Source organism: Panulirus ornatus, chromosome 44 (genome assembly GCF_036320965.1).
Source record: "Panulirus ornatus isolate Po-2019 chromosome 44, ASM3632096v1, whole genome shotgun sequence".
In the NCBI taxonomy this organism is placed as follows: domain Eukaryota; kingdom Metazoa; phylum Arthropoda; class Malacostraca; order Decapoda; family Palinuridae; genus Panulirus; species Panulirus ornatus.
In genome coordinates, this window is record NC_092267.1 from 726041 (window position 1) to 796264 (window position 70224).

The window sequence follows — 70224 nt, forward strand, 5'->3', positions numbered from 1 at the left end:
TCCAGCCTGACTCTCGTCCCAATCCTCTCTCTCCTGTCCTGCCTGATTTTCGTCCCAAGCCTCTCCTTTTCTACCTGGCTCTCGTCCCAAGCCTCTTTCTCCTGTCCAGCCTGACTCTCGTCCCAAGCCTCTCTCTCCTGTTCAGCTTTACTCCCGACTCAATGCTCCCTCTGCTGTTCTGCTTGACTCTCGTCCCAAGCCTCTCTCTCCTGTCCTGCCTGACTCCTCTTCGCAGGCCTCTCTCTCTCGTCCAGCCTGACTGTCGTCCCAAGCCTCTCTTTCCTCTCCTACCTGAATCTCGTCCGAAGCCTCTCTCTCCTGTCCAGCCAGACTCTCGTCCCAAGAATGTCTCTCCTTTCCAGCCTCACTCTCGTCCCAAGCATCTCTCTCCTGTCCTGCCTGTCTCTTGTCCCAAGCCTCTTTCTCCTGTCCTCCCTAACTCTCGTCCCAAGCCTCTCCCTCTTCTATCTGACTCTCGTCCCAAGTCTTTCTCTCCTCTACTGACTCTCTTCTCAAGACCCTCTCTCCTTTCCTACCTGACTCTCGTCCCAAGCCTCTCTCTCCAGTCCTACCTGACTCTAGTCCCAAAACCCTCTTTCTTCTCCTACCTGACTCTCTTCCAAAGCCTCTGTCTCCTGTCCTGCCTAAGAGAGTCAGGTAGGAGAGGAGAGAGACGCTTATGACGAGAGTCAGGCTGGATAGGAGAGAAGGGCTTGGGATGAGAGTCAGTCTTAGCAGGAGAGAGATGCTTGGGACGAGAGTCAGGCATGACAGGAGAGAGATGCTGTGGACGAGAGTCACGCTGCACAGGAGAGAGAGGCTTGGTACGAGAGTCAGGCTGGACAGGAGAAAAAGGCTTGGGACGAGAGTCAGGTAGGAGAGGAGAGAGAGGCTTAGGACGAGAGTCAGGCTGAACAGGAGAGAGAGCCTTGGGACGAGAGTGAGGCTGGACAGGAGAGAGAGACGTGGGACGAGAGTGAGGCTGGACAGGAGAGAGAGGCTTTGGACGAGAGTCAGGCTGGACAGGAGAGAGAGGCTTGTGACGAGAGTCAGGCAGGACAGGAGAGAGAGGGTTGGGACGAAAGTCAGGCACGACAGAAGAGACGAGCTTGGAACGAGAATCAAGCAGAACAGGAGAGGGAGAATTGGGTCGAGAGCAAGGCTGAACAGGGGAGAGAGGCTTGGGACGAGAATCAGGCTGGACAGGAGAAAGAGGCGTGGGACGAGAGTCATGCACGATAGGAGAGCCAGGCTTGTGACGAGAATCGGGCAGAAGAGAGAGAGAGGCTTGGGACGAGAGTCAGGCTGGACAGGAGAGAGAGGCTTGGGACGAGACTAAGGCATGACAGGAGAGAGAAACTTGGGACGAGAGTGAAGTTGAAGAGAAGAGAGAGGCTTGGGACGAGAGTCAGGTAGGAGAGGATGGAGAGGCTTGACCCGTGATTGAGGCTGCACAGGGGAGAGAGGCTTTGGACGAGAGGCAGGTAAGAGAGGAGAGAGAGGCTTGAGACGAGGGTCAGGCTTGAGGGGAGAGGGAGGCTTGGAACTTGAGTCTTGCAGTACAGGAGAGGGAGGCTTAGGACGAGAGTAAGGCTAAAAAAGAGAGAGAGGCTTGGGACAAGAGTCATGCTGAACAGGAGAAAGAGGCTTGGGACAGGAGTCAGGTTGGACAGGAGAGGGAGGCTTAGGACAAGAATCTGGCTGGACAGGAGAGAGAGGCTTGAGACAAGAGTCAGGAAGGAGAGGAGAGTGAGGCTTGGGACGAGAGTGAGGTAGGAGAAGAGAGAGAGGCTTAGGACGAGAGTCAGGCAGGACAGGAGAGAGAATCTTGGGGCGACAGTCAGGCAGGAAAGGAGAGAGAATCTTGGGAATAGAGTCAGGCAGGAAAGGAGAGAGAGGCTTGGGACGAGAGTCAGGCAGGACAGGAGAGAGAGACTTGGGACGAGAATCAGGCAGGACAGGAGAGAGTGGCATGGGACAAGAGTCAGGTAAGAGAGGAGAGAGAAGCTTGGGACGAGAGTCAGGCTAGACAGGAGAGAGAGGCGTCGGACAAGAGTCAGGTAAGAGAGGAGAGAGAGGCTTGGGACGAAAGTCAGGTAGGACATCAGAGAGAGGATTAGGACGAGAGTCAGGCAGGGCAAGAGAGAGATTCTTGGGACGAGAGTCAGGCAGGAAAGGAGAGAGAACCTTGGGGATCGAGTCAGGTAGGAAAGGAGAGAGAGGCTTGGAACGAGAGTCAGGCAGGAAAGGAGAGGGAGGCTTGGGACGAAAGTAAGGTTAGACAGGAGATCCTTGGGACGAGAGTCAGGCTGGACAGTAGAGAGAGGCTTGGGACGAGAGTCAGGCTGGATAGGAGAGAGAGGGTTGGGGCGAGAGTCAGGTAGGAGAGGAGAGAGACGCTTATGACGATAGTCAGGTTGGATAGGAGAGAGAGGCTTGGGACGAGAGTCAGGCTGGACAGGAGAGAGAGGGTTGGGGCGAGAGTCAGGTAGGAGAGGAGAGAGACGCTTATGACGATAGTCAGGCTGCACAGGAGAGAGAGGCTTGGTACGAGAGTCAGGCTGGACAGGAGAAAAAGTCTTGGGACGAGAGTCAGGTAGGAGAGGAGAGAGAGGCTTAGGACGAGAGTCAGGCTGGACAGGAGAGAGAGCCTTGGGACGAGAGTGAGGCTGGACAGGAGAGAGAGACGTGGGACGAGAGTGAGGCTTGACCGGAGAGAGAGGCTGGGGACGAGAGTCAGGCTGGACAGAAGAGAGAGGTTTGCGACAAGAGTCAGGCGGGACAGGAGAGAGAGGCTTGGGACGAGAATCAAGCAGAACAGGAGAGGGAGAATTGGGTCGAGAGTAAGGCTGAACAGGGGAGAGAGGCTTGGGACGAGTGTCAGGCTGGACAGGAGAAAGAGGCGTGGGACGAGAGTCATGCACGACAGGAGAGAGAGGCGTGGGACGAGAATCAGGCAGAAGAGAGAGAGAGGCATGGGACGAGAGTCAGGCTGGACAGGAGAAAGAGGCTTGGGACGAGACTAAGGCATGACAGGAGAGAGAAACTTGGGACGAGAGTGAGGTTGGACAGGAGAGAGAGAGAGAGAGGCTTGGGACGAGAGTCAGGTAGAAGAGTGTATCATTACAACTAATGATAAGTTCATTTAAACCAGCTCACAAATATTGGTACCAAGATTCATGTATTAAAAGAGTTGAATTTCTGGTTGCGCTTCGCTATTGGCTTTTGTTTGTGTCCACGTGGACTCATGGAGGAGAGGTGGGAGGTAGGACCACGGGGTTCGTCATTCCAGTGAGCGGGTGCCAGTCGTGAAGGTCGTGACTTAAGTGTGGTGGTTTGTGACGCCGGCGCTGTTTATGCGGGCCCTGTGGGTGTGCTATGTATTTATAATCCACTATCAGGTATGTGTTTGTTGTTAGTTTATTGTATCAGTTCCTAGTGAGAACGGTGAGCTATTGCGTCAGCCATGTTTGTGTGTTATTGCTCAGCTGATCCTTCTGATCGGGCCCCCTGTTATTCGGAGTTGTAGATACGAGTTTGCTGGTATATCTCACTGTACAAATTGACTAGTGTGCTTCATTTACTTTGGAATGGCTTAAGGTAATTTGTTGTGGAAAATATGATTTCATGGCCCGTCTAACAAATTCAGGGATTAGGGAGTGCCTGTTTGTGTTATGATGATAAATTATTGGTTATTAAAATGAGTGAAGGTGTGGTTCCTAGATTGGTTTATATTGCTGTATCATTCAAGATTTAGTATATCTATTTGTGATATGACTTGGGTTTAGCTTAATTACCGATTTGCAGCATGCACATGTGACACAAGCTGCTAAGCGTGGATGGTAAGGGGTGTTGTGCTGGACTCTGACAGTCTTTCTCCAGGCCATCGGTGTCGTCAATATTGTAAGTTGATGCCTACTTATAATGTGTTGATGTGATTATTTGCTATTGATAGGGTGTTATATGGTACCTCATGTTGCTATTATGGATTTTGAGTGTGTGATTCAATATGACGTGCTTGGGTTAACATAATTATTATGAATGTGCTTGTCTTGGTAATATTGTTCTGTTTACTGATCCAGGTTGTTATATGCAGTTGCATTGAGTAAAAATTTATTTTGGTATATGATTATGTATCATGGTTTGTGTTGCTGGGATTACTGTCTTGCTAATCCAGGTGCAGTGGTGTAACTTTTTGTAGGTTGAATCCTTGCTCCAATAAATTGGATCAGTCAGTGCAACAAGGCGTTTGGGTGTCCTGGAGATACAATTCAACAATACCGACATGGAAGAACGAAAGTTGGAGCGTGGGGTAGCCAAGGGTCGCTTCACCAGAAAGTCCAACGTGTTAAGAGAACGGTTAGACAAGGATGACGACCCGCCCGCAGTGTTGAATGGACTCTACGCTGAAGTGGAGGATGCGTTCAAGGTACTTGAGTTAAAGCATGAAATTTATTACACCATGTTACTTAGTGCTAAAGCAGAGTCAACAGCCTTGAGTGAAGCAGAGGAATATATTTTGGAATGTGAAAGAACTAAGTCAGGGTTGTACTCATTAGTCACAAAGAAGTGCATGGCTGAAAAGAACAAAGTTGAGACTGCCATGAAAGTTAAACACCTTGATCCTCCTATGTTTTCTGGGGATATGAGAAATTATGGCACGTTCAAGGAAGACTACATGAGATTAATTGTACTAGTGTATGGAAAAGATGCTTATGCTTTGAAAAAATGCCTGACAGGTGAGGCACTAACATGTGTAGAAGGTGTAGAGGATAATTTTGAGGAAATGCTTCTTCGCCTTGATAGTAAGTACGGGAATTCTTGCAAATTAACAGAATCTATTGTAAGTGAATTGAAAAGTCTTAAACCAGTGCAGGACGGTGACTCTAAGAGGTTAGTTCACATGGTAAAGGTGGTGGAACGTGCTTGGCTGGATATGAAGAAAATAGGTCTGGAGTCTGAAATAAAAACTACATCAATGGTTACACTAGTTGAACGTCTACTACCTAACATTTTGAAACGGTCATGGGTACTAAAGGCTCAAATGGTGTCTGATCCGAAGGATCTGTTTGAAAATTTGTTGGACTTCTTAATAACTGAAAGGAAAGTGTGTGAGTATCTTGAAAGTGACTTAAGAAGCATTTCAACTAGACTAACTACTCACAGTGTTGTGTGTGAAACTCCAGAGAAGGAAAATGTCAAAGATGCATACATGAGATAAAACTAGTCCAAGATCAACAAAATATTATGATTTCGGAGTGTCTCAGTACGGTCTCTAAGCTAGTGTCAGAGTTATCCGGAGATTCTAAAAGTCATCACAATGTCAAGACTTGTTGGTACCATGACTTAGAAGGGCACACCATTTATGATTGCTATGCTTTTAAGAATTTATGTAATTCAGATAAATTTGCTTGCCTCAAAAACAATAGGATCTGTTTTAGATGTGTAAATATGGGCCATCTTGCTAAACATTGTAAACTTTCAGGTACTGTTTGTGATATAATTGTTAATGGTAAGAAATGTGGAAAGGATCACCACAAGATGTTACATTATGTTCTTTCTAGAATGCCTGATTCTACTGAGGTGACCAGTAATTTAATATCTAGGGATGGTCATCTCCTGATGGTGAGCAGTTTGGAATGTAGACAAAATGAGATTAATGTACTATGGGATAGTGGAAGTAATGCATCCTTAATAACTCACCAAAAGGCTAAAGAACTGGCTCTTAAAGGGAGAGATGTACACATTACCATAACCAAAGTTGGTAATAGTATCGAAACTGTGGCTAGCAAAGAATATGTGGTCCCGGTAGTTGATATGGATGGTGTTGAATGGAGGATCATTGCATGTGGCATAGATGAAATAACTGCCCCCATTGATGAAGTTCACATTAGTGTTGTGTCAAGACTTTTCCCCAGTTTGCATAATTACCCTATTATGAGACCTTACGGGAGAATACATTTGCTAATAGGGATTGATTATTGCAACCTTATGCCTCAAGTTTTAGAGACAAATGGTAACCTTCAACTCATGCAGAACCAATTTGGTTACGTTTTAAGAGGCTCACATCCATTTTTGACTTCCCACAAAGCTCAGCCAAATGTCAGTGTTAAGATTAACCATGTAAAAATTGTAAATTTTGATGAAATCTCTTCTTTGCCAAAGAAAACTATAAAGGAAGACTTGGACAGTTATTTCAGTATTGAAAATCTTGGTACATCATGTTATCCTAAATGTTCGGGTTGTAAATGCGGAAATTGTACTCCTGGTCAAAAGAACTACAGCCTGAAGGACGAAAGGGAATTAGCTCTTATCACAAATGGATTGGATTTGACAAGGTCAACAACAGATGGATTGTCAGTTACCCCTGGTTAAAAGATCCCACTATTTTACCCAATAATGTGTCTCTTGCTATTGCTAGATTGAACGTGACTGAAAAGAGGCTGCACAAGCTAGGACCAGACTATTGCAAAGCCTATCAGGGTCAGATTGAAGATATGGTAACTAGGGGAGTTGCTAGGAAATTAACTGATGAGGAGATTTATGGCTATGAAGGACCCATATTTTATATACCTCATACTGAAGTGCTAAAACCAGATTCAAGTTCCACTCCCCTTCGTATAGTTTTCAACTCCTCTGCCAAGTACATGAACTTCTCCTTAAATGAAATGTGGGCAAAAGGTCCAGATGTTTTGAACTCTCTTTTAGGTATTTTGTTGAGATTTAGGGAAGATGAGGTAGCATTCACATGTGATTTAGCCAAGATGTATAACACTGTCACCATGTCATTATTTGATCAACATTGCCATCGCTTTCTCTGGCGTGATTTAAATGTTCATAACAAGCCTGATCATTATGTCTTAGCTTGTGTTCCTTTTGGTGACAGACCCAGTGGAACTATAGCCATGCTTGCTCTAAAATTAACTGCAGAAATGTGTCAAGATAAGTACCCTAATGCTACCAAGGTTATCATAAACAATAGCTATGTGGATGACATATTGGGGAAACTGTAATAATTATGAGACAGCAAGTAACTTGATGAAAGAGATTGAGCGGGTTGTTGCCCAGGGAGGATTTAAAATTAAACACTGGATTCTATCAGGTGATCATAGTCCTGTAAATAGCAGATTAGATTTAGCAGAAATTCACAAAGAAAAGGTCTTGGGTGTTGTCTGGGAACCAAAGAGGGATGTATTTGTATTTGAAGTCAAGGTAAATTTCTCCCCCAAACATCGTAAAGTTCATATTGGGCCTGACATTAAACAAGATGATCTTGCTGGTGAAATGCCTCATTGCCTGACTAAGAGGATGCTTTTAAGTCAAATTGCAACTCAGTATGATCCCTTGGGACTTGTTTGTCCAGTAACTTTAAAATCTAAATGTTGAGGCGTCTTATCGCTCCAGAGGATATGGCCAACGGGAAGAGTAGGAAATACGATTGGGACGATGCAGTATCGCCCCAGATCAGAAGTGAATGGTTGAGCTATTTCAAGATGCTCTTTGAAGTAGAAACTTTATGGTTTCCCAGGTGTATAAGGGGAGCTAATGCTGTTGGTAATCCCACACTAGTGATCTTTTCAGATGGTTCTACCGTAGCATATGGAGCATGCGCTTACATCAGGTGGGAATGTCCTGTAGGGGTATTTAATTAAAGACTATTGATGGCCAAATCTGAACTTGCCCCATTGAAACAATTATCCATCCCTCGAATTGAACTTTGTGGAGCCTTAATTGCAGCCAGGATGAGAGAGACTATCGTAAAGGAAATGAACTATAGCTTTGAATCTATAATACATATTGTTGATTCTGCCATTGTCCGGGCGCAAATACAGAAAGAAAGTTTCGGGTTTGGCACATTCACTGCCACGAAAATTGCTGAGATCCAAAGTAAGACTGATCCCGAAGAATGGTGGTGGATGTCAAGAGATGACAACCCTGCAGATATGACCACCAAGCCTACTAAACCTGCTAATCTTGGTGTAGGATCTAACTGGCAAATAGGGCCTCCCTTTCTCTCTCTCCCTATCAGTATGTGGCCCATAAAAAAGACCCTGTTTATGATTTGCCAGACAGGGTGGGGGTGTTTGTTTCCCACGCCAAAACTGGTATTGCTGATGCTGATCTCTGTAGTGTATTCAACATTTCTAGGCTCAGTAATTGTGACACGTTGTTAAGGATTACTAGTCGTGTCATGCAGGCTCTTCGACTTAAGTCCTTTGATAAAATACTTCTGTCTCCAACTGTAGAAGACCTTGCAAATGCTGAGATGTTATGGGTAAAAGACGTTCAATCCAAATTTGATTCAGATTGGAGAACTAAGTACTGTAGATTAGGGCCTTCTGTGAATGAGTCTGGGTTGATTGTGGTTGGCCAACGTATCCCCAAATGGTTAAAGAATAACTATGATCAGACTGGGTTTATCTTACTTTCTCCTGATCATGAATTTACTAAATTGTATGTGAAATCCATACATGATCTGGACCATGCAGGTGTTGAAACTACTCTAGCCAAGGTCCAATCCAAGTTTTGGGTACCAAAGGTTCGTAACATGATTAAGTCAGTGAAATATAAATGTGTTACCTGTCGGAAACTGAGGAAGGAAATAGCAGGTCAGATTATGGGACAGCTTCCTGAAGAGCGATTAAAACCACCTCCACCATTTACTTATACTGCCCTAGATTTATATGGACCCCTTTTTGTCAAGGACACAGTTAAAGGTCGGACTAAGGGTAAGGCCTATGGAGTAATTTTTAACTGCTTAGCCACTCGTGCTGTTCATTTGGATTTAATTGAAGGTTACAGCACCAAAGATTTTCTTGATGGTTTTAGGAGATTCGTATCCATCCGGGGATGTACAAGAGAAATTTACTCAGATGCTGGTACTCAACTAACTGCTACTAACAAAGAATTAAAGAGTCTGTCCAAGTGGGGTTCTAATGAAATGCAGGATTTTGCTCGCAGTAATGGAGAGATTAGATGGATTTTTAATGCATCTGCTGATGCTCCTTGGCAAAATGGAGTTAGTGAAAGTCTCATCAAATCCCTCAAGAGAAGTTTGACCGTGGCTATTGGTGAGAGCATTTTGACTTTCAGTAAATTAGGACAAGGGTCAGGCAGGACAGCAGGGAGAGTCTTAGGACGAGAGTCAAGCAGGACAGGAAAGAGAGTCAGGCATGAGAGGAGAGGAAAGCTTGGGAGGAAAGTCAGGCATGAAAGGAGAGAGAAGCTTGGGACGAGAGTGAGGCTGGGCAGAAGGGAGAAGGTAAAGACGAGAGTCAAGTACGAGAGGAGAGAGAGGCTTGAGACGAGAGTGAGGCTGTAGAGGAGAGAGAGGCTTGGGACGAGAGTCAGGCCGAACAGTAGAGAGAGGCTTGGGAGGAGAATCAGGCATGACAGGAGAGAAAGGCTTGGAGAGTCAGGTAGGAGAGGAGAGAGAAGCTTGGGACGAGAGTCAGACTAGACAGGAGAGAGAGGCTTGGGACGAGAGTCAGGCTGGACGGGAGAGAGAGGCTTGCGATGAGAATCAGGCTGGACAGGAGAGAGAGTCTTGCGAGGAGAGTCAGGCAGTACAGGAGAGAGAGGCTTGGGTCGAGAGTCAGGCAGGGCAGGAGAGAGAGGCTTGGGATGAGAATAAGACTGGACAGGAGACAGAGGCTTAAGACGAGAGTCAGTCAAGACAGGAGAGACAGGCTTGGGACGAGAGTTGGGTAAGACAGGAGAGAGAGGCTTGGGACTAGAGTCAGGTAGGAGAAGAAAGAGGGTGTTGGGACGAGAGTCAGGCAGGACAGGAGAGAGAGGCGAAGGACGAGAGTCAGGTAGGAAAGGAGAGAGGGTCTTCGGAAGAGAGTCAGGCAGGACACGAGAGAAAGACTTGGGACGAGAGTCAGGTACGAGAAGAGAGAGAGGCTTAGGACAAGAGTTTAGCTGGACAGAAGAGAGAGACTTTGGAAGAGAATAACGTAGGAGAAGAGAGAGGGTTTTGGGACGAGAGTCAGGCAGGACTGGAGAGAGAGGCTTGGGACGAGAGTCAGGTAGGAAAGGAGAGAGGGTCTTGAGAAGAGAGTCAGTAGAGGAGAGAAAGACTTGGGACGAGAATCAGATAGGAGAAGAGGGAGAGGCTTGGGACGAGAGTTAGGGAGGACAGGAGAAAGAGGCTTGGGACAAGAGACAGGCAGGACATGAGAGAGATGCTTGGGACGAGAGTGAGGCTGGAAAGGAGAGACAGCCTTGGGACGAGAGTCTGGTTGGACAGGAGAGAGAGGCTTGGGACGAGAGTCAGGTAGGAGAGGAAAGAGAGGCTTGGGACGACAGTCAGGATGGACAAGAGAGAGAGGCCTGCGAAGAGGAGTCAGGCAGGACAGGGGAGAGAGGCTTGGGACGAGAGTCAAGCAGAACAGCAGAGGGAGCATTGAGTCGGGAGTAAGGCTGAACAGGAGAGAGAGGCTTGGGACGAGAATCAGGCTGGACAGGAGAAAGAGGCTTGGGACGAGAGTGAGGCAGGACAGGAGAGAGACGCTTGGGACGAGAATCAGGCAGGACAGGAGAGAGAGGCTTGGAACGAGAGTCAGGCTGGACAGGAGAGAGAGGCTTGGGACGAGAGTCAGGCATGACAGGAGAGAGACAGACTTGGGACGAGAATGAGGTTGGACAGAGGAGAGAGGCTTGGGAGGAGACTCAGGTTCGAGAGGAGAGAGAGGCTTTCGACGAGATTGAGGCTGGACAGGAGAGACTTGGGACGAGAGTCAGGTAAGAGAGGAGAGAGAGGCTTGAGAAGAGAGTCAGGCTAGAGGGGAGAGAGAGGCTTGGAACTTGAATCAAGCAGTACAGGAGAGGGACCCTTGGGACGAGAGTGAGGCTAAACAAGAGAGAGAGTCTTAGGACGAGAATCAGGCTGGACAGGAGAGAGAGGCTTGGGACTAGAGTCAGGCTGGACAGGAGAGGGAGGCTTAGGACGAGAATCAGGCTGGACAGGAGAGAGAGGCTTGGGACAAGAGTCAGTCTGGACAGAAGAGAGAGGCTTAGGACGAGAGTCAGGTAGGAGAGGAGAGGCTTGGGACGAGAGTTAGGAGTGACAGGAAAGAGAGGCTTGGGACGAAAGTGAGGCTGTACAGGAGAGAAATGCTTGGGACAAGAGTCAGGCTGGATAGGAGAGAGAGGCTTGGGACGAGTTAGGTAGGAGAGGAAAGAGAGGCTTGGGACGAGAGTCAAGCTGTACAAGAGAGAGAGGCCTGCGAAGAGGAGTCAGGCAGGACAGGAGAGAGAGGCTTGGGAAGAGAGTCAGGCTAGAGGGGAGAGAGAGGCTTGGAACTTGAATCAAGCAGGACAGGAGAGGGACCCTTGGGACGAGAGTGAGGCTAAACAAGAGAGAGAGGCTTGGGACGAGAATCAGGCTGGACAGAAGAGAGAGGCTTGGGACAAGAGTCAGGCTGGACAGGAGAGGGAGGCTTAGGACGAGAATCAGGCTGGACAGGAGAGAGAGGCTTGGGACAAGAGTCAGTCTGGACAGAAGAGAGAGGCTTAGGACGAGAGTCGGGTAGGAGAGGAGAGGCTTGGGACGAGAGTTAGGAATGACAGGAAAGAGAGGCTTAGGACGAAAGTGAGGCTGTACAGAAGAGAAAGGCTTGGGACAAGAGTCAGGCTAGATAGGAGAGAGAGGCTTGGGACGAGAGTCAGGTAGGAGAGGAGAGAGAGGCTTGGGACGACAGTCAGGCTGGACAGGAGACAGAGGCTTGGGTCGAGAGTCATGGAGGATAGGAGAGAGAGGCTTGGGACGAGAGTCATGCTAGACAGGAGAGAGAGGCTTGGAACAAGAATCAGGCAGGAAAGGAGAGGGGGGCTTGGGACGAAAGTAAGGTTAGACAAGAGAGTGAGGCTTGGGACGAGAGTCAAGCTGGGCAGTAGAGAGAGGCTTGGGACAAGAGTCAGGCTGGACAGGAGATAAAGGCTTGGGACGAGAGTCAGGTAGGAGAGGAAAGAGAGGCTTGGGACGAGAGTCAGACAGCATAGGAGAGAGAGGCTTGGGTTGAGAATCATGCAGGACAGGAGAGAGAGGCTTGGGACGAGAGTCAGGCAGGACAGGAGAGAGCGGCTTGGGACGAAAGTGAGGCTGGACAGGAGAGAGAGAGGCTTGGGACGAGAGTCAGGTTGGACAGGAGAGAGAGGCTTGGGATGAGAATCAGGTAGGACAAAAGAGAAAGGCTTCGGACGAGAGTCAGACAGGACAGGAGAGAGAGTCTTGGGACGAAAGTAAGGCAGGACAGGAGAGAGAGGGTCGTGACGAAAGTCAGGCAGAACAGGAGAGGTAAGATTGGGACGAGTGTAAGGCTAGACAGGAGAGAGAGGCTTGGGAGGAGAGTCATGCATGACAGGAGAGAAAGGCTTGGAACGAGAGTCAGGTAAGTGAGGAGAGAGAAGCTTGGCACGAGAGTGAGACTGGACAGGAGAGAGAGGCTTGGGATGAGAGTCAGGCTAGACAGGAGAAAGAAGCTTGGAACGAGAGTCAGGCAGGAAGGGAGAGGGAGGCTTGGGACGAAAGTAAGGTTAGACAGGAGAGTGAGGCTTGGGACGAGAGTTAAGCTGGACAGTAGACAGAGGCATGGGACAAGAGTCAGGCTGGACAGGAGAGAGAGGCTTGGGACGAGAGTCAGGTAGGAGAGGAAAGAGAGTCTTAAGACGAGAGTCAGGCAGCATAGGAGAGAGAGGTTTGGGTTGAGAATCTGGCAGGACAGGAGAGAGAGGCTTGGGACGAGAGTCCGGCATGACAGGAGAGAGCGGCTTGGGACGAAAGTGAGGCTGGACAAGAGAGAGAGAGGCTTGAGACGAGAGTCAGGCTGGACAGAAGAGAGAGGCTTGGGACGAGAATCAGGTAGGACAGAAGAGAGAGGCTTCGGACGAGAGTCAGACTGAACAGTAGAGACAAGCTTGGGAGGAGAATCAGGCATGAGAGGAGAGAAAGGCTTGGAACGAAAGTCAGGTAAGAGAGGAGACTGAAGCTTGGGACGAGAGTGAGACTGGAGAGGAGATAGAGCCTTGGGACGAGAGTCAGGCTCGACAGGAGAGAGAGGCTTCGAACGAGAGTCAGGCAAGAGAGGAGAGGGAGGCTTAGGACGAGAGTAAGGTTAGACAGGAGAGTGAGGGTTGGGACGAAAGCGAGGCTGTACAAGAGAGAGAAGCTTGGGACAAGAGTCAGGCTGGATAAGAGAGAGAGGCTTGGGACGAGACAGGTAGGAGAGGAGAGAAAGGCTTGGAACGAGAGTTAGGTAAGAGAGGAGAGAGAAGCTTGGGACGAGAGTCAGACTGGACAGGAGAGAGAGGCTTGGGACGAGAGTCACGCTAGACAGGAGAGAGAGGTTTGGAACGAGAGTCAGGCAGGAGAGAAGACGGAGGCTTGGGACGAAAGTAAGGTTAGACAGGAGAGTGAGGCGTGGGACGAGAGTCAATCTGGGCAGTAGAGAGAGGCTTGGGACAAGAGTCAGGCTGGACAGGAGAGAGAGGCTTGGGTCGAGAGTCATGTAGGAGAGGAAAGAGAGACTTGGGACGAGAGTCAAGCAGCATAGGAGAGAGAGGATTGGGTTGAGAATCAGGCGGGACAGGAGAGAGAGTCTTCGGACGAGTCACGTGTGACAGGAGAGATAGGCTTGGGACGAAAGTGAGGCTGGACAGGAGAGAGAGAGAGACTTGGGACGAGAGTCAGGCTGGACAGGGGAGACAGGCTTGGGACGAGAATCAGGTAGGACAGGAGAGAGAAACTTGGGACGAGAGTCAGGCAGGATAAGAGAGAGAGGCTTGGGACGAAAGTGAGGCAGTACAGGAGAGAGAGGGTCGAGACGAGAGTCGGGCACGACAGAAGAGACGAGCTTAGGACAAGGGTCAGGCAGGACAGGAGAGAGAGTCTTGGGACGAGAGTCAAGTTGGAGAGGAGAGAGATGGTTAGTAGGAGAGTCAGGTATGAGAGGAGAGAGAAGCTTGCGACGAGAGTCAGGCATGACAGGAGAGAGAAGATTGTGACGAGAGTGAGGCTGGACAGGAGAGAGAGGTTTGGGACGAGAGTCAGGTTGGAGAGGAGAGAGAGACTTGAGACGAGAGTGAGGCTGCAGAGGAGAGAGAGGCTTGGGACGAGAGTCAGGCTGAACAGTAGAGAGAGGCTTTGGGAGTAGAATCAGGCATGACAGGAGAGAAAGGCGTGTAACGAGAGTCAGGTAAGAGAGGAGAGAGAAGGTTGGGACGAGAGTCAGACTGGACATGAGAGAGAGGCTTGAGACGAGAGTCAGGCTAGACAGGAGAGAAAGGCTTGGAACGAGAGTCAGGCAGGAAAGGAGAGGGAGGCTTGGGACGAAAGTAAGGTTAGACAGGAGAGTGAGGCTTGGGACGAGAGTCAAGCTGGACAGTAGAGAGAGGCTTGGGACAAGAGACAGGCTGGAAAGGAGAGAGAGGCTCGGGACGAGAGTCAGGCTGGACAGGAGAAAGAGGCTTGGGACGAGCGTCGGGTAGGAGAGGAGAGAGAGGTTTGGGACGAGAGTCATACTGGACAGGAGAGAGAGGCTTGGAAGGAGAGACAGGCAGGACAGGAGAGGAGGGGCTTGGGAAGAGAGTCATGAAGGACAGGTTAGGGAGGATTGGGACGAGAGTAAGGCTGAACATGAGAGAGTCAGGTAGGAAAGGAGAGACAGGCTTCGGACGAGTCAGTCAGGGCCGGAGAGAGAGCCTTGGGATGAGAATGAGGCTTGACAGGAGAAAGGGGCTGCGGACGAGGGTCAGGCAGGACAGGAGAGGGAGGCTTGGGACGAGAGTGAGGCTGTACAGGAAAAAGAGGCTTAGGACGAGAGTCAGGTAGGACACGAGAGAGAGGCTTAGGACGAGAGTCAGGTAGGGCAAGAGAGAGATTCTTGGGACGAGAGTCAGGTAGGACAGGAGTAAGAGGCTTGGGACGAGCGTCAGGTAGGAGAGGAGAGAGAGGCTTGGGACGAGAGTCAGGCAGAACAGGAGAGAGAGACTTGGGACGAGAGTAAGGCAGGACAGAAGAGAGAGGCTTGGGGCAAGAGTCAGGTAAGAGAGGAGAGAGATGCTTGGGTCAAAAGTCAGGCTGGACAGGAGAGAGAGGCTTCGGACAAGAGTCAAGTAAGAGAAGAGAGAGAGGCTTGGGACGAGAGTCAGGTAGGACTGGAGAGAGAGGTTTAGGACGAGAGTCAGGCATGGCAAGAGAGAGATTCTTGGGACGAGAGTCAGGCAGAAAAGGAGAGAGAACCTTGGGAATCGAGTCAGGTAGGAAAGGAGAGAGAGGCCTGGAACGAGACTCAGGCAGGAAAGGAGAGGGAGGCTTGGGACGAAACTAAGGTTAGACAGGAGACCCTTGGGACGAGAGTCAGGCTGGACAGTAGAGAGAGGCTTGGGACGAGAGTCAGGCTGGATTGGAGAGAGATGGTTGGGACGAGCGTCAGGTAGGAGAGGAATGAGACGCTTATGACGAGAGTCAGGCTGGATAGGAGAGAGATGCTTGGGGCGATATTCAGGCATGACAGGACATAGTTGGGACGATAGTTAGGTTGGACAGGAGAGAGAGGCTTAGGACGAGAGTCAGGCTGGACAGGAGAGAGAGCCTTGGGACGAGAGTGAGGCTGGACAGGAGAGAGAAACGTGGGAAGAGTGAGGCTGGACAAGAGAGAAAGGCTTGTGACGAGTCAGGCTGGACAGGAGAGAGAGGCTTGCGACGACAGTCAGGCAAGACAGGAGAGAGAGGCTTGGGACTAGAATCAAGCAAAAAAGGAGAGAGAGGATTGGGTCGAGAGTAAGGCTGAACAGGAGGCTTGGGACGAGAGTCAGGCTGGACAGGTGAAAGAGGCGTGGGACGATAGTGAGGCTAGACAGGAGTGAGAGAGAGGCTTGGGACGAGAGTCAGGCCGGACTGGAGAGAGAGGCTTGGGACGAAAATCAGGTAGGACAGGAGAGAGGCTTGGGACGAGAGTCAGGCAGGACAGGAGAGAGAGGGTCGAGACGAGAGTCAGGCACGATAGAGGAGACGAGCTTTGGACGAGGGTCAGGCAGGACAGGAGAGAGAGGCTTGGGATGAGAATCAGGCAGAAGAGAGAGAGAGGCTTGGGACGAGAGTCAGGCAAGAGAGAAGAGAGATGCTTGGGACGAGACTAAGGCATGACAGGAGAGAGAAACTTGGGACGAGAGTGAGGTTGGACAGAAGAGAGAGAGGCTTGGGACGAGAGTCAGGTAGGAGAGGAAGGAGAGGCTTGAGACGAGATTGAGGCTGCACAGGGGAGAGACGCTTGGGACGAGAGTCAGGCTGGACGGGAGAGAGGCTTGGGACGAGAAGCAGGCTGGACACGAGAAAGAGTCTTGCGAGGAGAGTCAGGCAGTACAGGAGATAGAGGCTTGGGTCGAGAGTCAGGCAGGGCAGGAGAGAGAGGCTTGTGATGAGAAAAAGGCTGGACAGGAGAGAGAGAGGCTTGAGACGAGAGTCGGGCAAGACAGGAGAGACAGGCTTGAGACGAGAGTCGGGTAAGACAGGAGAGAGAGGCTTGGGATTAGAGTCAGGTAGGAGAAGAGAGAGGGTTTTGGGACGAGAATCACGCACGACCGGAGACACAGGCTTGGGACGAGAGTCAGGTAGGAAAGGAGAGAGGGTCTTGGGAAGACATTCAGGCAGGACAGGAGAGAAAGACTTGGGAAGACATTCAGGCAGGACAGGAGAGAAAGACTTGGGACGAGAGTCAGGTAGGAGAAGAGAGAGAGGCTTAGGACGAGAGTTAGGCTGGACAGGAGAGAGAGTCTTTGGAAGAGAGTCAGGTAGGAGAAGAGAGACGGTTTTGGGACGAGAGTCAGGCAGGACTGGAGAGAAAGGCTTGGGACGAGAGCCAGGTAGTAAAGGAGAGAGGGTCTTCAGAAGAGAGTCAGGCAGTAGAGGAGAGAAAGACTTGGGATGAGAGTCAGGTAGGAGAAGAGAGAGAGGCTTGGGACGAGAGTTAGGGAGGACAGGAGAAAGAGGCTTGGGACAAGAGGCAGATAGGACAGGAGAGAGATGCTTAGGACGAGAGTGAGGCTGGAAGGAGAGACAGCCTTGGCACGAGAGTCTGGCTGGACAGGAGAGAGAGGCTTGGGACGAGAGTCAGGTAGGAGAGGAAAGAGAGGCTTGGGACGACAGTCAGCCTGGACAAGAGAGAGAGGCCTGCGAAGAGGAGTCAGGCAGGACAGGAGAGAGAGGCTTGGGACGAGAGTCAAGCAGAACAGGAAAGAGAGGCTTGGGACGAAAGTGAGGCTAGACAGGAGAGATAAAGAGGCTTGGGACGAGAGTCAGGCTGGACAGGAGAGATTGAGAGGCTTGGGACGAGAGTCAGGCTGGACAGGAGAGAGAGGCTTGGGACGAGAGTCAGGTAGGACAGGAGAGAGAAGCTTGGGACGAGAGTCAGGCAGGACAGGAGAGGGAGTCTTGGGACGAAAGTGAGACAGGAAAGGAGAGAGAGTGTCGAGACGAGAGTCAGGCACGACAGAGGAGCTTTGGACGAGGGTCAGGCAGGACAGGAGAGAGAGTCTTGGGACGAGAGTCAAGCAGAAGAGAGAGCCTTCAGGCAGGATTTGGAAGAGAAGCTTGGGAAAGTAGTCATGTAGCCAAGGAGAGAGAGGCTTGGACGAAGTCAGGCAGACAGAAGAGAGAGCCTTGGGACTAGAGTCAGGTAAAGAGGAGAGAGAACTTGGGACGAGAGTCAGCCTAGACAGGAGAGAGAGGCTTGGGACAAGAGTAGGCAAGAGAGAGAGAGAGACTTTGGACGAGATCAGTAGGGCAGGAGAGAGAGGTTTTAAGGACGAGAGTCAGGTAAGAGGCAAGAGAGAGATTCTTGGAACGAGAGTCAGGCAGGAGGAGAGAGCACCTTGGAATCAGTGAGTTAGGAAAGGAGAGAGAGGCTTGGAACAAGATCAAGCAGGAAAGGAAGGGAGGCTGGGACGAAAGTAAGTTAGACAGGAGACCCTTGGACGAGAGTCAGGCTGAACATTAAGAAAGCTTGGACGAGATCAGGCTGGATAGGAGAGAGAGGTTGGGACGAGGGTCAGGTAGGAGAGGAAAGAGACATTATGACGAGAGTCGTGCTGGATAGGAAGAGAGCTTGGGATAAGTCACTAAACAGGAAATATGCTTGGACGAGAGTCTGCATGACAAGAAAAGATGCTTGGACGATAGTCCAGGCTAGACATGAGAGAGAGGCCTTGGACGAGAGTCCAGGTGCTGGACAGAAAAAAGGCCTTTGGACGAGAGTCAGGTAGGAAGGAGAGATGCTTAGACGAGAGTCAGACTGGACAGAAGAGATTAGTCTTGGACGAGAGTGAACTGGAAGTAAGAGAGACGTGGGACGAGAGTAGGCTGGGACAGGAGAGGAGAGACGTGGGACGAGAGTTATGCCTGGAAAGATAGAGAAGGCTTAGGACAGAGTCCGTAGAGAGGAGAGGCTATGAACGAGTGTTAGGAATGACAGAAAAAGAGGCTAGACGAGAAGTGAGGCGTACAAGATAGAGGCTTGGGACAAGTCAGGCAGGATAGGAGAGAGAGGCTTGGGAGAAATCAGCATGACAGGAGAGAAAGGCTTGGAACGAGAGTCAGGTAAGAGAGGAGAGAGAGGCTTGGGTCAGCATCATGAAGGATAGGTAGAGAGGCTTTGGAACGAATGTCAGGCATGGAGAGGATAGAGAGGGACGCCTTAACGAAAGTAAGATTAAGACAGGAGAGTGAGGCTTAGAACGAGATCAAGTGGACAGTGAAACAGGCTTGGAAACATGAATCAGCTGACCGTAGAGAAAGGCTTGGGTACGATAGTCATGTAGGAGAGGAAAGAGAGTCCTGACGAGAGGTCAAGCAGCAATAGGGGTGAGAGAGAGGATTGGGTTGATAATCGGCAGGACAGGAGAGAGAAAGTCCAGGGACGAGAGTCCAGCATGACAGGAACGAGAGGCTTGTGAACGAAAGTGAGGCTAGACAGAGAGAGAGAGAGAGAAGAGAAGAGAGAAGAGTAGAGAAGAGAGAGAGAGAGAGAGAGAGAGATAAATGAGAGAGAGAAAAGAGAGAGAGAGAGAGAGAAATGAGAGAGGAGAGAGAGAGAGAGAGAGAGAGAGAGAGAGGCTTTGGACGTGAGTCAGGTAGGACAGGAGAGAGAGAGGCTTGGGACGAGAGTCAGGCAGGACAGGAGAGAGAGTCTTGGGACGAAAGTGAGGCAAGACAGGAGAGAGAGGGTCGAGACGAGAGTCAGGCACGAAAGAGGAGACGAGCTTTGGACGAGGGTCAGGCAGGACAGGAGAGAGAGTCTTAGGACGAGAGTCAAGCAGGAGAGGGGAGAGATGGTTACTAGGAGAGTCAGGCTTGGCAGGAGAGAGAGGCTTGGGACGAGAGTCAGGCATGACAGGAGAGAGAAGAATGGGACGAGAGTGAGGCTGCACAGGAGAGAGAGGCTTGGGACGAGAGTCAGGTAGGAGAGGAGAGAGAGGCTTGAGGCGAGAGTGAGGATGCAGAGGAGAGAGAGGCTTGGGACGAGAGTCAGGCTGAACAGTAGAGAGAGGCTTTGGGAGGAGAATCAGGAATGACAGGAGAGAAAGGCATATAACGAGAGTCGGGTAAGAGAGGCGAGAGAAGCTTGGGACGAGAGTCAGACTGGAGAGGAGAGAAAGGCTTGGCACGAGAGTCAGGCTAGACAGAAGAGAGAGGCTTGTGACGAGAGTCAGGTATGACAGGAGAGAGAGACTTGGGACGAAAGTGAGGCTGGACAGGAGTGAGAGAGAGGCTTGGGACGAGAGTCAGGCTGGAATGGAGAGAGAGGCTTAGGACGAGAATCAGGTAGGACAGGAGAGAGAGAGGCTTGGGACGAGGGTCAGGCAGGACAGGAGAGAGAGTCTTGGGACGAAAGTGAGGCAGGAAAGGAGAGAGAGGGTCGAGACGAAAGACAGGCACGATAGAGGAGACGAGCTTTGGACGAGGGTCAGGCAGGACAGGAGAGAGAGTCTTGGGACGAGAGTCAAGCAGGAGAGGGGAGAGATGGTTAGTAGGAGAGTCAGGCATGGCAGGAGAGAGAGGTTTGGGACGAGAGTCAAGCATGACAGGAGAGAGAAGATTGGGACGAGAGTGAGGCTGGACAGGAGAGAGAGGCTTGGGACAAGAGTCATGTAGGAGAGGAGAGAGAGGCTTGAGACGAGAGTGACGCTGCAGAGGAGACTAAGGCTTGGGACGAGAGTCAGGCTGAACAGTAGAGAGAGGCTTTGGGAGGAGAATCGAGCATGACAGGACAGAAAGGCATGTAACGAGAGTCGGGTAAGAGAGGAGAGAGAAGCTTAGGACGAGAGTCAGACTAGACATAAGAGAGAGGCTTGCGACGAGAGTCAGGCTAGACAGGAGAGAGAGGCTTGGAACGAGAGTCAGGCATGAGAGGAGAGGGAGGCTTGGGATGAAAGTAAGGTTAGACGGGAGAGTGAGGCTTGGGACGAGAGTCAAGCTGGGCAGTAGAGAGAGGCTTGTGACAAGAGTCACGCTGGACAGGAGAGAGAGGCTCGGGACGAGAGTCAGGCTGGACAGGAGAAAGAGGCGTGGGACGAGAGTCAGGTAGGAGAGGAGAGAGAGGCTTGGGACGAGAGATAGTCAGGAAAGACAGGTTAGGGAGGACTGGGAACGAGAGTAAGGCTGAACAGGAGAGAGAGGCTTTGGGAGAGAGTCAGGTAGGAAAGGAGAGAGAGGCTTCGGACGAGAGTCAGTCAGGGCCGGAGAGAGAGCCTTGTGATGAGAATGAGGCTGGACAAGAGAGAGGGGCTGCGGACGAGAGTCAGGCATGACAGGAGAGGAATGCTGGGGGCGAGAGTGAGGCTGGACAGGAAAAAAGAGGCTTTGGACGAGAGTCAGGTAGGACAGGAGAGAGAAGCTTATGACGAGAGTCAGGTAGGGCAAGAGAGAGATTCTTGGGACGAGAGTCAGGCAGGACAGGAGAGAGAATCTTGGGAATAGAGTCGGGTAGGAAAGGAGAGAGAGGCTTGGGACGAGAGTCAGGCAGGGCAGGAGAGAGAAACTTGGGACGAGAGTCAGGCAGGACAGAAGAGAGAGGCTTAGGACTAGAGTCAGGTAAGAGAGGTGAGAGAAGCTTGGGAATCGAGTCAGGTAGGAAAGGAGAGAGAGGCTTGGAACGAGAGTCAGGCAGGTAAGGAGAGGGAGGCTTGGGACGAAATAAGGTTAAACAGGAGACCCTGGGGACGAGAGTCAGGCTGAACAGTAGAGAGAGGCTTGGGACGAGAGTCAGGCTGCATAGGAGAGAGAAGGTTGGGGCGAGAGTCAGGTAGGAGAGGAGAGAGACGATTATGACGAGAGTCAGGCTGGATAGGAGAGAGAGAATTTTGGGATGAGAGTCAGTCTGAACAGGACAGAGATGCTTGGGACGAGAGTCAGGCATGACAGGAGAGAGATGCTTGGGACGATAGTCAGGATAGACAGGAGAGAGAGGATTGGGACGAGAGTCAGGCTTGACAGGAGAAATAACCTTGGGACGAGAGTCAGGTAGGAGAGGAGACAGAGGCTTAGGACGAGAGTCAGGCTGGACAGGAGAGAGAGGCTTGGGACGAGTCAGGTAGGAGAGGAGAGAGAGGCTTGAGACGAGAGTGACGCTGCAGAGGAGACTGAGGCTTGGGACGAGAGTCAGGCTGAACAGTAGAGAGAGGCTTTGGGAGGAGAATCAAGCATGACAGGAGAGAAAGGCATGTAACGAGAGTCGGGTAAGAGAGGAGAGAGAAGCTTGGGACGAGAGTCAGACTAGACAGGAGAGAGAGGCTTGGGACGAGAGTCAGGCTAGACAGGAGAGAGAGGCTTGGAACGAGAGTCAAGAATGAGAGGAGAGGGAGGCTTGGGATGAAAGTAAGGTGAGACGGGAGAATGAGGCTTGGGACAAGAGTCAAGCTGGGCAGTAGAGAGAGGCTTGTGACAAGAGTCTCGCTGGACAGGAGAGCGAGGCTCGGGACGAGAGTCAGGCTGGACAGGAGAAAGAGGCGTGGGACGAGCGTCAGGTAGGAGAGGAGAGAGAGGTTTGGGACGAGAGTCATGCTGGACAGGAGAGAGAGGCTTGGGACGAGAGATAGGCAGGACAGGAGAGAGAGGTTTGGGACGATAGTCATGAAGGACAGGTTAGGGAGGATTGGGACGAAAGAAAGGCTGAACAGGAGAGAGAGGCTTGTGGAGAGAGTCAGGTAGGAAAGGAGAGAGAGGCTTCGGACGAGAGTCAGTCAGGGCCGGAGAGAGAGCCTTGTGATGAGAATGAGGCTGGACAGGAGAGAGGTGCTGCGGACGAGAGTCAGGCATGACAGGAGAGGGATGCTTGGGTCGAGAGTGAGGCTGGACAGGAAAAAAGAGGCTTTGGACGAGAGTCAGGTAGGACAGGAGAGAGAAGCTTAGGACGAGAGTCAGGTAGGGCAAGAGAGAGATTCTTGGGACGAGAGTCAGGCAGGACAGGAGAGAGAATCTTGGGAATAGAGTCAGGTAGGAAAGGAGAGAGAGGCTTGGGACGAGAGTCAGGCAGGACAGGAGAGAGAGACTTGGGACGAGAGTCAGGCAGGACAGAAGAGAGAGGCTTGGGACTAGAGTCAGGTAAGAGAGGAGAGAGAAGCTTGGGAATCGAGTCAGGTAGGAAAGGAGAGAGAGGCTTGGAACGAGAGTCAGGCAGGAAAGGAGAGGGAGGCTTGGGACGAAATAAGGTTAAACAGGAGACCCTGGGGACGAGAGTCAGGCTGAACAGTAGAGAGAGGCTTGGGACGAGAGTCAGGCTGCATAGGAGAGAGAAGGTTGGGGCGAGAGTCAGGTAGGAGAGGAGAGAGACGATTATGACGAGAGTCAGGCTGGATAGGAGAGAGAGAATTTTGGGATGAGAGTCAGTCTGAACAGGACAGAGATGCTTGGGACGAGAGTCAGGCATGACAGGAGAGAGATGCTTGGGACGATAGTCAGGATAGACAGGAGAGAGAGGATTGGGACGAGAGTCAGGCTTGACAGGAGAAATAACCTTGGGACGAGAGTCAGGTAGGAGAGGAGACAGAGGCTTAGGACGAGAGTCAGGCTGGACAGGAGAGAGAGGCTTGGGACGAGTCAGGTAGGAGAGGAGAGAGAGGCTTGAGACGAGAGTGACGCTGCAGAGGAGACTGAGGCTTGGGACGAGAGTCAGGCTGAACAGTAGAGAGAGGCTTTGGGAGGAGAATCAAGCATGACAGGAGAGAAAGGCATGTAACGAGAGTCGGGTAAGAGAGGAGAGAGAAGCTTGGGACGAGAGTCAGACTAGACAGGAGAGAGAGGCTTGGGACGAGAGTCAGGCTAGACAGGAGAGAGAGGCTTGGAACGAGAGTCAAGAATGAGAGGAGAGGGAGGCTTGGGATGAAAGTAAGGTGAGACGGGAGAATGAGGCTTGGGACAAGAGTCAAGCTGGGCAGTAGAGAGAGGCTTGTGACAAGAGTCTCGCTGGACAGGAGAGCGAGGCTCGGGACGAGAGTCAGGCTGGACAGGAGAAAGAGGCGTGGGACGAGCGTCAGGTAGGAGAGGAGAGAGAGGTTTGGGACGAGAGTCATGCTGGACAGGAGAGAGAGGCTTGGGACGAGAGATAGGCAGGACAGGAGAGAGAGGTTTGGGACGATAGTCATGAAGGACAGGTTAGGGAGGATTGGGACGAAAGAAAGGCTGAACAGGAGAGAGAGGCTTGTGGAGAGAGTCAGGTAGGAAAGGAGAGAGAGGCTTCGGACGAGAGTCAGTCAGGGCCGGAGAGAGAGCCTTGTGATGAGAATGAGGCTGGACAGGAGAGAGGTGCTGCGGACGAGAGTCAGGCATGACAGGAGAGGGATGCTTGGGTCGAGAGTGAGGCTGGACAGGAAAAAAGAGGCTTTGGACGAGAGTCAGGTAGGACAGGAGAGAGAAGCTTAGGACGAGAGTCAGGTAGGGCAAGAGAGAGATTCTTGGGACGAGAGTCAGGCAGGACAGGAGAGAGAATCTTGGGAATAGAGTCAGGTAGGAAAGGAGAGAGAGGCTTGGGACGAGAGTCAGGCAGGACAGGAGAGAGAGACTTGAGACGAGAGTCAGGCAGGACAGAAGAGAGAGGCTTGGGACTAGAGTCAGGTAAGAGAGGAGAGAGAAGTTTGGGAATCGAGTCAGGTAGGAAAGGAGAGAGAGGCTTGGAACGAGAGTCAGGCAGGAAAGGAGAGTGAGGCTTGGGACGAAAGTAAGGTTAGGCAGGAGACCCTTGGGACGAGAGTCAGGCTGAACAGTAGAGAGAGGCTTGGGACGAGAGTCAGGCTGAACAGTAGAGAGAGGCTTGGGACGAGAGTCAGTCTGGATTGGAGAGAGAAGGTTGGGGCGAGAGTCAGGTAGGAGAGGAGAGAGACGATTATGACGAGAGTCAGGCTGGATAGGAGAGAGAGAATTTTGGGATGAGAGTCAGTCTGAACAGGACAGAGATGCTTGGGACGAGTCAGGCATGACGGGAGAGAGATGCTTGGGACGATAGTCAGGCTAGACAGGAGAGAGAGGATTGGGACGAGAGTCAGGCTTGACAGGAGAAATAACCTTGGGACGAGAGTCAGGTAGGAGAGGAGAGAGAGAGGCTTAGGACGAGAGTCAGGCTGGACAGGAGAGAGAGTCTTAGGACGAGAGTGAGGCTGGACAGGAGAGAGAGAGACGTGGGACGAGAGTGAGGCTGGACAGGAGAGAGAGGCTTGGGATGAGAGTCAGGCTGGACAGGAGAGAGAGGCTTGCGACGAGAGTCAGGCAGGACAGGAGAGAGAGGCTTGGGACGAGAATCAAGCATAACAGGAGGGAGAGGCTTTGGACGAGAATCAGGCAGAAGAGTGAGAGAGGCTTGGGACGAGAGTCAGGCTGGACAGGAGAGAGAGGCTTGGGACGAGACTAAGCCATGACAGGAGAGAGAAACTTGGGACGAGAGTGAGGTTGGACAGGAGAGAGAGAGAGAGAGAGGCTTGGGACGAGAGTCAGATAGGTGAGGAAGGAGAGGCTTGAGACGACATTGAGGCTGCACAGGGGAGAGAGGCTTAGGACGAGAGTCAGGTAAGAGAGGAGAGAGAGGCTTAGGACGAGAGTCAGGCTAGAAGGGAGAGGGAGCCTTGGAACTTGAGTCAGGCAGGACAGGAGAGGGAGGCGTGGTACAAGAGTAAGGCTAAACAAGAGAGAGAGGCTCGGGACAAGAGTCATGCTGGAAAGGAGAGAGAGGCTTGGGACAAGAGTCAGGTTGGACAGGAGACGGAGGCTTGGGACGAGAGTCAGGCTGGACAGGAGAGAGAGGCTTGCGACGAGAGTCAGGTAGGAAAGGAGGGAGAGGCTTTGGACGACAGTGAGGTAAGAGAAGAGAGAGAGGCTTAGAACGAGAGTCACGTAGGAGAGGAGAGGCTTGGGACGAGAGTTTTGGATGAAAGGAGAGACAGGCTTGTGACGAAAGTGAGGCCGGACAGGAGAGAGAGGCTTGAGACGAGAGTCAGGCTGGATATGAGAGAGAGGCTTGGGACGAGAGTCAGGTAGGAGAAGAGACAGAGGCTTAGGACGAGATTCAGGATGGATATGAGAGAGAGGCTTGGGACGAGTCAGGTAGGAGAGGAAAGAGAGGCTTGGGACGAGAGTCAGGCTGGACAGGAGAGAGTCTTTGGACGAGAGTCATGGATGATAGGAGAGAGAGGCTTCGGACGAGGGTCAGTCAGTACAGGAGAGAGAGGTTTGGGACGAGAGTCTGGCAGAACAGTAGAGAGAAGTTTGGGACGAGAGTTATGCCTGACGGGAGAGAGAGGCTTCGGACGAGAGTCAGCCAGGACAAGAGAGTCTTGGGACGAAAGTGAGGCAGAACAGGAGAGAGAGGGTTGGGACGAGAGTCACGCACGACAGAAGAGACGAGCTTAGGACAAGGTCAGGCAGGACAGGAGAGAGTCTTGGGACGAGAGTCAAGTAGGACAGGAGAGAGAGTCAGGCATGACAGGAGAGAGAAGCTTGGGACGAAAGTCAGGCATGACAGGAGAGAAAAACTTGGGACGAAAGTGAGGCTGGATAGGAGAAAGATGCTAGGGACGAGTTAGGTAGGAGAGGAGAGAGAGGTTTGATATGAGGGTGAGGCTGTAGAGGAGAGAGAGGCTTGGGACGAGAGTCAGGCTGAACAGTAGAGAGAGGCTTGGGAGAAGAATCAGGCATGACAGGAGAGAAAGGCTTGGAACGAGAGTCAGGTAAGAGAGGAGAGAGAAGCTTGTAACGAGAGTCAGACTAGACAGGAGAGAGAGGCTTGCGACGAGAGTCAGGCTGGACAGAAGAGAGAGGCTTTGGACGAGAAGCAGGCTGGACAGGAGAGATATTCTTGCGAGGAAAGTCAGGCAGTACATGAGAGAGAGTGGCTTGGGTCGAGAGTCAGGCAGGGCAGGAGAGAGAGGCTTGGGATGAGAATAAGGCTGGACAGGAGAGAGAGGCTTGAGACGAGAGTCGGGCAAGACAGGAGAGACAGGCTTGGGACGAGAGTCGGGTAAGACAGGAGATAAAGGCTTGGGACTAGAGTCAGGTAGGAGAGGAGACAGGGTGTTTGGACGAGAGTCAGGCAGGACAGGAGAGAGAGGCTTAGGACGAGAGTCAGGTAGAAGAAGAGAGAGGGTTTTGGGACGAGAATCACGCACGACTGGAGACACAGGCTTGGGACGAGAGTCAGGTAGGAAAGGAGAGAGGGTCTTGGGAAGAGATTCAGGCAGGACAGGAGAGAAAGACTTGGGACGAGAGTCAGGTAGGAGAAGAGAGAGAGGCCTAGGACAAGAGTTATACTGGACAGAAGAGACAGGCTTTGGAAGAGAGTCAGGTAGGAGAAGAGAGAGGTTTTGGGGACGAAAGTCAGGCAGGACTGGAGAGAGAGGCTTGGGACGAGAGTCAGGTAGGAAAGGAGAGAGGGTCTTGAGAAGAGAGTCAGGCAGTAGAGGAGAGAAAGACTTGGGACGAGTCAGGTAGGAGAAGAGAGATAGGCTTTGAACGAGAGTTAAGGAGGACAGGAGAAAGACGCTTGGGACAAGAGACAGGCAGGACAGGAGAGAGATGCTTGGGACGAGAGTGAGGCTGGAAAGGAGAGACAGCCTTGGGACGAGAGTCTGGCTGGACAGGAGAGAGAGGCTTGGGACTAGAGTCAGCAAGGAGAGGAAAGAGAGTCTTGTGATGACAGTCAGGCTGGACAAGAGAGAGAGGCCTGCGAATAGGAGTCAAGCAGGACAGGAGAGAGAGGTTTGGGACGAGAGTCAAGCAGAAGAGGAGAGGGAGCATTCAGTCGGGAGTAAGGCTGAACAGGAGAGAGAGGCTTGTGACGAGAGTCAGGCTGGACAGGAGAAAGAGGCTTGGGACGAGAATCAGGCAAGACAGGAGAGAGAGGCCTGGGACCAGAGTCAGGCAGGACAGGAGAGAGAAGCTTGGGACGAGAGTCAGGCTGGACAGGAGAGAGAGACTTGGGACGAGAGTCAGGCATGACACGAGAGAGACAGACTTGGGACGAGAGTGAGGTTGGACAGAAGAGAGAGGCTTGGGAGGAGAGTCACGTAGGAGACGAGAGAGAGAGGATTTCGACGAGATTGAGGCTGGACAGGAGAGAGAGGTTTGGGACGAGAGTCAGGTAAGAGAGGAGAGAGAGGCTTGGAACTTGAATCACGCAGGACAGGAGAGGGACCCTTGGGACGAGAGGAAGGCTAAACAAGAGAGAGAGGCTTGGGACAAGAGTCAGGCTGGACAGGAGAGAGAGGCTTGGGACAAGAGTCAGGCTGGACAGGAGAGGGAGGCTTAGTACGAGAATCGAGCTGGACAGGAGAGAGAGGCTTGGGACAAGGGTCAGGCTGGATAGGAGGGAGAGGCTTAGGACCAGAGTCAGGTAGGAGAGGAGAGGCTTGGGACGAGAGTTAGGAATGACAGGAAAGAGAGGCTTGGGACGAAAGTGAGGCTGTACAGGAGAGAGAGGCTTGGGACAAGAGTCAGGCTGGATAGGAGAGAGAGGCTTGAGACGAGAGTCAGGTAGGAGAGGAGAGAGAGGCTTGGGACGACAGTCAGGCTGGACAGGAGAGAGAGGCTTGGGTCGAGAGTTCTGGAGGATAGGAGAGAGAGGCTTGGGACGAGAGTCAGGCTAGACAGGAGAGAGAGGCTTGGAACGAGAATCAGGCAGGAAAGGAGAGGGAGGCTTGGGGCGAAAGTAAGGTTAGACAGGAGAGTGAGGCTTGGGACGAGAGTCAAGCTGGACAGTAGAGACAGGCTTGGGACAAGAGTCAGGCTGGACAGGAGAGAGAGGCTTGGGACGAGAGTCAGGTAGGAGAGGAGAGAGAGACTTGGGACGAGACTAAGGCATGACAGGAGAGAGAAACTTGGGACGAGAGTGAGGTTGGACAGGAGAGAGAGAGGCTTGAGACGAGAGTCAGGTAGGAGAGGAAGGAGAGGCTTGAGACGAGATTGAGGCAGCACAGGGGAGAGAGGCTTGGGACGAGAGTCAGATAAGAGAGGAGAGAGAGGCTTAGGACGAGAGACAGGCTAGAAAGGAGAGGGAGGCTTGGAAATTGAGTCAGGCAGGACAGGAGAGGGAGGCTTGGGACGAGAATAAGGCTAAACAAAAGAGAGAGGCTTGGGACAAGAGTCATGCTTGACAAGAGAGAGATGCTTGGGACAAGAGTCAGGTTGGACAGGAGACGGAGTCATGGATGATAGGAGAGAGAGGTTTGGGACGAGAGTCAGGCAAGACAGGACAGAGAGGCTTGGAACGTGAATCAGGCAGGAAAGGAGATGGAGGCTTGGGACGAAAGTGAGGTTAGACAGGAGAGTGAGGCTTGGGACGAGAGTCAGGCTGGACAGTAGAGACAGGCTTGGGACAAGAGTCAGGCTGGGCAGAAGCTTGAGGAGAGGGTCAGGTAGGAGAGGAAAGACAGGCTTGGGACGAGAGTCAGACAGCATAGGAGAGAGAGGCTTGGGTTGAGCACCAGGCAGGACAGGAGAGAGAGGCTTGGGACTAGAGTCAGGCATGACAGGAGAGAGCGGCCTGGGACGAAAGTGAGGCTGGACAGGAGAGAGAGAGAGAGAGAGAGAGAGAGAGAGAGAGAGAGAGAGAGAGAGAGAGAGAGAGAGAGAGAGAGAGAGAGAGAGAGGCTTGGGACGAGAGTCAAGCTGGACAGGAGAGAGAGGCTTGGGACGAGAATCAGGTAGGACAAAAGAGAGAGGCTTCGGACGAGAGTCAGACTGAACAGTAGAGAGAGGCTTTGGAGGAGAATCAGGCATGACAGGAGAGAAAGGCTTGGAGCGAGAGTCAGGTAAGAGAGGAGAGAGAAGCTTGGGACTAGAGTAAGACTGGACATGAGAGAGAGGCTTGGGACGAGAGTCAGGCTAGACAGGAGAGAGGCTTGAACGAGAGTCAGGGGGATGGAAGAGAGGTTGGGGACGAAGTAAGGTAGCAGTCAGGCTTGGACAGAGAGGCTGGACGAGAGCAGGTAGGAAAGGAAGAGAGAGGCTTAACGAGAGTCAGCAGCATAGAGAAAGAGCTTGGTTAGAATCAGGCAGGACAGAGAAGAGCTTGGGACAGAGTCAGCATGAAAGCGGAGGACAGAGAAGATACAGACGGGACGAGAGTTTAGGGAGAGAGGAGAGAGAGGCTTGGGAGGAGTCAGGTAGGAGACAAGAGAGGAGGTTTTCGACGAGATGGGGCTGGACAGAGAGAGAGGCTGGACCAGAGTCAGGTAAGAGAGGAGAGAGAGGCTTGAACGAGAGTAGGATGACGAGGCGAGACAGCTTGGGAAGAGCAGGCGAGAGAGTTGGAGAGAGTCATGAGACTTGAAGTCGAGGAGGTAGGAGGGAAGGGCTGGAAAGGCCAAAGAGAGAGCAGAGGCTTAGGACAGAGTCAGCTGACAGGAGAGAAGGCTTGGGACAATGGCAGAAAAGGAGAAGGAGGTTAGACGAGATCAGGCATGACAGGAGAGAAGGTTAGAGAGAGTCGGTAGAAGAAGAGAGGCTTGGGACGAGAGTCAACGGACAGGAGAGGATTGGCGAAGGAGTACAGTTAGACAGAGAGAGGGAAGAGAGTCAGGCTGAAGGAGAGAGAGGCTTGGGCGAGAGTAAGCAGACAGGAGAGAAACCTTGGACGAGAGTAGGTAACAAGAGAGAGAGCTTGGGAAAGAGTCAGGTGACAGGAGGAGAGGCTTGGACGAGATCAGGCTGACGGAAGGGAGGCTTGGACGAGAGTCAGTGAAGGGAGAGAGAGGCTTGGACGAGAGTACAGGTAGGAGAGGAGGTTTAGGGAGGCATGGGACTTGAGTAGGACAGGAGGGCTGGCGAGTAGGTACAGAGAGCTGGAGATAGTGAAGGAGAGAGAGTGGAGAGTCAGTGAAGGAGGTGGACGAATCAGGCGGACAGGAGAGGGGTTGCGAGTCGGAGGAAAGAGAGGTGAAAGATAGAGAAAGGTGGACAATCACGAGAAGGTGCGAGTAGGACGAGGAGCTGGACGAAGTAGGTGGCAAAGAAGGCTTGGGACAGAGGTGGAATGAAGAGCTGGAGATGAGGAAAGAGCTGACGAGTCAGACACGAGAGAGAGTGGTAGATGCGAAGGAGAGAGGTGGCGAGAGTCAGCAGAAGGAGAGAGCTGGGACGAAAGTGAGGCAGAAGAAGAGAGGGGAGAGAGAGAGAAGAGAGAGAGCTGACAGGTCAGCGACAGGAGAGAGTGGGGAGAGTCAGCAAGGGAGAGTAGCATGACAGGAGAGAGCTGACGAGTCAGAAAGGAGAGAGATTGGACGAGATAGGACAGAAGAGAGCTTGACGAAGTAGGTGAAGGAGAGGAGGTGACAGATGAACTAAGGAGAGGGCTGACGAGTCAGCTGAAATAGAGAGAGGCTGAGGAGAATCAGGACGGAGAGAGGTGACAGGCAGTAAGAGGAGAGAACTGACGAGAGTAGATGACAGGAGGAGGTTGGGACGAGAGTCAGTACAGGAAGGGTGACAGAGTCAGGGGAAGGAAGGATGCGAGTAGTGAAGGAGAGTGGGAGTCAGAGAGAATTGCGGGTCAGAGAAGGAAGGTGGAGACAGGAGAGGGAAGTGCGGACGAGAGATCAGCTGGAGAGTAGGAGAGAGGCTTGGGACAAGAGTCAGGCTGGACAGGAGAAGAGCTTAGGACGAGAGTCATGTATGGAGAGGAAGAGAGAGACTTGGGACGAGAGTCACAGCATAGACAGGAGAGAAGGCTTGAGAATCAGGCAGACAGGAGAGAGAGGCTTGGGACGAGAGTCAGGCAGACAGGAGAGGACCTTGGGACGAAAGTAAGGCTGAACAGAGAGAGAGAGAGGCTTGGGACAGAGTCAGACTGGACAGGAGAGACGAGGCTTGGGACAAGAGTCAGGCTGGACAGGAGAGAGAGGCTTAGGAGAGAATCAGGACGACAGAGAGAGAGGCTTGGGACGAGAGTCAGGCTGGACAGGAGAGAGAGTCTTGGGACGAGAGTCAGGCAGGAGAAGAGAGAGCTTGGACGAAGTCAGGCTGGACAGGAGAGAGAGGCTTGGGACGAGAGTCAGGTGACAGAGAAAAGGCTTGGGACGAGAGTCAGGTATAGAGGAGAGAGAGGCTTAGGACGAGAGTCAGGCTGGACAGGAGAGAGAGCCTTGGACGAGAGTAGGCTGGACAGGAGAGAAAGACTTGGGACGAAAAGTAGGCTGGACAGGAGAGAGAGGCTTGGACAAGAGTCAGGCGGAGAGTAGAGAGAGGCTTGCGACGAGAGTCAAGCGGGACAGGAGAGAGAGGCTTGGGACGAGAATCAAGCAGAACAGGAGAGGGAGAGGCATGACAGGAGAGAGAATCTGGGACGAGAGTGAGGTTGGAAGGAGAGAAGAGGCTTGGGACGAGAGTCAGTAGGAGAGGAAGGAGAGGCTTGAGACGGATGAGGTGCAAGGGGAGAAAGGCTTGGACGAAGAGTCAGGTAGAGAAGGAGAGAGAGGTCTTAGGACGTGGGTCAGGCTAGAGGGGAGAGGGAGGCTTGGAACTTGAGTAAGGCAGGACAGGAGAGAGAGGCTTGGGACGAGAGTAAGGCTCAACAAGAGAGAGAGGCTTGTGACAAGAGTCATGCTGGACAGGAGAGAGAGGCTTGGGACAAGAGTCAGGTTGGACAGAGAGGAGGCTTAGGACAAGATCAGGCTGGACAGGAGAGAGAGGATTGAGATGAGAGTCAGGTAGGAGAGGAGAGAGAGGCTTGGGACGACAGTGAGGTAGGAAAAGAGAGAGAGGCTAAGGACGAGAGTCACGTAGGAGAGGAAAGGCTTGGGACGAGAGTTAGGGATGTAAGGAGAGAGGGGCTTGTGACGAAGTAAGGCTGGACATGAGAGAGAGAGAGAGAGAGAGAGAGAGAGAGAGAGAGAGAGAGAGAGAGAGAGAGAGAGAGAGAGAGAGAGAGGCTTGGGACGAGAGTCAGGCTGGACAGGAGAGAGAGGCTTGGGACGAGAATCGGGTAGGACAGGAGAGAGAGGCTTGGGACGAGAATCAGGCAGGACAGGAGAGAGAGTCTTGGGACGAAAGTGAGGCAGGACAGGAGAGAGAGGGTCGAGAGGAGAGTCAGGCACGACAGAAGAGACGAGCTTAGGACAAGTGTCAGGCAGGACAGGAGAGAGAGTCATGGGACGAGAGTCAAGCAGGAGAGCAGAGTGATGGTTAGTAGGAGAGTCAGGCATGGCGGGAGAGAGAGGTTTGGGACGAGAGTCAGGCATGACAGGAGAGAGAAGATTGGGACGAGAGTGAGGCTGAACAGGAGAGAGAGGCTTGGGACGAGAGACAGGTAGGAGAGAAGAGAGAGGCTTGAGACGAGAGTGAGGCTGCAGAGGAGAGAGAGGCTTGGGACTAGAGTCATGCTGAACAGTAGAGAGAGGCTTTGGGAGGAGAATCAGGCATGACAGGAGAGAAAGGCATGTAACGAGAGTCGGGTAAGAGAGGAGAGAGAAGCTTGGGACGAGAGTCAGACTGGACAGGAGAGAGAGGCTTGGGACGAGAGTCAGGCTAGACAGGAGAGAGAGGCTTGGAACGAGAGTCAGGCAGGAAAGGAGAGGGAGGCTTGGGACGAAAGTAAGGTTAGACAGGAGAGTGAGGCTTGGGACGAGAGTCAAGCTGGACAGTAGAGAAAGGCTTGGGACAAGAGTCAGGCTGCACAGGAGAGAGAGGCTTGGGACGAGAGTCAGGCTGGACAGGAGAAAGAGGCTTGGGACGAGCGTCAGGTAGGAGAGGAGAGAGAGGTTTGGGACGAGAGTCATGCTGGACGGGAGAGAGAGGCTTGGGACGAGAGACAGGCAGGACAGGAGAGAGAGGTTTGGGACGAGAGTCATGAAGGACAGGTTAGGGAGGATTGGGACGAGAGTAAGGCTGAAGAGGAGAGAGAGGCTTGGAGAGAGAGTCAGGTAGGAAAAGAGAGAGGCTTCGGACGAGAGTCTGTCAGGACCGGAGAGAGAGCCTTTCGATGAGAATGAGGCTGGACAGGAGGGAGGGGCTGCAGACGAGAGTCATTCAGGACAGGAGAGGGAGGCTTGGGACGAGAGTGAAGCTGGACAGGAAAAAGAGGCTTTGGACGAGAGTCAGGTAGGACAGGAGAGAAAGGCTTAGGACGAGAGTCAGTAGGGCAAGAGAGATTCTTGGGACGAGAGTCAGGCAGGACAGGAGAGAAAATCTTGAGAAAAGAGTCAAGTAGGAAAGGAGAGAGAGGCTTGGGACGAGAGTCAGGCTGGACAGGAGAGAGAGACTTGGGACGAGAGTCACGCTGGACAGGAGAGAGAGGCTTAGGACGAGAATCAGGCTGGATAGGAGAGAGAGGCTTAGGACGAGAGTCAGATAGGAGAGGAGAGGCTTGGGACGAGAGTTAGGAATGACAGGAAAGAGATGCTCGGGGCGAAAGTGAGGCTGTACAAGAGAGAGAGAGAGACTTGGGACAAGAGTCAGGCTGGATAAGAGAGAGAGGCTTCGGAAGAGAATCAGGTATGACAGGAGAGAAAGGCTTGGGACGAGAGTCAGGCAAGAGAGGAGAGAGAAGCTTGGGACGAGAGTCAGACTAGATAGGAGAGAGAGGCTTGGGACGAGAGTCAGGCTAGACAGGAGAGAGAGGTTTGGAACGAGAGTCAGGCAGGAGAGGAGAGAGAGGGAGGCTTGGGACGAAAGTAAGGTTAGAGAGGATAGTGAGGCTTGGGACGAGAGTCAAGCTGGAGAGTAGAGAGAGGCTTGGGACAAGATTCAGGCTGGACAGGAGAGAGAGGCTTGGGACGAGAGTCATGTAGGAGAGGAAAGGGAGACTTGGGACGAGAGTCGAGCAGCATAGGACGGAGAGGCTTGGGTTGAGAATCAGGCAGGACTGGATGGAGAGAGGCTTGGGACGAGAGTCAGGCATGACAGGAGAGAAAGGCTTAGGACGAAAGTGAGGCTAGACAGGAGAGAGAGAGAGAGAGAGAGAGAGAGAGAGAGAGAGAGAGAGAGAGAGAGAGAGAGAGAGAGAGAGAGAGAGAGGCTTGAGACGAGAGTCAGGCTGGACAGGAGAGAAAGGCTTGGGACGAGAATCGGGTAGGACAGGAGAGAGAGGTTTGGGACGAGAGTCAGGCATAACAGGAGAGAGAAGATTGGGACGAGAGTGAGGCTGAACAGGAGAGAGAGGCTTGGGACGAGAGTCAGGTAGGAGAGGAGAGAGAGACTTGAGACGAGAGTGAGGCTGCAGAGGAGAGAGAGGCTTGGGGCGAGAGTCAGGCTGAACAATAGGGAGACGATTTGGGAGGAGAATCAGGCATGACAGGAGAGAAAGACTTGGACGAGAGTCGGGTAAGAGAGGAGGGAGAAGCTTGGGACGAGAGTCAGACTGGACTGGAGAGAGAAGCTTGGGACGAGAGTCAGGCTAGACAGGAGAGAGAGGCTTGGAACGAGAGTCAGGCAGGAAAGGAGAGGGAGGCTTGGGACGAAAGTAAGGTTAGACAGGAGAGTGAGGCTTGGGACGAGAGTCAAGCTAAACAGTAGAGAGAGGCTTGGGACAAGAGTCAGGCTGCACAGGAGAGAGAGGCTCGGGACGAGGGTCAGGCTGGACAGGAGAAAGAGGCTTGGGACGAGCGTCAGGTAGGAGAGGAGAGAGAGGTTTGGACGAGAGTCATGCTGGACGGGAGAGAGAGGCTTGGGACGAGAGACAGGCAGGACAGGAGAGAGAGGTTTGGGACGAGAGTCATGAAGGACAGGTTAGGGAGGATTGGGACGAGAGTAAGGCTGAAGAGGAGAGAGAGGCTTGTGGAGAGAGTCAGGTAGGAAAGGAGAGAGAGGCTTCGGACGAGAGTCTGTCAGGGCCGGAGAGAGAGCCTTTCGATGAGAATGAGGCTGGACAGGAGGGAGGGGCTGCGGACGAGAGTCATTCAGGAAAGGAGAGGGAGGCTTGGGACGAGAGTGAAGCTGGACAGAAAAAAGAGGCTTGGGACGAGAGTCAGGTAGGACAGGAGAGAAAGGCTTAGGACGAGAGTCGGGTAGGGCAAGAGAGAGATTCTTGGAACGAGAGTCAGGCAGGACAGGAGAGAGCATCTTGGGGAAAGATTCAAGTAGGAAAGGAGAGAGAGGCTTGGGACGAGAGTCATGCAGGACAGGAGAGAGAGACTTGGGACGAGAGTCAGACAGGACAGGAGAGAGAGGCTTGTGACAAGAGTCAGGTAAGAGAGGAGAGAGAAGCTTGGGACGAGAGTCAGGCTAGACAGGAGAGAGAGGCTTGGGACAAGAGTCAGGTAAGAGAGGAGAGAGAGGCTTGGGACGAGAGTCAGGTAGGACGTGAGAGAGAGGTTTCGGACGAGAGTCAGGCAGGAAAGGAGAGAGAACCTTGGAAATCGAGTCAGGTAGGAAAGGAGAGAGAGGCTTGGGACGACAGTCAGGCTGGATAGGAGAGAGATGGTTGGGACGAGAGTCAGGTAGGAGAGGAGAGAGACGACTATGACAAGAGTCAGGCTGAATAGGAGAAAGAGGCTTGGGATGAGAGTCAGTCTGAACAGGAGAGAGATGCTTGGGACGAGAGTCAGGCATGACAGGAGAGAGATGCTTGGGACGATAGTGAGGCTGGACAAGAGAGAGAGGCTTGGGACGAGAGTCAGGTTGGACAGGAGAAAAAGGCTTGGGACGAGAGTCAGGTAGGAGAGGAGAGAGAGGCTAAGGACGAGAATCAGGCTGGACAGGAGAGAGAGCCTTGGGAAGAGAGTGAGGCTGGACAGGAGAGAGAGACATGGGACGAGAGTGAGGCTTCACAGGAGAGAGAGTTCGGACGAGAATCAAGCAGAAAAGGAGAGGGAGAATTGGGTCGAGAGTAAGGCTGAAGAGGGGAGGGAGGCTTAGGACGAGAATCAGGCAGAAGAGAGAGAGAGGCTTGGGACAAGAGTCATCCTGGACGAGAGAGGCTTAGGACGAGACTAAGGAATGACAGGAGAGAGAAACTTGGGACGAGAGTGAGGTTGGACAGGAGAGAGAGAGGCTTGGGACGAGAGTCAGGTAGGAGAGGAAGGAGAGGCTTGAGACTAGATTGAGGCTGCACAGGGAAGAGAGGCTTGGGACGAGAGTCAGGTAAGAGAGGAGGGAGAGGCTTGGGACGAGAGTCAGGCTAGAGGCGAGAGAGAGGCTTGGAACTTGAGTCAGGCAGAACAGGAGAGGGAGCCTTGGGACGAGATTAAGGCTAAACAAGAGAGAGAGGCTTGGGACAAGAGTCATTGTGGACAGGAGAGAGAGAGGTTTGGGACAAGAGTCAGGTTGGACAGGAGACGGAGGCTTAGGACAAGAATCAGGCTGGACAGGAGAGAGAGGATTGAGACGAGAGTCAGGTAGGAGAAGAGAGAGAGGCTTAGGACGAGAGTCACGTAGGAGAGGAGAGGCTTGGGACGAGAGTTAGGGATGACAGGAGAGAGAGGCTTGTGACGAAAGTGTGGCTGGACAGGAGAGAGAGACTTGGGACGAGAGTCAGGCTGGATATGAGACAGAGGCTTGGGACGAGAGTCAGGTACGAGAGGAGAGAGAGGCTTGGGACGAGAGTCAGGCTGGACAGGAGAGAGAGGCTTGGAACGACAGTCATGGATAATAGGAGAGAGAGGCTTCGGACAAGGGTCAGGCAGGACAGGAGTGAGAGGTTTGTGACGAGAGTCTGGCAGGACAGGAGAGAGAGGTTTGGGACAAGAGTAATGCCTGACAGGAGAGAGAGGTTTGGGACAAGAGTAATGCCTGACAGGAGAGAGAGTCTTCGGACGAGTCAGGCAGGACAGGAGAGAGAGAGTCTTGGGACGAAAGTGATGCAGAACAGGAGAGAGAGGGTTGGGACGAGAGTCAGGCACGACTGAAGAGACGAGCTTAGGACAAGGGTCAGGCAGGACAGGAGAGAGAGTCTTGGGACGAGAGTAAAGCAGGACTGGAGAGAGAGTCAGGCATGACAGGAGAGAGAAGCTTGGGACGAAAGTCAGGCATGACAGGAGAGAGAAGCTTGGGACGAAAGTCAGGCATGACAGGAGAGAGAAGCTTGGGACGAGAGTGAGAATGGACAGCAGAGAGAGGCTAGGGACGAGAGTCAGGTAGGAGAGGAGAGAGAGGCTTGAGACGAGAGTGAGGCTGAAGATGAGAGAGAGTCTTGGGACGAGAGTCAGGCTGAAAGGTAGAGGTTTTGGAGGAGAATCAGGCACGACAAGAGAGAAAGGCTTGAAACGAGAGTCAGGTAAGAGAGGAGAGAGAAGCTTGGGACGAGAGTCTGACTGGACAGGAGAGAAAGGCTTGGGACGAGAGTCAGGCTGGACGGGAGAGAGCAGCTTGGGACGAAAAGCAGGTTGGACAGGAGAGAGAGTCTTGCGAGGAGAGTCAGGCAGTACAGGAGAGAGAGGCTTGGATCGAGAGTCAGGCAGGGCAAGAGAGAGAGGCTTGGGATGAGAATAAGGCTGGGCATGAGAGAGAGGCTTGGGACGAGAGTTGGGCAAGACAGGCGAGACAGGCTTGGGACGAGAGTCGGGTAAGACAGGAGAGAGAGGCTTGGGACTAGAGTCAGGTAGGAGAGGAGAGAGGGTGTTGGGACGAGAGTCAGGCAGGACAGGAGAGAGAGGCTTAGGACGAGAGTCAGGTAGGAGAAGAGAGAGGGTTTTGGGACGAGAATCACGCAGGACAGGAGACACAGGCTTGGGACGAGAGTCAGGTAGGAAAGAAGAGAGGTTCTTGGGACGAGAGTCAGGCATGACAGGAGAGAATGGCTTGGGACGAGAGTGGGGCTGGACAGGAGAAAGAGGCTTGGGACGAGCGTCAGGTAGGAGAGGAAAGAGAGGTTTGGAACTTGAGTCATGTAGGAGAGGAGAGAGAGGCTTGGGACGAGAGTCAGGTAGGAGAAGAGAGAGGGTTTTGGAACGAGAATCACGCAGGACAGGAGACACAGGCTTGGGACGAGAGTCAGGTAGGACAGGAGAGAGAGGCTTGGGAAGAGAGTCATTCACGGCCGTTGAGAGAGGCTTGAGATGAGAATGATGCTGGACAGGAGAGAGGGGCCGCGGACGAAAGTCAGGCAGGACCGGAGAGGGAGGCTTGGGACAAGAATCAGGCAGAACTGGAGAGAGAGGCTTAGGACGAGAGTCAGGCTAGACGAGAGAGAGAGGCTTGGAACGAGAAGCAGGCTGGACAGGAGAGAGAGGCTTGCGAGGAGAGTCAGGCAGTACAGGAGAGAGGCTTGGGACGAGAGTCAAGCAGGGCAGGAGAGAGAGGCTTGGGATGAGAATAAGGCTGGACAGGAGAGAGAGGCTTGGGAGGAGAGTCAAGTAGGACAGGAGAGACAAGCTTGGGACGAGAATCGGGTAAGACAGGAGAGAGAGGCTGGGGACTAGAGTCAGGTAGGAGAGGATAGAGGGTGTTGGGACGAGAGTCAGGCAGGACAGGAGAGAGAGGCTTGGGACGAGAATCAGGTAGGAGAAGAGAGAGGGTTTTGGGGACGAGAATCACTCAGGAAAAGAGACACAGACTTGGGACGAGAGTCAGGTAGGAAAGGAGAGAGGGTCTTGGGGAGAGAGTCAGGCAGGACAGGAGAGAAAGACTTGGGACGAGAGTCAGCTAGGAGAAGAGAGAGAGGCTTAGGACAAGACTTAGGCTGGACAGGAGAGAGAGGCTTTGGAAGAGAGTCAGGTAGGAGAAGAGAGAGGGTTTTGGGACGAGAGTCAGGCAGGACTGGAGAAAGAGGCTTGGGACGAGAATCAGGTAGGAAAGTAGAGAGGGTCTTGAGAAGAGAGTCACGCAGTAAAGGAGAGAAAGACTTGGGACGAGAGTCAGGTAGGAGAAGAGAGAAAGGCTTGGGACGAGAGTCAGGTAGGAGAAGAGAGAGAAGTTTGGGACGAGAGTTAGGGAGGACAGGAGAAAGAGGCTCGGGACAAGAGACAGGCAGGACAGGAGAGAGATGCTTGGGACGAGAGTGAGGCTGGAGAGGAGAAACAGCCTTAGGACGAGAGTCTGGCTGGACAGAAGAGAGAGGCTTGGGACGAGAGTCAGGTTGGAGAGGAAAGAGAGGCTTGGGACGACAGTCAGGCTGGACAAGAGAGAGAGGCCTGCGAAGAAGAGTCAGGCAGGACAGGAGAGAGAGGCTTGCGACGAGAGTCAAGCAGAATAGGAGAGGAAGCATTCAGTCGGGAATAAGGCTGAACAGGAGAGAGAGGCTTGATACGAGAGTCAGGCTGGACAGGAAAGAGAGGCTTTTGACGAGAGTCAGGCAGGGCAGGAGAGAGAGGCTTGGGACGAGAGTCAGGCAGGACAGGAGAGAGACGCTTGGGACGAGAGTCAGGCTGGACAGGAGAGAGAGGCTTGGGACGAGAGTCAGGCATGACAGGACAGAGACAGACTTGGGACGAGAATGAGGTTGGACAGAAGAGAGAGGCTTGGGAGGAGAGTCAGGTAGGAGACGAGAGAGAGAGGCTTTCGACGAGATTGAAGCTGTGCAGGAGAGAGAGGCTTGGGACGAGAGTCAGTTAAGAGAGGAGAGAGAGGCTTGCGACGAGAGTCATGATAGACAGGATAGAGAGGCTTGGGAAGAGAGTCAGGCTAGAGGGGAGAAAGAGGCTTGGAACTTGGGTCAGGCAGGACAGGAGAGGGACCCTTGGGATGAAAGTAAGACTAAACAAGAAAGAGAGGCTTGGGACAAGAGTCAGGCTGGACATGAGAGAGAGGCTTGGGACAAGAGTCAGGCTGGACAGGAGAGGGAGGCTTAGGACGAGAATCAGGCTGGACAGGAGAGAGAGGCTTGGGACAAGAGTCAGGCTAGACAGGAGAGGGAGGCTTCGGACGAGAGTCAGGTAGGAGAGGAGAGGTTTGGGACGAAAGTTAGGAATGACAGGAAAGAGAGGCTTTGGACGAAAGTGAGGCTGTACAGGAGAGAGAGGCTTGGGAAAAAAGTCAGGCTGGATAGAAGAGAGAGGCTTGGGACTAGAGTCAGGTAGGAGAGGAAAGAGAGGCTTGGGACGACAGTCAGGCTAGACAGGAGAGAGAGACTTGGGTCGAGAGTCATGGAGGATAGGAGAGAGAGGCTTGGGACGAGAATCAGGCTAGACAGGAGAGAGAGGCTTGGAACGAGAGTCAGACAGGAAAAGAGAGGGAGGCTTTGGACAAAAGTAAGGTTAGACTGGAGAGTGAGGCTTGGGACGAGAGTCAAGCTGGAGAGTAGAGAGAGGCTTAGGACGAGAGTCAGGCTGGACAGGAGAGAAAGGCTTGGGACGAGAGTCAGGTAGGAGAGGAAAGAGAGGCTTGGGTTGAGAATCAGGCAGGACAGGAGAAAGATGCTTGGGACGAGAGTCAGACAGGACAGGAGACAGCGGCTTGGGACGAAAGTGAGGCTAGACAGAAGAAAGAGGCTTGGGACGAGAGTCAGGTAGGACACAAGAAAGAGGCTTCGGACGAGAGTCAGACAGGACAGGAGAGAGAGTCTTGGGACGAAAGTGAGGCAAGACAGGAGAGAGAGGGTCGGGACGAGAGTCAGGCAGAACAGGAGAGGTAAGATTGGGACGAGTGTAAGGCTAGACAGAAGAGAGAGGCTTGGGACGGGAGTAAGGCTGAACAGTAGAGAGAGGCTTGGGAGGAGAATCAGGCATGACAGGAGAGAAAGGCTTGGAACGAAAGTCAGGTAAGAGAGGAGAGAGAAGCTTGGGACGAGAGTCAGACTGGACAGGAGAGAGAGGCTTCGGACGAGAGTCAGGCTAGACAGGAGAGAGAGGCTTGGAACGACAGTCAGGCAGGAAAGGAGAGAGACGCTTGAGACGAAAGTAAGGTTAGACAGGAGAGTGAGGCTTAGGACGAGAGTCAAGTTGGACAGTAGAGAGAGGCATTGGACAAGAGTCAGGCTGGACAGGAGAGGGAGGCTAGGGACGAGAGTCAAGTAGGAGAGGAGAGACAGGCCTGAGACGAGAGTGAGACTGGACAGGAGAGAGAGGCTTGGGACGAGAGTCAGGCTGAACAGTAGAGAGAGGCTTGGGACGAGAGTCAGGCATGACACGTGAGAGACAGACTTGTGACGAGAGTGAGGTTGGACATGAGAGAAGAGGCTTCGGAGGAGAGTCAGGTAGGAGAGGAGAGAAAGGCTTTCGACGATATTGGGACTAGACAGGAGAGAGAGGCTTGGGACCAGAGTCAGGTAAGAGAGGAGAGAGTGGCTTGGGACGAGATTCAGGATAGACAGGCGAGACCGGCTTGGGAAAAGAGTCAGGCTAGAGGGGAGAGAGAGGCTTGGAACTTGAATCAGGCAGGACAGGATAGGGACCCTTTGGACGCGAGTAAGGCTAAACAGGAGAGACAAGCTTGGGACAAGAGTCAGGCTGGTCAGGAGAGAGAGGCTTGGGACAAGTGTCAGGCTGGACAGGAGAGGGAGGCATAGGACGAGAATCAGGCTGGACAGAAGAGAGAGGCTTGGGACGACAGTCAGGCTGGATCGGAGAGAGAGGCTTTGGAAAAGTGTCAGGTAGGAGAAGAGAGAGGGTTTTGGGACGAGAGTCAAGCAGGACTGGAGAGAGAGGCTTGGGACGAGAGTCAGGTAGGAAAGGGGAGAGGGTCTTGAGAAGAGAGTCAGGCAGTAGAGGAGAGAAAGACTTGGGACGACAGTCAGGTAGGAGAAGAGAGAGAGGCTTGGGACGAGAGTTAGGGAGGACAGGAGAAAAAGGCTTGGGACAAGAGACAGGCAGGACAGGAGAGAGATGCTTGGAACGAGAGTGAGGCTGGAGAGGTAAGACAGCCTTGGGACGAGAGTCTGGCTGGACAGGAGAGAGAGGCTTGGGACGAGAGTCAGGTAGGAGAGGAAAGAGAGGCTTGGGACGACAGTCAGGCTGGACAAGAGAGAGAGGCCTGCGAAGAGGAGTCAGGCAGGGCAGGAGAGAGAGGCTTGGGACGAGAGCCAAGCAGAACATGAGAGGGAGCATTGAGTCGGGAGTAAGGTTGAACAGGAGAGAGAGGCTTGGGACGAGAGTCAGGCTGGACAGGAGAAAGAGGCTTGGGACGAGAGTCAGGGAGGGCAGGAGAGAGAGGTTTGGACGAGAGTCAGACAGGACAGGAGAGAGAGTATTGGGACGAAAGTGAGGCAGGACAGGAGAGAGAGGGTCGGGACGAAAGTCAGGCAGAACAGGAGAGGTAAGATTGGGACGAGTGTAAGGCTAGACAGAAGAGAGAGGCTTGGGACGGGAGTAAGGCTGAACAGTAGAGAGAGGCTTGGGAGGAGAATCAGGCATGACAGGAGAGAAAGGCTTGCAACGAGAGTCAGGTAAGAGAGGAGAGAGAAGCTTGGGACGAGAGTCAGACTGGACAGGAGAGAGAGGCTTGGGACGAGAGTCAGGCTAGAGGGGAGAGAGAGGCTTGGAACGAGAGTCAGGCAGGAAAGGAGAGCGAGGCTTGGGACGAAAGTAAGGTTAGACAGTCAGGCTGGACAGGAGAGACAGTCTTGGGACGAGAGTCAGGCAGCATAGGAGAATAGGCTTGGGTTGAGAATCAGGCAGGACAGGAGAGAGAGGCTTGGGACGAGAGTCAGGCATGACACGAGAGAGACAGACTTGGGACGAGAGTCAAGTTGGACAGGAGAGAGAGAGGCTTGGGAGGAGAGTCAGATAGGAGAGGGGAGTGAGGCTTTCGACGAGATTTGGGCAGGACAGGAGAGAGAGGCTTGGGACCAGAGTCAGGTAAGAGAGGAGAGAGAGGCTTGGGACGTGAGTCAGGATAGACAGGCGAGACAGGCTTAGGAAGAGAGTCAGGCTAGAGGGGAGAGAGAGGCTTGGAACTTGAATCAGGTAGGACAGGAGAGGGGCCCCTGGGACGAGAGTAAGGCTAAACAAGAAAGATAGGCTTTGGACAAGAGTCATGCTGGACAGGAGAGAGAGTTTTGGGACAAGAGTCAGGCTGGACAGGAGAGTGAGGCTTAGGACGAGAATCAGGCTGGACAGAAGAGAGAGGCTTGGGAGGAGAGTCAGGCTGAATAGGAGAGAGAGGCTTGGGACGAGAGTCAGGTAGGAGAGCAGAGAGAGGCTTGGGACGACAGTCAGGCTGGACAGGAGAGAGAGGCTTGGGTCGAGAGTCATGGAGGATAGGAGAAAGAGGCTTGGGACGAGAGTCAGGCTTGACAGGAGTGAGAGGCTTGGAACGAGAGTCAGGCAGGAGAGGAGAGGGAGGCTTGGGACAAAAGTAAGGTTAGACAGGAGAGTGAGGCTTGGGACGAGATTCAAGCTGGACAGTAGAGAGAGGCATGGGACAAGAGTCAGCCTGTACACGAGAGGCTTGGCACGAGAATCAAGCAGGAGAGGAAAGAGACGCTTGGGACGAGAGTCAGACAGCATAGGAGAGAGAGGCTTGGGATGACAATCAGGCAGGACAGGAGAAAGAGGCTTGGGACGAGAGTCAGGAATGATAGGAGATAGCCTCTTGGGACGAAAGTGAGGCTGGACAGGAGAGACAGAGGCTTGGGACGAGAGTCAGGCGGGACAGGAGAGAGAGGCTTGGGACGAGAATCAGGTAGGACAAAAGAGAGAGGCTTCGGACGAGAGTCAGACAGGATAGGCGAGAGAGTCTTGGGACGAAATTGAAGCAGGACAGGAGAGAAAGGGTCGCGACGAGAGTCAGGCAGAATAGGAGAGGTAAGATTGGGACGAGTGTAAGGCTAGACAGGAGAGAGAGGCTTGGGACGAGAGTAAGGCTGAACAGTAGAGAAAGGCTTGGGAGGAGAATCAGGCGTGACAGGAGAGAAAGGCTTGCAACGAGAGTCAGGTAAGAGAGGAGAGAAAAGCTTGGGACGAGAGTCAGACTGGACTGGAGACAGAGGCTTGGGACGAGAGTCAGTCTAGACAGGAGAGAGAGGCTTGGAACGAAAGTCAGGCAGGAAAGGAGAGTGAGGCTTGGGACGAAAGTAAGGTTAGACAGTCAGGCTGGACAGGAGAGAGAGGCTTGGGACGAGAGTCAGGTAGGAGAGGAAAGAGAGGCTTAAGACGAGAGTCAGGCAGTATAGGAGAAAGAGGCTTGTGTTGAGAATCAGGCAGGACAGGAGAGAGAGGCTTGGGACGAGAGTCAGGTATGACACGTGAGAGACAGACTTGTGACGAGAGTGAGGTTGGACATGAGAGAAGAGGCTTCGGAGGAGAGTCAGGTAGGAGAGGAGAGAAAGGCTTTCGACGATATTGGGACTAGACAGGAGAGAGAGGCTTGGGACCAGAGTCAGGTAAGAGAGGAGAGAGTGGCTTGGGACGAGATTCAGGATAGACAGGCGAGACCGGCTTGGGAAAAGAGTCAGGCTAGAGGGGAGAGAGAGGCTTGGAACTTGAATCAGGCAGGACAGGATAGGGACCCTTTGGACGCGAGTAAGGCTAAACAGGAGAGAGAAGCTTGGGACAAGAGTCAGGCTGGTCAGGAGAGAGAGGCTTGGGACAAGTGTCAGGCTGGACAGGAGAGGTAGGCATAGTACGAAAATCAGGCTGGACAGAAGAGAGAGGCTTGGGACGACAGTCAGGCTGGATCGGAGAGAGAGGCTTAGGACGAGAGTCAGGTAGGAGAAGAGAGAGGGTTTTGGGAAGAGAGTCAGGCAGGACTGGAGACACAGGCTTGGGACGAGATTCAGGTAGGAAAGGAGAGAGGGTCTTGAAAAGAGAGTCAGGCAGTAGAGTAGAGAAAGACTTGGGACGAGAGTCAGGTAGGAGAAGAGAGAGAGGCTTGGGACGAGAGTTAAGGATGACAGGAGAAAGAGGCTTGGGACAAGAGACAGGCAGGACAGGAGAGAGATGCTTGGGACGAGAGTGAGGCTGGAAAGGAGAGACACCCTTGGGACGAGAGTCTGGCTGGACAGGAGAGAGAGGCTTGGGACGAGAGTCAGGCTGGACAGGAGAGAGATGCTTGGGACGAGAATCAGGCAGGAAAGGAGAGAGAGGCTTGGGACGAGAGTCAGGCTGGATAGGAGAGAGAGGCTTAGGACGAGAGTCAGATAGGAGAAGAGAGGCTTGGGACGAGAGTTAGGAATGACAGGAAAGAGAGGCTTGGGACGAAAGTGAGGCTGGACAAGAGAGAGGCCTGCGAAGAGGGGTTAGGCAGGACAGGAGAGAGAGGCTTGTGAAGAGAGTCAAGCAGAACAGGAGAGGGAACACTGAGTCGGGAGTAAGGCTGAACAGGAGAGAGAGGCTTGGGACGAGAGTCAGGCTGGACAGGAGAAAGAGGCTTGGGACGAGAGTCAGGCTGGACAGGAGAGAGATGCTTGGGAAGAGAATCAGGCAGGACAGGAGAGAGAGGCTTGGGACGAGAGTCAGGCTGGAAAGGAGAGAGAGGCTTGGGACGAGAGTCAGGCATGACAGGAGAAAGTCAGACTTGGAACGAGAATGAGGTTGGACAGAAGAGAGAGGCTTAGGTGGAGAGTCACGTAGGAGAGGAGAGAGAGGCTTTCGACAAGATTGAGGCTGGACAGGAGAGAGAGGCTTAGAACGAGAGTCAGATAAGAGACGAGAGAGAGGCTTGGGACGAGAGTCAGGATAGACAGGAGAGAGAGGCTTGGGAGAGTCCGGCTACAGGGGAGAGAGAGGCTTGGAACTTGAATCGCGCAGGACAGGACAGGGACCCTTGAGAAGAGAGTAAGGCTAGACAAAAGAGAGAGGCATGACACGTGAGGCATGACACGTGAGAGACAGACTTGTAACGAAAGTGAGGCTGGACAAGAGAGAGAGGCCTGCGAAGAGGGGTTAGGCAGAACAGGAGAGAGAGGCTTGTGAAGAGAGTCAAGCAGAACAGGAGAGGGAACACTGAGTCGGGAGTAAGGCTGAACAGGAGAGAGAGGCTTGGGACGAGAGTCAGGCTGGACAGGAGAAAGAGGCTTGGGACGAGAATCAGGCTGGATAGGATCTGAGAGAGGCTTAGGACGAGAATCAGGTAGGAGAGGAGAGGCTTGGGACGAGAGTTAGGAATGATAGGAATGAGAGGCTTTGGATGAAAGTGAGGCTGTACAGGAGAGAGAGGATTGGGACAAGACTCAGGCTGAATAGGAGAGAGAGGCTTGGGACGAGAGTCAGTCTAGACAGGAGAGAGAGGCTTGGAACGAGAGTCAGGCAGGAAAGGAGAGTGAGGCGAGAGTCAGGTAGGAGAGGAGAGAGAGGCTTGGGACGACAGTCAGGCTGGACAGGAGAGAGAGGCTTGGGTCGAGAGTCATGGAGGATAGGAGAGAGAGGCTTGGGACGAGAGTCAGGCTTGACAGGAGAGAGAGGCTTGGAACGAGAGTCAGGCAGGAGAGGAGAGGGAGCCTTGAGACGAAAGTAAGGTTAGACAGGAGAGTGAGGCTTGGGACGAGTGTCAAGCTGGACAGTAGAGAAAGGGATGGGACAAGAGTCAGCCTGGACACGAGAGAGAGGCTTGTGACGAGAGTCAGGCAGGAGAGGAAAGAGACGCTCTGGACGAGAGTCAGACAGCATAGGAGAGAGAGGCTTGGGTTGACAATCAGGCAGGACAGGAGAGAGAGGCTTGGGAAGAGAGTCAGGCATGACAGGAGAGAGCGGCTTGGGACAAAAGTGAGGCTGGACAGGAGAGAGAGAGAGGCTTGGGACGAGAGTCAGGCTGGACAGGAGAGAGAGGCTTGGGACGAGAATCAGGTAGGACAAAAGAGATAGGCTTCGGACGAGAGTCAGACAGGACAGGCGAGAGAGTCTTGGGACGAAAGTGAAACAGCACAGGAGAGAGGGTCGCGACGAGAGTCAGGCAAAACAGGAGAGGTAAGATTGGGACAAGTGTAAGGCTAGACAGGAGAGAGAGGCTTGGGACGAGAGTAAGGCTGAACAGTAGAGAAAGGCTTGGGAGGAGAATCAGGCGTGACAGGAGAGAAAGGCTTGCAACGAGAGTCAGGTAAGAGAGGAGAGAGAAGCTTGGGACGAGAGTCAGACTGGACAGGAGACAGAGGCTTGGGACGAGAGTCAGTCTAGACAGGAGAGAGAGGCTTGGAACGAGAGTCAGGCAGGAAAGGAGAGTGAGGCTTGGGACGAAAGTAAGGTTAGACAGTCAGGCTGGACAGGAGAGAGAGGCTTGGGACGAGAGTCAGGTAGGAGAGGAAAGAGAGGCTTAAGACGAGAATCATGCAGCATAGGAGAATGAGGCTTGGGTTGAGAATCAGGCAAGACAGGAGAGAGAGGCTTGGGACGAGAGTCAGGCATGACACGTGAGAGACAGACTTGGGACGAGAGTGAGGTTGGACAGGAGAGACAGAGGCTTCGGAGGAGAGTCAGGTAGGAGAGGAGAGAAAGGCTTTCGACGATATTGGGGCTGGACAGGAGAGAGAGGCTTGGGACCAGAGTCAGGTAAGAGAGGAGAGAGAGGCTTGGGACGAGATTCAGGATAGACAGGCGAGACCGGCTTGGGAAAAGAGTCAGGCTAGAGGGAAGAGAGAGGCTTGGAACTTGAATCAGGCAGGACAGGATAGGGACCCTTTGGACGCGAGTAAGGCTAAACAAGAGAGAGAAAATTGGGACAAGAGTCAGGCTGGACAGGAGAGAGAGGCTTGGGAAAAGAGTCAGGCTGGACTGGAGAGGGAGGCATAGGACGAGAATCAGGCTGGACAGGAGAAAGAGGCTTGGGACGACAATGAAGCTGGATAGGAGAGAGAGGTTTAGGACGAGAGTCAGGTAGTAGAAGAGTGAGGGTTTTGGGACGAGAGTCAGGCAGGACTGGAGACACAGGCTTGGAACGAGAGTCAGGTAGGAAAGGAGAGAGGGTCATGAGAAGAGAGTCAGGCAGTAGAGAAAGACTTGCGACGAGAGTCAGGTAGGAAAAGAGAGAGAGGCTTGGGTCGAGAGTTAAGGAGGACAGGAGAAAGAGGCTTGGGACAAGAGACAGGCAGGAAAGGAGAGAGATGCTTGGGACGAGAGTGAGGCTAGAAAGGAGAGACAACCTTGGGACGAGAGTCTGGCTGGACAGGAGAGAGAGGCTTGGGACGAGAGTCAGGCTGGACAGGAGAGAGATGCTTGGGACGAGAATCAGGCAGGACAGGAGAGGCTTGGGACGAGAGTCAGGCTGGACAGGAGAGAGAGGCTTGGGACGAGAGTCAGGCATGACAGGAGAAAGTCAGACTTGGGACGAGAATGAGGTTGGACAGAAGAGAGAGGCTTAGGAGGAGAGTCAGGTAGGAGAGGAGAGAGAGCATTTCGACAAGATTGAGGCTGGACAGGAGAGAGAGGCTTAGGACGAGAGTCAGGTAAGAGACGAGAGAGAGGCTTGGGACTAGAGTCAGGATAGACAGGATAGAGAGGCTTGGGAAGAGAGTCAGGCTACAGGGGAGAGAGAGGCTTGGAACTTGAATCAGGCAGGACAGGATAGGGACCCTTGGGAAGAGAGTAAGGCTAAACAAAAGAGAGAGGCTTGGAATAAGAGTCAGGCTGGACAGGAGAGAGAGGCTTGGGACAAGAGTCAGGCTGGACACGAGAGGGAGGCTTAGGACGAGAATCAGGCTGGACAGGAGAAAGAGGATTGGGACGAGAGTCAGGCTGGATAGGAGAGAGAGGCTTAGGGAGAGAATCAGGTAGGAGAGGATAGGCTTGGGACGAGAGATAGGAATGACAGGAAAGAGAGGCACGGGACGAAAGTGAGGCTGTACAGGAGAGAGAGGCTTGGGACAAGAGTCAGACTGAATAGGAGAGAGAGGCTTGGGACGAGAGTCAGGTAGGAGAGGAGAGAGAGGCTTGGGACGACAGTCAGGCTGGACAGGAGAGAGAGGCTTGGGTCGAGAGTCATGGAGGATAGGAGAAAGAGGCTTGGGACGAGAGTCAGGCTTGACAGGAGAGAGAGGCTTGGAACGAGAGTCAGGCAGGAGAGGAGAGGGAGGCTTGGGGCAAAAGTAAGGTTAGACAGGAGAGTGAGGCTTGGGACCAGAGTCAAGCTGGACAGTAGAGAGAGGGAGGGGACAAGAGTCAGGCTGGACAGGAGAGAGAGGCTTGGGACGAGAGTCAGGCAGGAGAGGAAAGAGACGCTTGGGACGAGAGTCAGACATCATAGCAGAGAGAGGCTTGGGTTGACAATCAGGCAGGACAGGAGAGAGAGGCTTGGGACGAGAGTCAGGCATGATAGGAGAGACCGGCTTGGGACGAAAGTGAGGCTGGACAGGTGAGAGAGAGGCTTGGGACGAGGGTCAGGCTGGACAGGAGAGAGAGGCTTGGGACGAGATTCAGGTAGGACAAAAGAGAGAGGCTTCGGACGAGAGTCAGACAGGACAGGCGAGAGAGTCTTGGGACGAAATTGAAGCAGGACAGGAGAGAAAGGGTCGCGACGAGAGTCAGGCAGAACAGGAGATGTAAGATTGGGACGAGTGTAAGGCTAGACAGGAGAGAGAGGCTTGGGACGAGAGTAAGGCTGAACAGTAGAGAAAGGCTTGTGAGGAGAATCAGGCGTGACAGGACAGAAGGGCTTGCAACGAGAGTCAGGTAAGAGAGGATAGAGAAGCTTGGGACGAGAGTCAGACTGGACTGGAGACAGAGGCTTGGGACGAGAGTCAGTCTAGACAGGAGAGAGAGGCTTGGAACGAGAGTCAGGCAGGAAAGGAGAGTGAGGCTTGGGACGAAAGTAGGGTTAGACAGTCAGGCTGGACAGGAGAGAGAGGCTTGGGACGAGAGTCAGGTAGGAGAGGAAAGAGAGGCTTAAGACGAGAGTCAGGCAGCATAGGAGAAAGAGGCTTGGGTTGAGAATCCGGCAGGACAGGAGAGAGAGGCTTGGGACGAGAGTCAGGCATGACACGTGAGAGACAGACTTGGGACGAGAGTGAGGTTGGACAGGAGAGACAGAGGCTTCGGAGGAGAGTCAGGTAGGAGAGGAGAGAAAGGCTTTCGACGATATTGCACTGGACAGGAGAGAGAGGCTTGGGACCAGAGTCAGGTAAGAGAGGAGAGAGAGGCTTGGGACGAGATTCAGGATAGACAGGCGAGACCGGCTTGGGAAAAGAGTCAGGCGAGAGGGGAGAGAGAGGCTTGGAACTTGAATCAGGCAGGACAGGATAGGGACCCTTTGGACGCGAGTAAGGCTAAACAAGAGAGAGAAGCTTGGGACAAGAGTCAGGCTGGTCAGGAGAGAGAGGCTTGGGACAAGAGTCAGGCTGGACAGGAGAGGGAGGCATAGGACGAGAATCAGGCTGGACAGGAGAAAGAGGCTTGGGACGACAGTGAGGCTGGATCGGAGAGAGAGGCTTAGGACGAGAGTCAGGTAGGAGAGGAGAGGCTTGAAACGAGAGTTAGGAATGACAGTAAAGAGAGGCTTTGGACCAAAGTGAGGCTATAAAAGAGAGAGAAGATTGGGACAAGAGTCAGGCTGGCTTGGGAAGAGAATCAGGTATGACAGGAGAGAATGGCTTGGAACGAGAGTCAGGGAAGAGAGGAGAGAGAAGCTTGGGACGAGAGTCAGACTGGACAGGAGAGAGAGGCTTGGGACGAGAGTCAGGCTAGACAGGAGAGAGAGGCTTGGAACGAGAGTCAGGCAGGAGAGGAGAGAGAGGGAGGCTTCGGTCGAAAGTAAGGTTAGACAGGAAAGTGAGGCTTGGGACGAGAGTCAAGCTGGACAGTAGAGAGAGGCTTGGGACAAGAGGCAGGATGGACAGGAGGGAGAGGCTTGGGACCAGAGTCAGGTAAGAGAGGAGAGAGAGGCTTGGGACGAGAGTCAAGCTGGGCACGAGAGGCTTGAAAGGAGAGTCAGGCTGGACAAAAGAGAGAGGCTTGGGACGAGAGTCAGGTAGGAGAGAATAGAGATGCTTGAGACGACATTCAGGCTGGATAGTAGAGAGAGAAAGTTGGGATGAAAGTCAGGCTGAACAGGGGAGAGATGCTTGGGACGAGAGTGGGGCTGGACAGGAGAAAGAGGCCTGGGACGAGCGTCAGGTAGGAGAGGAAAGGGAGGTTTGGGACGTGAGTCAGGCTGGATAGGAGAGAGAGGCTTGGGACGAGAGACAGGCAGTACAGTAGAGAGAGGCTTGGGAAGGGAGTCAGGAAAGACAGGAGAGGGAAGATTGGGACGAGAGTAAGGCTGAACAGGAGAGAGAGGCTTCAGACGAGAGTCAGGTAGGAGAGGAGAGAGAGGCTTGGGACGAGAGTCAGGTAGAAGAGAGAGGGTTTTGGGACGAGAATCACGCAGGACAGGAGACACAGGCTTGGGACGAGAGTCAGGTAGGACAGGAGAGAGAGGCTTGGGACGAGAGTCAGGTAGGAGAAGAGAGAGGGTTTTGGGACGAGAATCACGCAGGACACGAGACACAGGCTTGGGACGAGAGTCAGGTAGGACAGGAGAGAGAGGCTTGGGACGAGAGTCATTCACGGCCGTTGAGAGAGGCTTGAGATGAGAATGATGCTGGACAGGAGAGAGGGGCTGCGGACGAGAGTCAGGCAGGACCGGAGAGGGAGGCTTGGGACAAGAATCAGGCAGAACTGGGGAGAGAGGCTTGGGACGAGAGTCAGGCTGGACGGGAGAGAGAGGCTTGGGACGAGAGGCAGGCTGGACAGGAGAGAGAGGCTTGCGAGGAGAGTCAGGCAGTACATGAGAGAGAGGCTTGGGACGAGAGTCAGGCAGGGCAGGAGAGAGAGGCTTGGGATGAGAATAAGGCTGGACAGGAGAGAGAGGCTTGGGAGAAGAGTCAAGTAGGACAGGAGAGACAAGCTTGGAACGAGAATCGGGTAAGGCAGGAGAGAGAGGCTTGGGATTAGAGTCAGGTAGGAGAGGACAGTGGGTGTTGGGACGAGAGTCAGGCAGGACAGGGGAGAGAGGCTTGGGACCAGAGTTAGGTAGGAGAAGAGAGAGGGTTTTGGGGACGAGAATCACTCATGACAGGAGAAACAGGCTTGTGACGAGAGTCAGGTAGGAAAGGAGAGAGGGTCTTGGGGAGAGAGTCAGGCAGGACAGGAGAGAAAGACTTGGGACGAGAGTCAGCTAGGAGAAGAGAAAGAGGCTTAGGACAAGACTTAGGCTGGACAGGAGAGAGAGGCTTTGGAAGAGAGTCTGGTAGGAGAAGAGAGAGTGTTTTGGGACGAGAGTGAGGCTGGAAAGGAGAGACAGCCTTGGGACGAGAGTCTGGCTGGACAGGAGAGAGAGGCTTGGGACGAGAGTCCGTTAGGAGAGGAAAGAGAGGCTTGGGACGACAGTCAGGCTGGACAAGAGAGAGAGGCCTGCGAAGAGGAGTAAGTTAGGACAGGAGAGAGAGGCTTGGGACGAGAGTCAAGCAGAACAGGAGAGGGAGCACTGAGTCGGGAGTAATGCTGAACAGGAGAGAGAGGCTTGGAACGAGAGTTAGGCTGGACAGGAGAAAGAGGCTTGGGACGAGATTCAGGCAGGACAGGAGAGAGAGGCTTGGCACGAGAATCAGGCAGGACAGGAGAGAGAGGCTTGGGACGAGAGTGAGGTTGAACAGGAGAGAGAGGCTTGGGACGAGTCAGGCATGACGGGAGAGAGACAGACTTGGGACGAGAGTGAGGTTGAACAGGAGAGAGAGGCTTGGGACGGGAGTCAGGTAAGAGAGGAGAGAGAGGCTTGGGACGAGATTCAAGCTGGGCACGAGAGGCTTGAAAGGAGAGTCAGGCTGGACAAAAGAGAGAGGCTTGGGACGAGAGTCAGGTAGGAGAGAAGAGAGATGCTTTGCTTGGGAAGAGAGTCAGGCTGGATAGTAGAGAGAGAAAGTTGGGATGAAAGTCAGGCTGAACAGGGGAGAGATGCTTGGGACGAGAGTCAGGCAGTACAGTAGAGAGAGGCTTGGGAAGGGAGTCAGGAAAGACAGGAGAGGGAAGACTGGGACGAGAGTAAGGCTGGACAGGAGAGAGAGGCTTGGGACGAGAATCAGGCATGACAGGAGAGAGACAGACTTGGGACGAGAGTAAGGTTGGACAGGAGAGAGAGGCTTAGGAGGAGAGTGAGGTAGGAGAGGAGAGAGAGGCTTTCGACGAGATTGAGGCTGGACAGGAGAGAGATGCTTGGGACGAGAGTCAGGTAAGAGAGGAGAGAGAGGCTTAGGACGAGAGTCATGATAGACAGGAGAGAGCGGCTTGGGAAGAGAGTCAGGCTAGAGGGGAGAGAGAGGCTTGGAACTTGAATCAGGCAGGACAGGAGAGGGAGGCTTGGGACGAGAGTAAGGCTGACAAGAGTCAGGCTGGACAGGAGAGAGAGACTTGGGACAAGAGTCAGGCTGGATAGGAGAGAAAGGCTTTCGACGATATTGGACTGGACAGGAGAGAGAGGCTTGTGACCAGAGTCAGGTAAGAGAGGAGAGAGAGGCTTGGGACGAGACTCAAGCTGGGCACGAGAGGCTTGAAAGGAGAGCCAGGCTGGGCAAAAGAGAGAGGCTTGGGACGAGAGTCAGGTAGGGGAGAAGAGAGATGCTTGGGACGAGTTTCAGGCTGGATTGTAGAGAGAGAAAGTTGGGATGAAAGTCAGGCTGAACAGGGGAGAGATGCTTGGGACGAGAGTCAGGCATGACAGGAGAGAATGGCTTGGGACGAGAGTGGGGCTGGACAGGAGAAAGAGGCCTGGGACGAGCTTCAGGTAGGAGAGGAAAGGGAGGTTTGGGACGTGAGTCAGGCTGGATAGGAGAGAGAGGCTTGGGACGAGAGACAGGCAGTACAGTAGAGAGAGGCTTGGGAAGGGAGTCAGGAAAGACAGGAGAGGGAAGATTGGGACGAGAGTAAGGCTGAACAGGAGAGAGAGGCTTCAGACGAGAGTCAGATAGGAGAGGAGAGAGAGACTTGGGACAAGAGTCAGGCTGGATAGGAGAGAAAGGCTTTCGACGATATTGGACTGGACAGGAGAGAGAGGCTTGTGACCAGAGTCAGGTAAGAGAGGAGAGAGAGGCTTGGGACGAGAGTCAAGCTGGGCACGAGGGGCTTGAAAGGAGAGTCAGGCTGGACAAAAGAGAGAGGCTTGGGACGAGAGTCAGGTAGGAGAGAACAGAGATGCTTGGGACGAGTTTCAGGCTGGATAGTAGAGAGAGAAAGTTGGGATGAAAGTCAGGCTGAACAGGGGAGAGATGCTTGGGACGAGAGTCAGGCATGACAGGAGAGAATGGCTTGGGACGAGAGTGGGGCTGGACAGGAGAAAGAGGCCTGGGACGAGCGTCAGGTAGGAGAGGAAAGGGAGGTTTGGAACGTGAGTCAGGCTGGATAGGAGAGAGAGGCTTGGGACGAGAGACAGGCAGTACAGTAGAGAGTGGCTTGGGAAGGGAGTCAGGAAAGACAGGAGAGTGAAAATTGGGACGAGAGTAAGGCTGAACAGGAGAGAGAGGCTTCAGACGAGAGTCAGGTAGGAGAGGAGAGAGAGGCTTGGGACGAGAGTCAGGTAGAAGAGAGAGGGTTTTGGGACGAGAATCACGCAGGACAGGAGACACAGGCTTGGGACGAGAGTCAGGTAGGAGAAGAGAGAGGGTTTTGGGACGAGAATCACACAGGACACGAGACACAGGCTGGGGACGAGAGTCAGGTAGGACAGGAGAGAGAGGCTTGGGACGAGAGTCATTCACGGCCGTTGAGAGAGGCTTGAGATGAGAATGATGCTGGACAGGAGAGAGGGGCTGCGGACGAGAGTCAGGCAGGACCGGAGAGGGAGGCTTGGGACAAGAATCAGGCAGAACTGGGGAGAGAGGCTTGGGACGAGAGTCAGGCTGGACGGGAGAGAGAGGCTTGGGACGAGAGGCAGGCTGGACAGGAGAGAGAGGCTTGCGAGGAGAGTCAGGCAGTACATGAGAGAGAGGCTTGGGACGAGAGTCAGGCAGGGCAGGAGAGAGAGGCTTGTGATGAGAATAAGGCTGGACAGGAGAGAGAGGCTTGGGAGAAGAGTCAAGTAGGACAGGAGAGACAAGCTTTGGACGAGAATCGGGTAAGACAGGAGAGAGAGGCTTGGGATTAGAGTCAGGTAGGAGAGGACAGTGGGTGTTGGGACGAGAGTCAGGCAGGACAGGGGAGAGAGGCTTGGGACCAGAGTTAGGTAGGAGAAGAGAGAGGGTTTTGGGGACGAGAATCACTCAGGACAGGAGAAACAGGCTTGTGACGAGAGTCAGGCAGGACAGGAGAGAAAGACTTGTGACGAGAGTCAGCTAGAAGAGAGAGAGGCTTAGGACAAGACTTAGGCTGGACAGGAGAGAGAGGCTTTGGAAGAGAGTCGGGTAGGAGAAGAGAGAGTGTTTTGGGACGAGAGTCAGGCAGGACTGGAGAGAGAGGCTTGGGACGAGAGTCAGGTAGGAAAGGATAGAGGGTCTTGAGAAGAGAGTCACGCAGTAAAGGAGAGAAAGACTTGGGACGAGAGTCAGGTAGAAGAGAGAGAGGCTTGGGACGAGAGTTAGGGAGGACAGGAGAAAGAGGCTTGGGACAAGAGACAGGCAGGACAGGACAGAGATGCTTGGGACGAGAGTGAGGCTGGAAAGGAGAGACAGCCTTGGGACGAGAGTCTGGCTGGACAGGAGAGAGAGGCTTGGGACGAGTCAGGCATGACGGGAGAGAGACAGACTTGGGACGAGAGTGAGGTTGAACAGGAGAGGGAGGCTTGGGACGAGAGTCAGGTAAGAGAGGAGAGAGAGGCTTGGGACGAGAGTCAAGCTGGGCACGAGAGGCTTGAAAGGAGAGTCAGGCTGGACAAAAGAGTGAGGCTTGGGACGAGAGTCAGGTAGGAGAGAAGAGAGATGCTTTGCTTGGGACGAGAGTCAGGCTGGATAGTAGAGAGAGAAAGTTGGGATGAAAGTCAGGCTGTGCAGGGGAGAGATGCTTGGGACGAGAGTCAGGCAGTACAGTAGAGAGAGGCTTGGGAAGGGAGTCAGGAAAGACAGGAGAGGGAAAATTGGGACGAGAGTAAGGCTGGACAGGAGAGAGAGGCTTGGGACGAGAATCAGGCATGACAGGAGAGAGACAGACTTGGGACGAGAGTGAGGTTGGACAGGAGAGAGAGGCTTAGGAGGAGAGTGAGGTAGGAGAGGAGAGAGAGGCTTTCGACGAGATTGAGGCTGGACAGGAGAGAGATGCTTGGGACGAGAGTCAGGTAAGAGAGGAGAGAGAGGCTTAGGACGAGAGTCATGATAGACAGGAGAGAGCGGCTTGGGAAGAGAGTCAGGCTAGAGGGGAGAGAGAGGCTTGGAACTTGAATCAGGCAGGACAGGAGAGTGAGGCTTGGGACGAGAGTAAGGCTGACAAGAGTCAGGCTGGACAGGAGAGAGAGACTTGGGACAAGAGTCAGGCTGGATAGGAGAGAAAGGCTTTCGACGATATTGGACTGGACAGGAGAGAGAGGCTTGTGACCAGAGTCAGTTAAGAGAGGAGAGAGAGGCTTGGGACGAGAGTCAAGCTGAGCACGAGAGGCTTGAAAGGAGAGTCAGGCTGGACTAAAGAGAGAGGCTTGGGACGAGAGTCAGGTAGGAGAGAAGAGAGATGCTTGGGACGAGTTTCAGGCTGGATTGTAGAGAGAGAAAGTTGGGATGAAAGTCATGCTGAACAGGGGAGAGATGCTTGGGACGAGAGTCAGGCATGACAGGAGAGAATGGCTTGGGACGAGAGTGGGGCTGGACAGGAGAAAGAGGCCTGGGACGAGCGTCAGGTAGGAGAGGAAAGGGAGGTTTGGGACGTGAGTCAGGCTGGATAGGAGAGAGAGGCTTGGGACGAGAGACAGGCAGTACAGTTGAGAGAGGCTTGGGAAGGGAGTAAGGAAAGACAGGAGAGGGAAGATTGGGACGAGAGTAAGGCTGAACAGGAGAGAGAGGCTTCAGACGAGAGTCAGGTAGGAGAGGAGAGAGAGGCTTGGGACGAGAGTCAGGTAGAGGAGAGAGGGTTTTGGGACGAGAATCACGCAGGACAGGAGACACAGGCTTGGGACGAGAGTCAGGTAGGACAGGAGGGAGAGGCTTGGGACGAGAGTCAGGTAGGAGAAGAGAGAGGGTTTTGGGACGAGAATCACGCAGGACACGAGACACAGGCTTGGGACGAGAGTCAGGTAGGACAGGAGAGAGAGGCTTGGGACGAGAGTCATTCACGGCCGTTGAGAGAGGCTTGAGATGAGAATGATGCTGGACAGGAGAGAGTGGCTGCGGACGAGAGTCAGGCAGGACCGGAGAGGGAGGCTTGGGACAAGAATCAGGCAGAACTGGGGAGAGAGGCTTGGGACGAGAGTCAGGCTGGACGGGAGAGAGAGGCTTGGGACGAGAGGCAGGCTGGACAGGAGAGAGAGGCTTGCGAGGAGAGTCAGGCAGTACATGAGAGAGAGGCTTGGGACGAGAGTCAGGCAGGGCAGGAGAGAGAGGCTTGTGATGAGAATAAGGCTGGACAGGAGAGAGAGGCTTGGGAGAAGAGTCAAGTAGGACAGGAGAGACAAGCTTGGGACGAGAATCGGGTAAGACAGGAGAGAGAGGCTTGGGATTAGAGTCAGGTAGGAGAGGACAGTGGGTGTTGGGACGAGAGTCAGGCAGGACAGGGGAGAGAGGCTTGGGACCAGAGTTAGGTAGGAGAAGAGAGAGGGTTTTGGGGACGAGAATCACTCAGGACAGGAGAAACAGGCTTGTGACGAGAGTCAGGTAGGAAAGGAGAGAGGGTCTTGGGGAGAGAGTCAGGCAGGACAGGAGAGAAAGACTTGGGACGAGAGTCAGCTAGGAGAAGAGAGAGAGGCTTAGGACAAGACTTAGGCTGGACAGGAGAGAGAGGCTTTGGAAGAGAGTCGGGTAGAAGAAGAGAGAGTGTTTTGGGACGAGAGTCAGGCAGGACTGGAGAGAGAGGCTTGGGACGAGAGTCAGGTAGGAAAGGATAGAGGGTCTTGAGAAGAGAGTCACGCAGTAAAGGAGAGAAAGACTTGGGACGAGAGTCAGGTAGAAGAGAGAGAGGCTTGGGACGAGAGTTAGGGAGGACAGGAGAAAGAGGCTTGGGACAAGAGACAGGCAGGACAGGAGAGAGATGCTTGGGACGAGAGTGAGGCTGGAAAGGAGAGATAGCCTTGGGACGAGAGTCTGGCTGTACAAGAGAGGCCTGCGAAGAGGAGTAAGGCAGGACCGGAGAGAGAGGCTTGGGACGAGAGTCAAGCAGAACAGGAGAGGGAGCACTGAGTCGGGAGTAATGCTGAACAGGAGAGAGAGGCTTGGTACGAGAGTTAGGCTGGACAGGAGAAAGAGGCTTGGGACGAGATTCAGGCAGGACAGGAGAGAGAGGCTTGGCACGAGAATCAGGCAGGACAGGAGAGAGAGGCTTGGGACGAGAGTCAGGTTGAACAGGAGAGAGAGGCTTGGGACGAGTCAGGCATGACGGGAGAGAGACAGACTTGGGACGAGAGTGAGGTTGAACAGGAGAGAGAGGCTTGGGACGAGAGTCAGGCTGGAACGGAGAGAGAGGCTTGGGACGAGAGTAAGGCATGACAGGAGAGACAGACTTGGGACGAGAGTGAGGTTGGACAGGAGAAATAGGCTTGGGAGGAGAGTCAGATAGTAGAGGAGAGAGAGGCTTTCGACGAGATTGAGGCTTGGGACGAGAGTCAGGTAAGAGAGTAGAGAGACGCTTTGGACGAGAGTCAGGATAGACAGGAGAGAGATGCTTGGGAAGACAGTCAGGCTAGAGGGGAGAGAGAGGCTTGGAACTTGAATCAGAGAGGACAGGAGATGGAGGCTTGGGACGAGAGTAAGGCTAAACAAGCGACAGAGGCTTGGGACAAAAATCAGGCTGGGCAGGAGACAGAGGCTTGGGACAAGAGTCAGGCTGGACAGGAGAGGGAGGCTGAGGACGAGAATCAGGCTGGACCGGAGAGAGAGGCTTGGGACGAGAGTCAGGCTGCATTGGAGAGAGAGGCTTAGGACGAGAGTCAGGTAGGAGAGGAGAGGCTTGGGACGAGAGTTAGGGATTACAGGAAAGAGAGGCTTGTGACGAAAGTGAGACTGTACAGGAGAGAGAGGCTTGGGGCAAGAGTCAGGGTGGATAGGAGAGAGAGGCTTGGGAAGAGAGTCAGGCTTAACAGGAGAAAGGGGCTTGGGACGAGAATCACCCAGGACAGGAGAGAGAGGCTTGGGACGAGAATCAGGCAGGACAGGAGAGTGAGGCTTGGGACGAGAATCAGGCAGGACAGGAGAGAGAGGCTTGGGACGAGAATCAGGCATGACAGGAGAGAGACAGACTTGGGACGAGAGTGAGGTTGGACAGGAGAGAGAGGCTTAGGAGGAGAGTGAGGTAGGAGAGGAGAGAGAGGCTTTCGACGAGATTGAGGCTGGACAGGAGAGAGATGCTTGGGACGAGAGTCAGGTAAGGGAGGAGAGAGAGTCTTGGGACGAGAGTCATGATAGACAGGAGAGAGAGGCTTGGGAAGAGAGTCAGGCTAGAGGGGAGAGAGAGGCTTGGAACTTGAATCAGGCAGGACAGGAGAGGGAGGCTTGGGACGAGAGTAAGGCTGACAAGAGTCAGGCTGGACAGGAGAGAGAGACTTGGGACAAGAGTCAGGCTGGATAGGAGAGAAAGGCTTAGAACGAGAGTCAGGTAGGAGAGCAGAGGCTTGGGAAGAGAGTTAAGGATGACAGGAAAGAGAGGCTTGGAACAAAAGTGAGGCTCTACAGGAGAAAGTGGCTTGGGACAAGAGTCAGGTTGGATAAGAGAGAGAGGCTTGGGACGATAGTCAGGTAGGAGAGGAGAGAGAGGCTTCTGACGACAGTCAGGATGGACAGGAGAGAGAGGCTTGAGTCGAGAGTCATGGAGGATAGGGAAGAGAGCTTTGGGACAAAGGTCAGGCAGGAGAGGAGAGAGAGGTTTGGGACGAGAGTTATGCCGGGCAGGAGAGAGAGGCTTCGGACGAGAGTCAGGCAGGACAGGAGAGAGAGTCTTGGGTGGAAAGTGAGGCAGTACAGAAGAGAGAGGGTTGGGACGAGAGTCAGGCACTACAGAAGAGACTGGCTTAGGACGAGGGTCAGCAGGACAGGAGAGAGAGTCTTGGGACGAGTGTCAGGAGAGAGAGGGTTAGTACGAGAGTCAGGCATGACAAGAGAGAGAAGCTTGGGATGAGAGTCAGGAAAAACAGGTGAGAGAGGCTTGGGACGAGAGTCAGGAATGACAGGTGAGAGAGGCTTGGGACGAGAGTGAGGCTGGACAGGAGAGACAGGCTTGGGACGAGGGTCAGGTAGGAGAGAAGAGAGAAGCTTGAGACGAGAGTGAGTCTAGACAGGAGAGAGAGGCTTGGGACGAGAGTCAGGCTGAGCAGTGGAGAAGGGCTTGGGAGGAGAATCAGGCGTGACAAGAGAGAAAGGCTTGAGACGAGAGTCAGGTAAGAGAGGAGAGAGAGGCTTGGGACGAGAGTCAGATTGGACAAGAGAGAGAGGCTTGCGACGAGAGTCAGGCATGACAGGAGTCAGAGGCTTGGGACGAAAGTGAGCCTGGACAGGAGAGAAAGAGGCTTGGGACGAGAGTCAAGCAGAACAGGAGAGCGAGGATTGAGTCGGGAGTAAGACTGAACAGGAGAGAGAGGCTTGGGACGAGAGTCAGGCTGGACAGGAGGGAGAGGCTTGGGACGAGAGTCAGGCATGACAGGAGAGAGAGGCTTCGGACGAGAGTCAGGCATGACAGGAGAGACAGACTTAGGAGGAGAGTGAGGTTGGACAGGAGAAAGAGGCTTGGGACGAGAGTCAGGCAGGACAGGAGAGAGAGGCTTGGGACGAGAGTCAGGTAAGAGAGGAGAGAGAGGCTTGGGACGAGAGTCAGGATAGAAAGGAGAGAGAGGCTTGGGAAGAGAGTCAGGCTAGAGAGGAGAGAGAGGCTTGGAACTTGAATCAGGCAGGACAGGAGAGGGAGGCTTGGGACGAAAGTAAGGGTAAACAAGAGAGAGAGGCTTGGGACAAGAGTCATGCTGGAAAGTAGAGAGAGGCTTGGGACAAGAGTCAGGTTGGACAGGAGAGGGAGGCTTTGAACAAGAATCAGGCTGGACAGGAGAGAGTGGCTTGGGGCGAGAGTCAGGCTGGATAGGATAGAGAGGCTTAGGACAAGAATCAGGTAGGAGCGGAGAGGCTTGGGACGATAGTTGGGGATGACAGGAAAGAGAGGCTTGGGACGAAAGTGAGGCTGTACAGGAGAGAGAGGCTTGGGTCGAGAGTCATGGAGGATAGGAGAGAGAGCTTTGGGACGAGGGTCAGCAGGACAGGAGAGTCTTGGGAAGAGTGGGTTGAGAATCAGGCAGGACAGGAGAGATAGGGTTAGTACGAGAGTCAGGCATGACAGGAAAGAGAAACTTGGGACGAAAGTCAGGAATGACAGATGAGAGAGGCTTGGGACGAGAGTGAGGCTGGACAGGAGAGACAAGCTTGGGACGAGGGTCAGGTAGGAGAGAGGAGAGAGGCTTCAGATGAGAGTGAGAATGGACAGGAGAGAAAGGCTTCGGACGAGAGTCAGGCTGAGCAGTGGAGAGGGGCTTGGGAGGAGAATCAGGCATGACAGGAGAGAGAGGCTTGAGACGAGATTCAGGTAAGAGAGGAGAGAGAGGGTTGGGACGAGAGTCAGATTGGACAAGAAAGAGAGGCTTGGGACGAGAGTCAGGCATGACAGGAGTCAGAGGCTTGGGACGAAAGTGAGGCTGGACAGTAGAGAGAGGCTTGGGACGAGAATCAGGTAGGAGAGGACAGACAGGCTTGGGACGAGATTCAGGCAGGACAGGAGAGAGAGGCTTGGGACGAGAGTCAATCAGGACATGAGAGGGAGGTTTGGGACGAGTCAGGCAGAAAAGGAGAGGGAGGATTGGGACGAGTGTAAGGCTAAACAGGAGAAAGAGAGGCTTGGGACGAGAGTCAGGCTGGGCATGAGAGAGAGGCTTGGGACGAGAGTTAGGCTGGACAGGAGAGCGAGGCTTGGGACGAGAGTCATGTAGGAGAGGAGAGAGACGCATGGGACGAGAGTCAGGCCGGATAAAAGAGAGTTGGGATGAGAGTCAGGTTGAACAGGAGAGAGATGCTTGGGACGAGAGTCAGGCCGGACAGGAGAAAGAGGCATGGGACGAGCGTCAGGTAGGAGAGGAGAGAGAGGTTTGGGACGAGAGTCATGTTGGACAGGAGAGAGAGGCTTGGGACGAGAGACAGACAGGACAGGAGAGAGAGGCTTGGGACGAGAGTCAGGAAAGACAGGTTAGGGAGGATTGGGACGAGAGTAAGGCTGAACAGGAGAGAGAGGCTTTGGGAGAGAGTCAGGTAGGAAAGGAGAGAGAGGCTTCAGACGAGAGTCAGTCAGGGCCGGAGAGAGAGAGAGAGCCTTGGGATGAGAATGAGGCTGGACAGGAGAGAGGGGCTGCGGACGAGAGTCAGGCAAGACAGGAGAGGGAGATACATTGCTTACTCTGATACAGGTATTTCATTCTCTACGCATCATTTATCATTATTGCCACGTTAAACTGCTCTCGGCTTTCACTGGCAAAATGAAGTTTTAAAAGGAACCGGTGGTCTGTTACTGTTTGTATATTGCATACTTAAAACAAAAAACGTCATTCAAATGAGCTAAATCATCAATTTCGTAAAACCATGTGAACTGTAATAACGTATATGGCCGGTGACACATTCCAGGATGAAAAATAAGCTGTCACGTGAGTGAATAGTAATATACCTCCAAATCTCTGTCTACCGAGTTCTCTACGTTTTCTGGTTGTGGTCTTTACACTAAGTACATCTAACTAAGAGGATGTTTTTCTTGTAATAAATTTATCAAGCATATCCGGACATGACGGATAACAATAACAATTGCCGAGTTATTGGCAGTTCGATCATCACGATTTCCACTACCATTGTTCAGAAGAGTGAGGTTGGCATTGATCATGATATTAACCATTTGTTCCCTACTGGCGTCATTGATAATAATGAACATTTAAGTCTTCTGAAACTACTTTACGATGGGATAATTGATCAACAAGCATTGCATTGCCTTGCGCAATGTCATGGCTACCTCCGCTAGGGAGCAGTGGTGGCGTGACTAACATGGCGTCTATCATAATGTTTATCCTGATCACATGCCTTGTACATACAGATAATAATAATAAAGTATTGTATTAGATTTAAAAAACACTTCCATTGTAAACAATTTGAGTGAAAAACACTCCGACAAACAGTGCTTTATAGCAAGTAGACAATAAACTTTCGAGGCTACTAGAAACAGCACTTAACATATATCTAACACTGATAAACATACGCCAAAATTAATTATATATGAATAATACAAAGAAAGTAAAGCTAAATTAAAGCTGAAAGAAGGGAGTCTATCATGGCATTGTAAAGGAAACCAAAATGGCATCCAAGTGTAATCCTTCCTCCGAATCTATACGCGAAATAAAAGCTCAAGAAAGCCCAATTGTCTAGGAAAAAGGCAGATAAACATTGCCATAGCGCTGAATAGTCTGACTTGCCGAAAAGACGAGTAGACACTACAACATCAGAAGAGACAGACTTGAAATACAAAGCGTAAGAACATATCCGTCTTCGAAGACGACACATACAAAACTAAATACAATTGGCGGCCCTCCTCAAGAAAGCAAATACAAAGAAGCGCAATTAAAAGAATTTCTGGTGCTTACAGTAACGCCATCTGGAAGGGCGATTCAAAACTATTGGAAAACGGGAAATATCCATCAAAGAAAACGGGAAATTTTATGATAATTCTTAGCTATTTAAATGTGCCATAATATCCGCACGAAATAGAGTCCTTTGCTCTACTTTTCGTGGTATAAATGCTATCTTTTCCTTTAGCAATGGAAAACAATATAAACTTGATATTTTGTTAAATGACAGAAGTATCTTCATGGTTCAACGACCATATATCTTTTTTTATTTTCATTGTTCTGGTCATTTATCGTGATTTAGATTTTCCTGATACACTTACATTTCACTTCATTTCTAAATGATGTGATAAAAGGAAACAAATGATTGTGTGATATTAATTTGGCGCAATACTTGATTAATAAATATATATCAGGACATTTTGTTTTCATCTTATAGTAAACAGTTTGAAAAACGTGCATTATGACATTTACATGCAAGCACAGGAAGTCATATATCTACCATGTCTTTAAAGAATGTAAAAAGAATGTAAGATAATGAGCGTCTTTTCAAAATAAATCTTTTAAAACTTAACAACCTGATATGCAAAAGTATTTCTATATACACGGAAATATATTCAGTCATACTCGTTGAAAATGAAAACAAGCAATAATATGAAACAAGAGGACAACCATCAATATTACCTGAAACACTGCCAAAATTGATATTGAAACAATTCAAGACCCACATGCCATTTACGATTTTGAATTGTAAAAAACACATCTCTCTGAACACTGCTTCAGAGCAGATTCAGAGTCTCACTGCGGGGTTCATTCCTAGCTTGTGTGTTCCTCTTCTCGTGGAGAAATCGCCTGTTTCCCAGCGGAGAGACGTTTTATGCCCTTCACGTTCCCTCTGCAGCTCATGTTCTCTCTGCCAACAATAAAACAAAACCATCTTGACAAGAAATGGACACTCATTTGCTTAAATTGAAAATTTCAATTTCAATTATAAATTATTTACATAATGTACAACGAAATTGTACATAATTTATATAATATTTCCAGATACATTGCTTACTCTGATAAGGGTATTTCATTCTCTACGCATCATTTATCATTATTGCCACGTTTAACTTCTCTCGGCTTTCACTGGCAAAATGAAGTTTTAAAAGGAACCGGTGGTGTGTTGCTGTTTGTATATTGCACACTTAAAACAAAAAAACGTCATTCAAATGAGCTAAATCATCAATTTCGTAAAACCATGTGAACTGTGATAACCTATATGGCCGGTTAAACGTTCCAGGATGAACAATCATAAGCTGTCACGTGAGTGAATAGTAATATACCTCCAAGTCTCTGTCTACCGAGTTCTCTACGTTTTCTGGTTGTGGTCTTTACACTAAGTACATCTAACTAAAAGGATGTTTTTCTTGTAATAAATTTATCAAGTATATCCGGCGATGACGGATAACAATAACAATTACCGAGTTATTGGCAGTTCGATCATCACGATTTCCACTACCATTGTTCAGAAGAGTGAGGTTGGCATTGATCATGATATTAACCATTTGTTCCCTACTGGCGTCTGTCCATATACATATTCATTGATAATGATGAACATTTAAGTTTCCTGAAACTACTTTACGATGGGATAATTGATCAACAAGCCAACTACCATTGCCTTGCCTTGCGTAATGTCACTGCGCAAGTAGTTATGGCTACCTCCGCTAGGAAGCAGTGGTGGCATGACTAACATGGCGTCTATCATTATGTTTATCCTGATACCTTGCCTCGTGCATACAGAAAAATAATAAAGTATTGCATTAGAATTAAAAAACACTTCCATTGTTAAATTGAGTGAAAACACTCCTACAAACAATGCTTTATAGTAAGTAGACAATAAACTTTCAAGGCTACCAGAAACATCACTTAACATATATTCAACACTGATAAACACACACCAAAATTAATTATATATGAATAATACAAAGAAATTAAAGCTAAATTAAAGCTGAAAGAAGAGAGTTTATCATGGCATTGTAAAGGAAACCAAAATGGCATCCAAGTGTAATCCTTCCTTACGAATATAGATTCGCGAAATAAAAGCTCAAGAAAGCCCAATTGTCTAGGAAAAAGGCAGATAAACATTGCCAGAGCGCTGAATAGTATTACTTGCCGAAAACACGAGTAGACAATACAACATCAGAAGAGACAGACTTGAAATACAGAGCGTAAGAACACATCCGTCTTCGAAGACGACATATACAAAACTAAATACAAATGGCGGCCCTCCTCAAGAGAAACAAATACAAAGAAGCACAATTAAAAGAATTTGTGATGCTTACAGTAACGCCATCTGGAAGAGCGATTCAAAACTTAGAAAACGGGAAATATCCATCAAAGAAAACGGGAAATGTTATGATAATTCTTAGCTATTCAAATGTGCCATAATATCTGCACGAAGTAGAGTCCTTTGCTCTACTTTTTGTGGTATAAATGCTATCTTTTCCTCTAACAATGGAAAACAGTATAAACTTGATATTTTGTTAAATGACAGAAGTTTCCTCATGGTTCAACGACCATATATCTTTTTTATTTTCGTTGTTCTGATCATTTATCGTGATTTAGATTTTCCTGATACACTTGCATTTCACTTCATTTCTAAATGATGTGATAAAAGGAAACAAATGATTGTGTGATATCTATTTGGCGCAATACTTGATTGACAAATATATATCAAGACATTTTTTTCATCTTACATGCAAGCACAATAGTCGTATATCTGCCATTAAAGAATGTAAAAAGGATGTAAAATAATGAGCGTCTTTTCAAAATAAATCTTTTAAAACTTAACAACCTGATATGCAAAAGTATTTCTATATACACGGAAATATATTCAGTCATACTCGTTGAACATGAAAACAAGCAATAATATGAAACAAACGAAGACACCCATCAATATTACCTGAAACACTGCCAAAATTGATATTGAAACAATTCAAGACCCACATGCCATTTACGATTTTGAATTGTAAATAACACATCTCTTTGAACACTGCTTCAGAGCAGATTCAGAGTCTCACTGCGGCGTTCATTCCTAGCTCGTCTGTTCCTCTTCTCGTGGAGAATTCGCCTGTTTCCCAGCGGAAAGACGTTTTATGCCCTTCACGTTGCCTCTGCCGCTCATGTTCTCTCTGCCAACAATAAAACAAAACCATGTTGACAAGAAATGGACACTCATTTGCTTAAATTGAAAATTTCAATTTCAATTATAAATTATTTACATAATGTACAACGAAATTGTACATAATTTATATAATATTTCCAGATACTTTGCTTACTCTGATAAAGGTATTTCATTCTCTACGCATCATTTATCACTATTGCCACGTTTAACTTCTCTCGGCTTTCACTGGCAAAATGAAGTTTTAAAAGGAACCGGTGGTGTGTTGCTGTTTGTATATTGCACACTTAAAACAAAAAAACGTCATTCAAATGAGCTAAATCATCAATTTCGTAAAACCATGTGAACTGTGATAACCTATATGGCCGGTTAAACGTTCCAGGATGAACAATCATAAGCTGTCACGTGAGTGAATAGTAATATACCTCCAAGTCTCTGTCTACCGAGTTCTCTACGTTTTCTGGTTGTGGTCTTTACACTAAGTACATCTAACTAAAAGGATGTTTTTCTTGTAATAAATTTATCAAGTATATCCGGCGATGACGGATAACAATAACAATTACCGAGTTATTGGCAGTTCGATCATCACGATTTCCACTACCATTGTTCAGAAGAGTGAGGTTGGCATTGATCATGATATTAACCATTTGTTCCCTACTGGCGTCTGTCCATATACATATTCATTGATAATGATGAACATTTAAGTTTCCTGAAACTACTTTACGATGGGATAATTGATCAACAAGCCAACTACCATTGCCTTGCCTTGCGTAATGTCACTGCGCAAGTAGTTATGGCTACCTCCGCTAGGAAGCAGTGGTGGCATGACTAACATGGCGTCTATCATTATGTTTATCCTGATACCTTGCCTCGTGCATACAGAAAAATAATAAAGTATTGCATTAGAATTAAAAAACACTTCCATTGTTAAATTGAGTGAAAACACTCCTACAAACAGTGCTTTATATTAAGTAGAAAATAAACTTTCAAGGCCATCAGAAACAGCACTTAACATATATTCAACATTAATAAAAATACATCAAAATTAATTATATATGAATAATTCAAAGAAAGTAAAGCTAAATTAAAGCTGAAAGAAAAGAGTTTATCATGGCATTGTAAAGGAAACCAAAATGGCATCCAAGTGTAATCCTTCCTCCGAATCTATACGCGAAATAAAAGCTCAAGAAAGCCCAATTGTCTAGGAAAAAGGTAGATAAACATTGCCATAGCGCTGAATAGTCTGACTTACCAAAAAGACGAGTAGACACTACAACATCAGAAGAGACAGACTTGAAATACAAAGCGTAAGAACACATCCATCTTCGAAGACGATATATACAAAACTAAATACAATTGGCGGCCCTCCTCAAGAGAAACAAATACAAAGAAGCGCAATTAAAAGAATTTGTGATGCTTACAGTAACGCCATCTGGAAGAGCGATTCAAAACTATTGGAAAACGGGAAATATCTTATCCATCAAAGAAAACGGGATATTTTATGATAATTCTTAGCTAATCAAATGTGCCATAATATCTATAGAAAATAGAGTCATTTGCTCTACTTTTTGTGGTATGAATGCTATCTTTTCCTCTAGCAATGGAAAACAGTATAAACTTGATATTTTGTTAAATGACAGAAGTATCTTCATGGTTCAACGACCATATATCATTTTTATTTTCGTTGTTCTGGTCATTTATCGTGATTTAGATTTTCCTAATACACTTACATTTCACTTCATTTCTAAATGATGTGATAAAAGGAAACAGATGATCGTGTGATATTAATTTGGCGCAATACTTGATTGATAAATATATATCAGGACATTTTGTTTTCATCTTATAGTAAACAGTTTGACAAACGTACATTATGACATTTACATGCAAGCACAAGAAGTCATATATCTACCATGTCTTTAAAGAATGTAAAAAGAATGTAAGATAATGAGCGTCTTTTCAAAATAAATCTTTTAAAACTTAACAACCTGATATGCAAAAGTATTTCTATATACACGGAAATATATTCAGTCATACTCGTTGAAAATGAAAACAAGCAATAATATGAAACAAGAGGACACCCATCAATATTACCTGAAACACTGCCAAAATTGATATTGAAACAATTCAAGACCCACATGCCATTTACGATTTTGAATTGTAAAAAACACATCTCTCTGAACACTGCTTCAGAGCAGATTCAGAGTCTCACTGCGGGGTTCATTCCTAGCTTGTGTGTTCCTCTTCTCGTGGAGAATTCGCCTGTTTCCCAGCGGAGAGACGTTTTATGCCCTTTACGTTGCCTCTGCCGCTCATGTTCTCTCTGCCAACAATAAAACAAAACCATGTTGACAAGAAATGGACACTCATTTGCTTAAATTGAAAATTTCAATTTCAATTATCAATCATTTACATAATGTACAGTGAAATTGTACATAATTTATATAATGTTTCTTAGATACATTGCTTATTCTGATACAGGTATTTCATTGTTTACGCATCATTTATCATTATTGCCACGTTTAACTGCTCTCGGCATTCACTGGCAAAATGAAGTTTTAAAAGGAACCGGTGGTCTGTTACTGTTTGTATATTGCATACTTAAAACAAAAAACTTCATTCAAATGAGCTAAATCATCAATTTCGTAAAACCATGTGAACTGTAATAATAATAATAATAATGATAATAATAATAATAATAATAATAATGGGGATAGGGGAGAAAGAATACTTCCCACGTATTCCCTACGTGTCGTAGAAGGCGACTAAAAGGGGAGGGAGCGGGGGGCTGGAAATCCTCCCCTCTCGTTTTTTTTTTAATTTTCCAAAAGAAGGAACAGAGAATTGGGCCAGGTGAGGGTATTCCCTCAAAGGCCCAGTCCTCTGTTCTTAACGCTACCTCGCTAATGCGGGAAATGGCGAATATTTTGAAAAAAAAAAAAATAATAATAAAGTATTGCATTAGATTTATTAAACACTTCCATTGTAAACACTCTGAATGAAAAACACTCCTACAAACAGTGCTTTATATTAAGTAGAAAATAAACTTTCAAGGCCATCAGAAACAGCACTTAACATATATTCAACACTAATAAAAATACACCAAAATTAATTATATATGAATAAT